We start from the raw sequence: 72,089 nt of genomic DNA, 5'->3' as shown, positions 1-72,089 counted from the left end.
TGTATAGATATATCAGGGGTCAGTACACAGATCTCTCCCATGATCTATTACACAGGACTGTAACAAGGGGGCGCTCTAATAACTATGCATAGATATATCAGGGGTCAGTACAGAGATCTCTCCCATCATCTATTATACCCAGGACTGTAGCAAGGGGGCGCTCTAATTACTATGTATAGATATATCAGGGGTCAGAACAGAGATCTCTCCCATCATCTATTATACCCAGGACTGTAACAAGAGGGCGCTTTAATAACTATGTATAATATATCAGAGGTCAGTACAGAGATCTCTCCCATCATCTATTATACCCAGGGCTCTAACAAGGGGGCGCTCCAATTACTATGTATAGATATATCAGGGGTCAGTACAGAGATCTCTCCCATCATCTATTATACACAGGACTGTAACAAGGGGGCGCTCTAATAATGATGTATAGATATATCAGGGGTCAGTACAGAGATCTCTCCCATCATCTATTATACCCAGGACTGTAACAAGGTGGCGCTCTAATAACTATGTATAATATATCAGGGGTCAGTACAGAGTTCTCTCTCATCATCTATTATACCCAGGACTGTAACAAGGGGGGCGCTCTAATAACTATGCATAATATATCAGGGGTCAGTATAGAGATCTCTCCCATCATCTATTATACCCAGTACTGTAACAAAGGGGTGCTCTAATTACTATGTATAGATATATCAGGGGTCAGTACAGAGATCTTCCATCATCTGTTATACCCAGCACTGTAACAAGGGGGCGCTCTAATACTATGTATAATATATCAGGGGTCAGTACAGAGATCTCTCTCATCATCTATTATACCCAGGACTATAACAAGGGGGCGCTCTAATAACTATGCATAATATATCAGGGATCAGTACAGAGATCTCTCCCATCATCTATTATACCCAGGACTGTAACAAGGGGGTGCTCTAATTACTATGTATAGATATATCAGGGGTCAGTACAGAGATCTTCCATCATCTATTATATCCAGGACTGTAACAAGGGGGCGCTCTAATAACTATGTATAGATATATCAGGGGTCAGTAGAGAGATCTCTCCCATCATCTATTATACTCAGGACTGTAACAAGGAAGCGTTCTAATAACTATGTATAGATATATCAGGGGTCGGTACAGAGATCTCTCCCATCATCTATTATACCTAGGACTGTAACAAGGGGGCGCTCTAATAACTATGTATAATATATCAGGGGTCTGTACAGAGATCTCTGTCATCATCTATTATACCTAGGACTGTAACAAGGAAGCGCTCTAATAACTATGTATAGATATATCAGGGGTTAGTACAGAGATCTCTCCCATCATCTATTATACCAAGGACTGTAACAAGGGGGCACTCTAATAACTATGTATAGATATATCAGGGGGCAGTACAGAGATCTCTCTCATCATCTATTATACTCAGGACTGTAACAAGGAAGAGCTCTAATAACTATGTATAGATACATCAGGGGTCAGTACAGAGATCTCTCCCATCAGCTATTATACCCAGGACTGTAACAAGGGGGCGCTCTGATAACTATGTAGAATATATCAGGGGTCAGTACAGAGATATCTCCCATCATCTATTATTCCCAGGACTGTAGCAAGGGGGCGCTCTAATAACTATGTATAGATATATCAGTGGTCAGTACAGAGATCTCTCCCATCATCTATTATACTCAGGACTGTAAGAAGGAAGCGCTCTAATAACTATGTATAGATATATCAGGGGTCAGTACAGAGATCTCTCCCATCATCTATTATACCCAGGACAGTAACAAGGGGGCGCTCTGTTAACAACATATAGATATATCACGTATCAGAAAAGAGATTTCTCCCATCATCTATTATACCCAGGACTGTAACAAAGGAGCGCTCTAATAACTATGTATAATATATCAGGGGTCAATACAGAGATCTCTCCCATCATCTATTATACCCAGGACTGTAACAAGGGGGCGCTCTAATAACTATGTATAATATATCAGGGGTCAGTACAGAGATCTCTCCCATCATCTATTATACCCAGGACTGTAACAAGGGGGCACTCTAATAACTATGTATAATATATCAGGGGTCAGTACAGAGATCTCTTCCATCATCTATTATATCCAGGACTGTAACAAGGGGGCGCTCTAATAACTATGTATAAATATATCAGGGGTCAGTATAGAGATCTCTCCCATCATCTATTATATCCAGGACTGTAACAAGGGGGCACTCTAATAACTATGTATAATATATCAGGGGTCAGTACAGAGATCTCTGCCATCATCTATTATACCCAGGACTGTAACAAGGGGGCGCTCTAATAACTATGTATAATATATCAGGGGTCTGTACAGACATCTCTCTTATCATCTATTATACGTAGGACTGTAACAAGGGGGCGCTCTAATAACTATGTATAGATCTATCAGGGGTAAGTACGGAGATATCTCCCATCATCTATTATACCCAGGACTGTAGCAAGGGGGCGCTCTAATAACTATGTATAGATATATCAGGGGTCAGTACAGAGATCTCTCCCATCATCTATTATACTCAGGACTGTAGCAAGGGGGCGCTCTAATAACTATGTATAGATATATCAGGGGTCAGTACAGAGATCTCTCCCATCATCTATTATACTCAGGACTGTAACAAGGGGGCGCTCTAATAACTATGTATAGATATATGAGGGGTCAGTACAGAGATCTCTCTCATCATCTAGTATACCGAGGACTATAACAAGGGGGCGCTCTAATAACTACGTATAATATATCAGGGGTCAGTACGACTGAATGGTAAGCATGGGGGGGAGGGGGGGCACCCCGGTAGGTAAGTATATATCTGCTGTATGGCTGCTTTACAATGTACACAGTATATTACAGAGCGCCCTACAGGAGTGCAGACATACACTTGTCATGGCCGGACAACCCCTTGAAGGGGGTGTAGTTTATAAAGGGGCCATGTGTGGGGTCTCCATCCTGCTGACGCCCAGGAGCCGCTTGGGGGAAGAAAACAAAAGGTTTCTCACTTTCAATAATAATGTTACATTTGTGCGTCCCCTAAACCCAAACGTTCCCCGTGTGCTTCCAGAATAAAGGTCTCCTCCGGCTGCACTGCATGTTCGCACACATCTGACGTATTACAGTTGAAAATGGGAAAAGATGTCATTTTTTTAAATTTTCCCAATTTTGGGTCTTTTAATAAATATTCACAAATTGTATGGGTCTATTCTGAATAAACATCAGCGGGAGCTGCAGGACTTTATGGGGTTACAGGGAGGCGCGGCCCGGCCACTAAGGGGTTACAGGGAGGCGCGGCCCGGCCACTAAGGGGTTACAGGGAGGCGCGGCCCGGCCACTAAGGGGTTACAGGGAGGCGCGGCCCGCACACTAAGGGGTTACAGGGAGGCGCGGCCCGGACACTAAGGGGTTACAGGAAGGCGCGGCCCGGACACTAAGGGGTTACAGGAAGGCGCAGCCCGGCCACTAAGGGGTTACAGGGAGGCGCGGCCCAGCCACTAAGGGGTTACAGGGAGGTGCGGCCCGGACACTAAGGGGTTACAGGGAGGCGCGGCCGGCCACTAAGGGGTTACAGGGAGGCGCGGCCCGGACACTAAGGGGTTACAGGGAGGCGCGGCCCAGCCACTAAGGGGTTACAGGGAGGTGCGGCCCGGACACTAAGGGGTTACAGGGAGGCGCGGCCCGGCCACTTAAGGGGTTACAGGGAGGCGCGGCCCGGCCACTTAAGGGGTTACAGGGAGGCGCGGCCCGGCCACTTAAGGGGTTACAGGGAGGCGCGGCCCGGCCACTTAAGGGGTTACAGGGAGGCGCGGCCCGGCCACTTAAGGGGTTACAGGGAGGAGCGGCCCAGCCACTAAGGGGTTACAGGGAGGCGCGGCCCAGCCACTAAGGGGTTACAGGGAGGCGCGGCCCAGCCACTAAGGGGTTACAGGGAGGCGCGGCCCAGCCACTAAGGGGTTACAGGGAGGCGCGGCCCAGCCACTAAGGGGTTACAGGGAGGCGCGGCCCGGCCACTTAAGGGGTTACAGGGAGGCGCGGCCCGGCCACTTAAGGGGTTACAGGGAGGCGCGGCCCAGCCACTAAGGGGTTACAGGGAGGTGCGGCCCGGCCACTTGAGGGGTTACAGGGAGGCGCGACCCGGCCACTTAAGGGGTTACAGGGAGGCGCGGCCCGGCCACTTAAGGGGTTACAGGGAGGAGCGGCCCAGCCACTAAGGGGTTACAGGGAGGCGCGGCCCAGCCACTAAGGGGTTACAGGGAGGCGCGGCCCAGCCACTAAGGGGTTACAGGGAGGCGCGGCCCGGCCACTTAAGGGGTTACAGGGAGGCGCGGCCCGGCCACTTAAGGGGTTACAGGGAGGCGCGGCCCGGCCACTTAAGGGGTTACAGGGAGGCGCGGCCCGGCCACTTAAGGGGTTACAGGGAGGCGCGGCCCAGCCACTAAGGGGTTACAGGGAGGTGCGGCCCGGCCACTTGAGGGGTTACAGGGAGGCGCGGCCCGGCCACTTAAGGGGTTACAGGGAGGCGTGGCCACTAAGGGGTTACAGGGAGGCGCGGCCCGGCCACTAAGTGGTTACAGGGAGGCGCGGCCCGGCCACTTAGGGGTTACAGGGAGGCGCGGCCCGGCCACTTAGGGGTTACAGGGAGGCGCGGCCCGGCCACTTAGGGGTTACAGGGAGGCGCGGCCACTAAGGGGTTACAGGGAGGCGCGGCCACTAAGGGGTTACAGGGAGGCGTGGCCCAGTCACTAAGGGGTTACAGGGAGGCGTGGCCCAGTCACTAAGGGGTTACAGGGAGGCGTGGCCACTAAGGGGTTAGAGTGCTACAATGTAACCATACGCCAGTATTACAGCCAACGCCTCCAGATAGTTCTGTCACGCGTGTGTTTTGCGTGTTCGCTCCATCTCTCTGCGTATCTGAGGGCAGCAGAGGGCGCAGCAGAGGCCAAGGGGGAGGGGTACAGCTGAGGGCAGCAGAGGGCACAGCGGAGGTCGGGGGAGGCACCAGAGGCCAAGGCGGAGGGGCACAACGGAGGCTGGGGGAGGGGGTGGGGGCACCAGAGGCCAAGGGGGAGGGGCACAGCTGAGGGCATCAGGGGGCACAGTAGAGGCCGGGGGAGGGGGGGGGACAGCAGGGGGCACAGCGAAGGCCGGGGGGGGGGGCAGCAGAGGGCACAGCGAAGGCCAGGGTGGAGGGGCACAGCTGAAGGCAGCAGGGGGCACAGCGGAGGCTGGGGGGGGGCAGCGGGGGGCACAGCGGAGGCTGGGGGGGGGGCAGCGGGGGGCACGGCGGATGCGGGGGGGGGGGGCACCAGAGGCGAAGAGGGAGGAGCACAAGTGGAGGCTGCGTGCCTCCGTCCCTCCGTCAGCGCTCACTTTTACGACAGCGCGCCGCAATGAGGGCGGACGGAACCATTATTTCACTCACGTTCCGCCCCTTTCTAGGCCCCCCCCACCACTACACGGCTTTGGTATCGCCCGAATCGGTTCGCCCCGCCTCCCGATCTGACGTCATCGCCAGGCGCCGCGCAGAGCTCGTGGTGTGTAGCGGAGCGGACGGGTAAGTGTGGCGGCGCTGCCGTTAGTCAGGGGAGAAGCCCTGAGATCCGGTTAGTCGCAGGAATGGCGCACTGTTCTTACACGCGGGTCCGGTTCCTATTCGCTTGCCTTAGAACGGGTGGAAGCAGCGCCGAGGGTCACTGAGGGGCCGCGCTAATCTGTAGGAATCCAGATTTTTACCCCCTGAGGAAGGGGGGGGGGGCAGATTTTTACCCCCTGAGGAAGGGGGGGGGGCAGATTTTTACCCCCTGAGGAAGGGGGGGGGCAGATTTTTACCCCCTAAGGGGGGGGGGGGCAGATTTTTACCCCCTAAGGGGGGGGGGCAGATTTTTACCCCCTAAGGGGGGGGGGGCAGATTTTTACCCCCTGAGGAAGGGGGGGGGGCAGATTTTTACCACCTGAGGAAGGGGGGGGGGCAGATTTTTACCCCCTGAGGAAGGGGGGGGGGGGCAGATTTTTACCCCCTGAGGAAGGGGGGGGGGCAGATTTTTACCCCCTGAGGAAGGGGGGGGGGCGGCAGATTTTTACCCCCTGAGGAAGGAGGGGGGGCAGATCTTTACCCCCTGAGGAAGGAGGGGGGGCAGATCTTTACCCCCTGAGGAAGGAGGGGGGGCAGATCTTTACCCCCTGAGGAAGGAGGGGGGGGGCAGATCTTTACCCCCTGAGGAAGGAGGGGGGGGGCAGATCTTTACCCCCTGAGGAAGGAGGGGGGGGCAGATCTTTACCCCCTGAGGAAGGAGGGGGGGGCAGATCTTTACCCCCTGAGGAAGGAGGGGGGGGGGGCAGATCTTTACCCCCTGAGGAAGGAGGGGGGGGGGGCAGATCTTTACCCCCTGAGGAAGGAGGGGGGGGCAGATCTTTACCCCCTGAGGAAGGAGGGGGGGGGCAGATCTTTACCCCCTGAGGAAGGAGGGGGGGGGGCAGATCTTTACCCCCTGAGGAAGGAGGGGGGGGGCAGATCTTTACCCCCTGAGGAAGGAGGGGGGGGGCAGATCTTTACCCCCTGAGGAAGGAGGGGGGGGGCAGATCTTTACCCCCTGAGGAAGGAGGGGGGGGGCAGATCTTTACCCCCTGAGGAAGGAGGGGGGGGGGCAGATCTTTACCCCCTGAGGAAGGAGGGGGGGGCAGATCTTTACCCCCTGAGGAAGGAGGGGGGGGGGCAGATCTTTACCCCCTGAGGAAGGAGGGGGGGGGGGCAGATCTTTACCCCCTGAGGAAGGAGGGGGGGGGGGCAGATCTTTACCCCCTGAGGAAGGAGGGGGGGGGGCAGATCTTTACCCCCTGAGGAAGGAGGGGGGGGGGGCAGATCTTTACCCCCTGAGGAAGGAGGGGGGGGGCAGATCTTTACCCCCTGAGGAAGGAGGGGGGGGGCAGATCTTTACCCCCTGAGGAAGGAGGGGGGGGGCAGATCTTTACCCCCTGAGGAAGGAGGGGGGGGGCAGATCTTTACCCCCTGAGGAAGGAGGGGGGGGGCAGATCTTTACCCCCTGAGGAAGGAGGGGGGGGCAGATCTTTACCCCCTGAGGAAGGAGGGGGGGGCAGATCTTTACCCCCTGAGGAAGGAGGGGGGGGCAGATCTTTACCCCCTGAGGAAGGAGGGGGGGGCAGATCTTTACCCCCTGAGGAAGGAGGGGGGGGCAGATCTTTACCCCCTGAGGAAGGAGGGGGGGGCAGATCTTTACCCCCTGAGGAAGGAGGGGGGGGCAGATCTTTACCCCCTGAGGAAGGAGGGGGGGGGGCAGATCTTTACCCCCTGAGGAAGGAGGGGCAGATCTTTTGCCCCTGAGGAAGGAGGGGGGGGGCAGATCTTTTGCCCCTGAGGAAGGAGGGGGGGGGCAGATCTTTTGCCCCTGAGGAAGGAGGGGGGGGGCAGATCTTTTGCCCCTGAGGAAGGAGGGGGGGGGCAGATCTTTACCCCCTGAGGAAGGAGGGGGGGGCAGATCTTTACCCCCTGAGGAAGGAGGGGGGGGCAGATCTTTACCCCCTGAGGAAGGAGGGGGGGGCAGATCTTTACCCCCTGAGGAAGGAGGGGGGGGGCAGATCTTTACCCCCTGAGGAAGGAGGGGGGGGCAGATCTTTACCCCCTGAGGAAGGAGGGGGGGGGGCAGATCTTTACCCCCTGAGGAAGGAGGGGGGGGGGCAGATCTTTACCCCCTGAGGAAGGAGGGGGGGGGCAGATCTTTACCCCCTGAGGAAGGAGGGGGGGGCAGATCTTTACCCCCTGAGGAAGGAGGGGGGGGCAGATCTTTACCCCCTGAGGAAGGAGGGGGGGGGCAGATCTTTACCCCCTGAGGAAGGAGGGGGGGGGCAGATCTTTACCCCCTGAGGAAGGAGGGGGGGGCAGATCTTTACCCCCTGAGGAAGGAGGGGGGGCAAACTTTAACCCCGGGAAGCCGTGGTGTAAGTACTGTCGGGGAGCAAGCAGACACGTAGAGGCCTCGGTGGTGTCCGGCGCGGAGCGGCCTGCAGCCAATTTACAGAAGGACCTGAGATCAGCGACTCAACGACCAAACGGGAAATCCTAAATTTCTTTTATCTATGCAGAGAACAGGATGGAAGATGGAAATGGCGGCCCTGGAGAGACGCTGCGGGCGGAGGAGGGCGGCGGCCCTGGAGAGACGCTGCGGGCGGAGGAGGGCGGTGTAGAGGAGAGCGAGAAGATCATCCCTGGAATTATATACCTGGGTCACATCCCACCCCGACTCCGGCCGCGGCACATCCGCAACATGATGAGCGCCCATGGGGAAGTAGGAAGGATCTTCCTGCAGGCTGAGGGTGAGAGTGGCAGACATGGGGGAGGGGGTGGCGGCAGACCTGGGGAGGAGCGGAGGGCCCACCGGATCTCATCAATCCCACTATTAACCCATTAAGGAACAAGCCTTCTCTCTTGTAGGGTCAATGAGCTCTATGTAGTGAAGAGCAAAAGTGGTAGTTGCCCCCGCACAGCGATCACGTGACCCCCGGGAGCCCCCCTGCACCCTGATCAGCTTCTTTAGTGACTGATGAATGTTTCCCTGTAACTGCGGCCCCTACGGACACCCACCTGCAGGGCAAAGATGTGAAATAAAAAAATGTAAAAAGTGGATACAAAAATAAGTTCTAAAAAATTGCAAAATAAAATGTATAAAAACCACCTAAAGCGCCGGCCGGGGGGGGGGAGGGGGAGGGGAGGAGCGTAAATACACCAATCTTATAAAGTGCCCACCGGCTGCGGCACTGGGATGGGCGCCGCTGCCTCTTCAGTCCTCTCTGTAGTAGCTTCTTGGGTATTGCAGTGGGAGGAGCTTCATAGTCACAGCACTATCCCCAGACCCGGAGGGGGCGCCGGCGCGCTGAGGGACTGCAGTGTATGAGTTGGGGGGGCAGTTAGGCGGGGCGGCCGCGCTGGGGGCGGGGCTGCTGGGGGGGGCCGACACGCTGCACCGAGTCTTTCTGGGAAGCTCCGCCCATGACCTTTTTATGTTTTGGCAGATCATTTTGTCCGAAAGAAAAAGAAAAAAGCCGGCAGCAAGGCGCGCAACTTCACGGAGGGATGGGTGGAATTTCGAGACAAACGTGTGGCCAAGCGGGTGGCGGCCAGCCTGAACAACACCCCGATGGGCACCCGGAAGAAGAACCGCTTCCATGATGACTTGTGGAGCATGAAGGTGAGGTGGGGGGTGCCTTCTGTCGCTCCGGCCCGCACCGCCTCCTTCTGACCCTCCGCCCGTTGCTTCTACAGTATCTCCACCGCTTCAAGTGGTCGCACCTGAGCGAGAGGCTGGCCATCGAGAGGCAGGTGCGGCGGCAGAAGATGCGGGCAGAAGTGTCGCAGGCCAAGCGGGAGACCAGCTTCTACCTGCAGAATGTCGAGCGCAGCAAAAGGTTTGCCAAATCGGACGGTAAGAAGGCAGCAGAGCCGGGCGGCAGCGCGGCGCCCGACAAGCACTGGAACTTCACACAGCGCAAGACGGAAGAAGAAATACAGGCGCTCAAATCGGGCGGCGCCACCAAACGTCTGCAGAAGCGCCAGGAGCAGGCGGCACGAGCGCAGGAACGGTCACAGACCAATCGCTCGCTGCTTCACAGCATCTTCAATGCTTCCTGACCGCCGCCGCTCTCACGGACGGCCGTACGCAGTCATGTGTGTTGGATTATCAGACTCTCTGGATTATTGGATGTGATCAGGAAGCCTGCAGCGCCGCGGACAGTCGTGTGCGTGAGATGTCGCACGGGGGCCCCCTCCCCCAATCCATATGGGTTAGCTATCCGTGATGCACCATTCACCCCCCACGTGTCTCGGGCAGCGGGCGCCACCGTCACGGCCGTTTTACTGGGTTCCCGTTTGGTTCTACAGAATAGCGCGGTCAAATAAAGTGGAAACACCCGGAACCGTGTAAACCGGACGTCACGGCGGCGGCGCAACGCTGTGTGAGCGCCCCTTAGCACTGCCTGTTCCTGGGAGGCTGTGGCACCTGTCTAATGAGACACCCTTCATGACTCACCGGATGTGATGAGACTGCTGCGGGCCGCAGAGAAATCGTGGAAGGGCATAGAATAGTTTTCAGCAAGCGGGACGGCGGATTAATAGAACCCGTCCAATGGTCGTCTCTTCATCCTACCAAGCGAACGGCAAAAGTGCAGCGTGGGATTAAAGCTCCTGCAATGTAGCAGGTCGGAGGGGGTGTCACTAACGCGGTGGAGACGCACGGTTGGGGAGGGGGGTGTCACTAACGCGGTGGAGACGCGCGGTCGGGGGGGGCGTCACTAACGCGGTGGAGACGCGCGGTCGGGGGGGGGGGCGCTAACGCGGTGGAGACGCGCGGTCGGGGGGGGCGCTAACGCGGTGGAGACGCGCGGTCGGGGGGGGCGCTAACGCGGTGGAGACGCGCGGTCGGGGGGGGCGCTAACGCGGTGGAGACGCGCGGTCGGGGGGGGCGCTAACGCGGTGGAGACGCGCGGTCGGGGGGGGGGCGCTAACGCGGTGGAGACACGCGGTCGGGGGGGGGCGCTAACGCGGTGGAGACGCGCGGTCGGGGGGGGGGGCGCTAACGCGGTGGAGACGCGCGGTCGGGGGGGGGCGCTAACGCGGTGGAGACGCGCGGTCGGGGGGGGGCGCTAACGCGGTGGAGACGCGCGGTCGGGGGGGGGCGCTAACGCGGTGGAGACGCGCGGTCGGGGGGGGGCGCTAACGCGGTGGAGACGCGCGGTCGGGGGGGGGCGCTAACGCGGTGGAGACGCGCGGTCGGGGGGGGCGCTAACGCGGTGGAGACGCGAGGTCGGGGGGGGGCGCTAACGCGGTGGAGACGCGAGGTCGGGGGGGGGGGCGCTAACGCGGTGGAGACGCGCGGTCGGGGGGGCGCTAACGCGGTGGAGACGCGCGGTCGGGGGGGGCGCTAACGCGGTGGAGACGCGCGGTCGGGGGTGTCGCTAACGCGGTGGAGACGCGCGGTCGGGTGTGTGATGCATCAGACTGGAGGAGGATTGCCCCAGAGACGATGGCGGCTTCGGTTTACCATAACTGTATTCGCTTTCGTGATAACAGCGGTTCTTTACGGGCATCGTGACTAATGGCGTTATCTCCAGCGTGTAGAGACCGCCCTCCGTCAGGCGAACGCAGCACACGTGTCATCACCGCAGGTTTCACCCCACGCCGCCCCACCCGACCTCCCATTACTTCGACCGCACGTCTCCACCGCGTTAGCGACACCCCAACCGTCCCGCTGGAAACATTAGAGATGAATCCAAGATGGCCGCATTAAAAATGGTGACGGCCTAACAGGTGCCCCCCTTCCCCCACAGCTTGTATGTAAAGCTGCAGCGTGGTCTGCCACCCCGTTGTCACATTTGAGCCTCTCTATAAGGACTGGACTTGCCAAAATTTTTTTCCGTACCACTCGCTGCAACGCACTAAAACACAACAGACTGCGCTAAGACGTCTAAGAAGCCCCACAGAAATCAATGGAGGCTCAGTCCACCCGAGTGATAGCGCCTCATAGACTGAACCCTCTGTCATCCTCAGTGCAGCGTTGGAGGCTTCCAGCAGGGGGCGATCACAGCCTCATGTATACAATGTCGCATTTTCCTCTTTATGACAGATAACTTTTTCCTTAAAGTATTTTATATATTTAATAAAGAGAAGGAAAAATGTGCAAATTGTAAAAAAAAAAAAAAAAAAAGTAATGCAAGATCCTCAGCAACTCCGCCTGGCATAGTAATACAGTGCATTGGGCTGAAGGGAGACCACGTCCATCCAGTTCAGCCTGTTTCCACCCCTCTTGTTGATCCAGAGGAAGGAAAAAATAAACCCCCAAAGGCAGAAGCCAATTAGCCCTTTTGGGGAAACTATTGCTTCCCGACTCCATAAAGGCGGTCAGAATAATCCCTGGACCAACCTCTGATAGTACCTACCTGCCTGTAAGACCCGGATCACCAACCCGCTGGTCACCTAATGTCTATATCCTGTAATATCACAGAAAGTCATCTAGTCTCTCTTACACTCCTCTATGGATCCTGCCATCACCACGTCCTCAGGCAGAGAGTTCCACAGTCTCACTGCTCTTACAGTAAAGAACCCCCTTCTATGTTGGTGATGGAACCTGCTTTCCTCTAGACGTAGCGGATGTCCTCTTGTTACCGTTGCAGTCCTGGGTATAAACAGATCCTGGGAGAGATCCTTGTATCGTCCCCTCATGGATTTATACAGAGTTATTTGGTTGCCCCTTAGCCGTCTGTTTTCTCTGAGCCAGTTCTTTACCCAATTACACACGTTTTCGCCCAGTCCGAGCTCCTCATTTTGTATATCAGTCTATTATGCGGCACGGTGTCGAAGGCTTTGGAGACGTCCAGATATACGAGATCAATAGACTCTCCCAGGTCCAGCCTAGAGCTTACTTCATGGTAGAAGCTGATCAGATTGGTCTGACATGAGCGACCCTTCATGAATCCATGCTGGTGAGGAGTTATTCCCTTTTTCTCCTTGAGGTGCTCATCGATGGCGTCTCTCAGAAACCCCTCCAATATTTTTCCCGTTACTGAAGTGAGACTTACTGGCCTGTAGTTACCAGGCTCACTTTTGGTCCCCTTTTTGTGTATTGGAACCACGTTGGCAATGCGCCAATCCAATGGTACAACCCCGGTCTTCATAGTATCCACAAATATTAGATATAGCAGTCTAGCTATCTCGTCACTTAGTTCCCTTAGTACCCTTGGGTGTATTCCATCTGGGCCTGGCGATTTATCGATTTTAATTCTCTTTAACCTGTTCCGCACTTCCTCCTCCGTTAGGTATGACGTTTTGTGAGGGGTTCATTTAATTCCCCTGCATCTCGTGTGGCATTTCCTTTTCGTTTGTGAATACGCTTGAAAATAAACTTTAATAGATTTGCCTTCCCTCCATCATCCTCAATTATTTCCCCTGCATTATTTGTTAAAGGGCCAGCGCTCTCCCTGCAAATCCTTTTGCTGTTAATATAGTTGAAGAATAGTTTCGGGTTGTTTTTGCCCTCTTTGGTGATCCGTCTTTCTGCTTCCTCCTTGGCAATTTTGATCTTTTCTTTACATATTTTGTTTTTTCCCCTGTATGATTTTAGCGCTTCTTCGCTGCCTTCTTGCTTTAGTAGTTTGAACGCTTTCTTTTTTTCGTTTATTGCCCCCCTTACCGTCTTGTCGAGCCACATTGGTTTCCTTTTACTCGAAGTTCTTTTATTTTTAAAGGGAATGAACTGCTCACATGAGGTGATTAGGATCCTTTTAAACTCCTCCCATTTGTCGTCTGTACTGATATTTTTGAGGATGTTGTCCCAATTAATGTTACCGATAGTAGTTCTAAGTTGATCAAATTGTGCTTTACTAAAGTTTAGTTTATTTGTCGCTCCCTGATAAGGCTTCCTATTGAATGACAGCTGGAAGTTGATTATATTGTGGTCACTGTTCCCCAAGTGCCCCTCCACCTGCACCCCCATGATTCTGTCCGGTCTGTTAGTACTAAGTCCAGAGTGGCCCTCCCTCTCGCTGGTTCCCGCACAAGTTGGTTCAGGTAGTTATCTTTAATTGATCTCAAGAACTTATCACCCCTGCGAGATTTGCAGGTTTCCTTCTCCCATGTTATATCTGGATAATTAAAGTCCCCCATGATAATTACTTCGTTGCGGTTTGATACTTCTTCTATCTGCCTTAGTAGTAAGGTTTCCGTTCCTTCTGTTGCTTTTGGTGGTCTATAGAAAACCCCTATCAGGATTTAGTTTTTTCTTCCTCCCTGTATCTCTACCCACAGACGTTCTACATGTTTGTCTCCTGCCCCTATATCTTCCCGTAGCCTCGGCATTCAGTACGATTTAATGTACAGACATAACCCTCCCCATTTCTGGTTTCCACGGTCTCTTCTGAAGAGATTGTAACCCTGTAAATTCACTGCCCAATCACACTCATCAAGCCATGTTTCCGTTATTCCCACTATATCAGTTTTCATCAGTTATTCTCGCTTCAAGCTCCCCCACTTTACCGATCAGACTTCTTGCATTCGTGGTCATACAATTTATACGGTTCTTGTTCTTTAAATTTGTTTTGCTATTAATGGTCCTATTGGCTGTTCTGTCATAACCCCCACCCCTACTTGACCCCCATCCCCATTACACAGACCCAGGGCGCTAGCTACACTGACTAACCCCTGTTTATCCTTTTGCCCTCCCCCCAGTCCCTAGTTTAAACACTCCTCCAGCCTTCTAGCCATCTTCTCAGCTGCACCCTCCCCATTAAGATGCCACCCGTCCCTACAGTAGAGCCTGTAGCCGACAGCAAAGTCAGCCCAGTTCTCCAGGAACCCAAACCCCTCCTCACACCAACTCTGGAGCCACTTGTTTACCTCCCTAAGATCCTGCTGCCTTTCTAGTGTGGCTTTAGGTGCAGGTAGTATTTCCGAGAAAACTACCCTGGAGGTCCTCGCCCTAAGCTTGGCCCCTAAGTCCCTGAAATTATTTTTGAGGGCCCTCCATTGACCCCTAATTTGTTCATTGGTGCCAATGTGCACCATGACTGCTGGATCCTCACCAGCCCCTGCCAGTAATCTGTCAATCCGATCCACGGTGTGTCAAACTCAAGGGCCAGGAAAACAACACACCGTTCGACGATCCCGGCTGTGGGTCAGAAATGCTTCATGTAAGAGTCTCCCGTGACCTGCATTCGTCACATCTACAGTCCAGGGGACAGAGCGGCATGTAAGAGTCTCCCGTGACCTGCATCCTTCACATCTACAGTCCGGGGGACGGAGCGGCATGTAAGTCTTCCGTGACCTGCGTCTGTCACTATACAGTCCGCGGGACGGAGCGGCATGTAAGACTCCAGAGACCTGCGTCCTTCACATCTACAGTCCGCGGGGACGGAGCGGCATGTAAGAGTCTCCTGTGATCTGCGTCCGTCACTATACAGTCCGGGGGACGGAGCGGCATGTAAGAGTCTCCTGTGATCTGCGTCCGTCACTATACAGTTCGGGGGACGGAGCGGCATGTAAGAGTCTGTGATCTGCGTCCATCACTATACAGTCCGCGGGACGGAGCGGCATATAAGAGTCTCCTGTGATCTGCGTCTGTCACTATACAGTTCGGGGGACGGAGCGGCATGTAAGAGTCTGTGATCTGCGTCCATCACTATACAGTCCGCGGGACGGAGCGGCATGTAAGAGTCTCCCGTGATCTGTGTCTGTCACTATACAGTCCGGGGGACGGAGCGGCATGTAAGAGTCTCCCGTGATCTGCATCCATCACTATACAGTCCGGGGGACGGAGCGGCATGTAAGAGTCTCCTGTGATCTGCGTCCGTCACTATACAGTTCGGGGGACGGAGCGGCATGTAAGAGTCTGTGATCTGCGTCCATCACTATACAGTCCGCGGGACGGAGCGGCATGTAAGCGTCTCCTCTGAGCTGCGTCTGTCACATCTACAGTCTGCGGGACGGAGCGGCATGTAAGAGTCTCCTGTGATCTGCGTCCGTCACTATACAGTCCGTGGGACGGAGCGGCATGTAAGTCTCCCGTGACCTGCGTCCGTCACTATACAGTCCGGGGACGGAGCGGCATGTAAGAGTCTCCCGTGAGCTGCATCTGTCACTATACAGTCCGGGGACGGAGCGGCATTTAAGAGTCTCCTGTGATCTGCATCTGTCACTATACAGTCCGCGGGACGGAGCGGCATGTAAGAGTCTCCTGTGATCTGCGTCCGTCACTATACAGTCCGAGGGACGGAGCGGCATGTAAGAGTCTCCTGTGATCTGCGTCCATCACTATACAGTCCGCGGGACAAAGCGGCATGTAAGAGTCTCCTGTGATCTGCGTCCATCACTATACAGTCCGGGGGACGGAGCGGCATGTAAGAGTCTCCTGTGACCTGCGTCCATCACTATACAGTCCGCGGGACGGAGCAGCATGTAAGAGTCTCCCGTGATCTGCGTCCGTCACTATACAGTCCGGGGGACGGAGCGGCATGTAAGAGTCTCCTCTGATCTGCGTCCTTCACATCTACAGTCCGAGGGACGGAGCGGCATGTAAGAGTCTCCCTAGACCTGCGTCCGCCACACCTACAGTCCGAGGGACGGAGCGGCATGTAAGAGTTTCCCGTGATCTGTGTCTGTCACTATACAGTCCGCGGGACGGAGCGGCATGTAAGAGTCTCCTGTGATCTGCGTCTGTCACACCTACAGTCCGGGGATGGAGCGGCATGTAAGAGTCTCCTGTGATCTGCGTCCGTCACTATACAGTCCGGGGGACGGAGCGGCATGTAAGAGTCTCACTAGACCTGCGTCCGCCACTATACAGTCCGCGGGACGGAGTAGCATGTAAGAGTCTCCCGTGATCTGCGTCTGTCACTATACAGTCCGAGGGACGGAGCGGCATGTAAGAGTCTCCTGTGATCTGCGTCCGTCACTATACAGTCCGGGGGACGGAGCGGCATGTAAGAGTCTCCTGTGATCTGCGTCCATCACTATACAGTCCGGGGGACGGAGCGGCATGTAAGAGTCTCCTGTGATCTGCGTCCGTCACTATACAGTCCGGGGGACGGAGCGGCATGTAAGAGTCTCCTGTGATCTGCGTCCGTCACTATACAGTCCGGGGGACGGAGCGGCATGTAAGAGTCTCCTGTGATCTGCGTCCGTCACTATACAGTCCGGGGGACGGAGCGGCATGTAAGAGTCTCCCGTGACCTGCGTCCGTCACTATACAGTCTGCGCGGCGGAGCGGCATGTAAGAGTCTCCTGTGATCTGCATCCGTCATTATACAGTCCGGGGGACGGAGCGGCATGTAAGAGTCTCCTGTGATCTGCGTCGGTCACTATACAGTCCGGGGACGGAGCGGCATGTAAGAGTCTCCTGTGATCTGCATCCGTCATTATACAGTCCGGGGGACGGAGCGGCATGTAAGAGTCTCCTGTGATCTGCGTCCATCACTATACAGTCCGCGGGACGGAGCGGCATGTAAGAGTCTCCTGTGATCTGCGTCCGTCACTATACAGTCCGGGGGACGGAGCGGCATGTAAGAGTCTCCCGTGAGCTGTGTCTGTCACTATACAGTCCGCGGGACGGAGCGGCATGTAAGAGTCTCCTGTGATCTGCGTCTGTCACACCTACAGTCCGGGGGACGGAGCGGCATGTAAGAGTCTCCTGTGATCTGCGTCCGTCACTATACAGTCCGGGGGACGGAGCGGCATGTAAGAGTCTCCTGTAACCTGCGTCCGTCACTATACAGTCCGGGGGACGGAGCGGCATGTAAGAGTCTCCTGTAACCTGCGTCCGTCACTATACAGTCCGGGGGACGGAGCGGCATGTAAGAGTCTCCTGTAACCTGCGTCCGTCATTATACAGTCCGCGGGACGGAGCAGCATGTAAGAGTCTCCCGTGATCTGCGTCCGTCACTATACAGTCCGGGGGACGGAGCGGCATGTAAGAGTCTCCCTAGACCTGCGTCCGCCACACCTACAGTCCGAGGGACGGAGCGGCATGTAAGAGTCTCCCGTGATCTGTGTCTGTCACTATACAGTCCGCGGGACGGAGCGGCATGTAAGAGTCTCCTGTGATCTGCGTCCGTCACACCTACAGTCCGGGGATGGAGCGGCATGTAAGAGTCTCCTGTGATCTGCGTCCGTCACTATACAGTCCGGGGGACGGAGCGGCATGTAAGAGTCTCACTAGACCTGCGTCCGCCACTATACAGTCCGCGGGACGGAGTAGCATGTAAGAGTCTCCCGTGATCTGCGTCTGTCACTATACAGTCCGAGGGACGGAGCGGCATGTAAGAGTCTCCTGTGATCTGCATCCATCACTATACAGTCCGGGGGACGGAGCGGCATGTAAGAGTCTCCAGAGACCTGCGTCCGTCACTATACAGTCCGGGGGACGGAGCGGCATGTAAGAGTCTCCTGTGATCTGCGTCCATCACTATACAGTCCGGGGGACGGAGCGGCATGTAAGAGTCTCCTGTGACCTGCGTCCGTCACTATACAGTCCGGGGGACGGAGCGGCATGTAAGAGTCTCCTGTGATCTGCGTCCATCACTATACAGTCCGGGGGACGGAGCGGCATGTAAGAGTCTCCCGTGATCTGCGTCTGTCACTATACAGTCCGGGGACGGAGCGGCATGTAAGAGTCTCCTGTGATCTGCATCCGTCATTATACAGTCCGGGGGACGGAGCGGCATGTAAGAGTCTCCTGTGATCTGCGTCCATCACTATACAGTCCGCGGGACGGAGCGGCATGTAAGAGTCTCCCGTGACCTGCGTCTGTCACTATACAGTCCGGGGGACGGAGCGGCATGTAAGAGTCTCCTGTGATCTGCGTCCGTCACTATACAGTCCGCGGGACGGAGTAGCATGTAAGAGTCTCCTGTGATCTGCGTCCGTCACTATACAGTCCGGGGACGGAGCGGCATGTAAGAGTCTCCTGTGATCTGCATCCGTCATTATACAGTCCGGGGGACGGAGCGGCATGTAAGAGTCTCCTGTGATCTGCGTCCATCACTATACAGTCCGCGGGACGGAGCGGCATGTAAGAGTCTCCCGTGACCTGCGTCTGTCACTATACAGTCCGGGGGACGGAGCGGCATGTAAGAGTCTCCTGTGATCTGCGTCCGTCACTATACAGTCCGGGGGACGGAGCGGCATGTAAGAGTCTCCCGTGAGCTGCGTCTGTCACACCTACAGTCCGGGGGACGGAGCGGCATGTAAGAGTCTCCTGTGATCTGCGTCCGTCACTATACAGTCCGGGGGACGGAGCGGCATGTAAGAGTCTCCTGTAACCTGCGTCCGTCACTATACAGTCCGGGGGACGGAGCGGCATGTAAGAGTCTCCTGTAACCTGCGTCCGTCATTATACAGTCCGCGGGACGGAGCAGCATGTAAGAGTCTCCCGTGATCTGCGTCCGTCACTATACAGTCCGGGGGACGGAGCGGCATGTAAGAGTCTCCCTAGACCTGCGTCCGCCACACCTACAGTCCGAGGGACGGAGCGGCATGTAAGAGTCTCCCGTTATCTGTGTCTGTCACTATACAGTCCGCGGGACGGAGCGGCATGTAAGAGTCTCCTGTGATCTGCGTCCGTCACACCTACAGTCCGGGGATGGAGCGGCATGTAAGAGTCTCCTGTGATCTGCGTCCGTCACTATACAGTCCGGGGGACGGAGCGGCATGTAAGAGTCTCACTAGACCTGCGTCCGCCACTATACAGTCCGCGGGACGGAGTAGCATGTAAGAGTCTCCCGTGATCTGCGTCTGTCACTATACAGTCCGAGGGACGGAGCGGCATGTAAGAGTCTCCTGTGATCTGCGTCCGTCACTATACAGTCTGCGCGGCGGAGCGGCATGTAAGAGTCTCCTGTGATCTGCATCCGTCATTATACAGTCCGGGGGACGGAGCGGCATGTAAGAGTCTCCTGTGATCTGCGTCCGTCACTATACAGTCCGGGGACGGAGCGGCATGTAAGAGTCTCCTGTGATCTGCATCCGTCATTATACAGTCCGCGGGACGGAGCAGCATGTAAGAGTCTCCTGTGATCTGCGTCCATCACTATACAGTCCGCGGGACGGAGCGGCATGTAAGAGTCTCCTGTGATCTGCATCCGTCATTATACAGTCCGGGGGACGGAGCGGCATGTAAGAGTCTCCTGTGATCTGCGTCCGTCACTATACAGTCCGGGGACGGAGCGGCATGTAAGAGTCTCCTGTGATCTGCATCCGTCATTATACAGTCCGGGGGACGGAGCGGCATGTAAGAGTCTCCTGTGATCTGCGTCCATCACTATACAGTCCGCGGGACGGAGCGGCATGTAAGAGTCTCCCGTGACCTGCGTCTGTCACTATACAGTCCGGGGGACGGAGCGGCATGTAAGAGTCTCCTGTGATCTGCGTCCGTCACTATACAGTCCGGGGGACGGAGCGGCATGTAAGAGTCTCCCGTGAGCTGCGTCTGTCACACCTACAGTCCGGGGGACGGAGCGGCATGTAAGAGTCTCCTGTGATCTGCGTCCGTCACTATACAGTCCGGGGGACGGAGCGGCATGTAAGAGTCTCCTGTAACCTGCGTCCGTCATTATACAGTCCGGGGGACGGAGCGGCATGTAAGAGTCTCCTGTAACCTGCGTCCGTCATTATACAGTCCGCGGGACGGAGCAGCATGTAAGAGTCTCCCGTGATCTGCGTCCGTCACTATACAGTCCGGGGGACGGAGCGGCATGTAAGAGTCTCCCTAGACCTGCGTCCGCCACACCTACAGTCCGAGGGACGGAGCGGCATGTAAGAGTCTCCCGTGATCTGTGTCTGTCACTATACAGTCCGCGGGACGGAGCGGCATGTAAGAGTCTCCTGTGATCTGCGTCCGTCACACCTACAGTCCGGGGATGGAGCGGCATGTAAGAGTCTCCTGTGATCTGCGTCCGTCACTATACAGTCCGGGGGACGGAGCGGCATGTAAGAGTCTCACTAGACCTGCGTCCGCCACTATACAGTCCGCGGGACGGAGTAGCATGTAAGAGTCTCCCGTGATCTGCGTCTGTCACTATACAGTCCGAGGGACGGAGCGGCATGTAAGAGTCTCCCGTGATCTGTGTCTGTCACTATACAGTCCGCGGGACGGAGCGGCATGTAAGAGTCTCCTGTGATCTGCATCCGTCATTATACAGTCCGGGGGACGGAGCGGCATGTAAGAGTCTCCTGTGATCTGCGTCCGTCACACCTACAGTCCGGGGATGGAGCGGCATGTAAGAGTCTCCTGTGATCTGCGTCCGTCACTATACAGTCCGGGGGACGGAGCGGCATGTAAGAGTCTCACTAGACCTGCGTCCGCCACTATACAGTCCGCGGGACGGAGTAGCATGTAAGAGTCTCCCGTGATCTGCGTCTGTCACTATACAGTCCGAGGGACGGAGCGGCATGTAAGAGTCTCCTGTGATCTGCATCCATCACTATACAGTCCGGGGGACGGAGCGGCATGTAAGAGTCTCCTGTGATCTGCGTCCGTCACACCTACAGTCCGGGGGACGGAGCGGCATGTAAGAGTCTCCTGTGATCTGCGTCCGTCACTATACAGTCCGGGGGACGGAGCGGCATGTAAGAGTCTCCCGTGATCTGCGTCTGTCACTATACAGTCCGAGGGACGGAGCGGCATGTAAGAGTCTCCTGTGACCTGCGTCCGTCACTATACAGTCCGGGGGACGGAGCGGCATGTAAGAGTCTCCTGTGATCTGCGTCCGTCACTATACAGTCCGGGGGACGGAGCGGCATGTAAGAGTCTCCTGTGATCTGCGTCCGTCCCTATACAGTCCGGGGGACGGAGCGGCATGTAAGAGTCTCCCGTGACCTGCGTCCGTCACTATACAGTCTGCGCGGCGGAGCGGCATGTAGAGTCTCCTGTGATCTGCATCCGTCATTATACAGTCCGGGGGACGGAGCGGCATGTAAGAGTCTCCTGTGATCTGCGTCCGTCACTATACAGTCCGGGGACGGAGCGGCATGTAAGAGTCTCCTGTGATCTGCATCCGTCATTATACAGTCCGGGGGACGGAGCGGCATGTAAGAGTCTCCTGTGATCTGCGTCCATCACTATGCAGTCCGCGGGACGGAGCGGCATGTAAGAGTCTCCTGTGATCTGCGTCCGTCACTATACAGTCCGCGGGACGGAGCGGCATGTAAGAGTCTCCTGTGATCTGCGTCCGTCACTATACAGTCCGGGGGACGGAGCGGCATGTAAGAGTCTCCTGTGATCTGCGTCCGTCACTATACAGTCCGGGGGACGGAGCGGCATGTAAGAGTCTCCTGTAACCTGCGTCCGTCACTATACAGTCCGGGGGACGGAGCGGCATGTAAGAGTCTCCTGTAACCTGCGTCCGTCATTATACAGTCCGCGGGACGGAGCGGCATGTAAGAGTCTCCTGTGATCTGCGTCCGTCACTATACAGTCCGGGGGACGGAGCGGCATGTAAGAGTCTCCCGTGACCTGCGTCCGTCACATCTACAGTCCGCGGGACGGAGCGGCATGTAAGAGTCTCCTGTGATCTGCGTCCGTCACTATACAGTCCGCGGGACGGAGCGGCATGCAAGAGTCTCCTGTGATCTGCGTCCGTCACACCTACAGTCCGCGGGACGGAGCGGCATGTAAGAGTCTCCTGTGACCTGCGTCCGTCACTATACAGTCCGCGGGGCGGAGCGGCATGTAAGAGTCTCCCGTGATCTGCATCCGTCATTATACAGTCCGGGGGACGGAGCGGCATGTAAGAGTCTCCTGTGATCTGCGTCCGTCATTATACAGTCCGGGGGACGGAGCGGCATGTAAGAGTCTCCTGTGATCTGCGTCCGTCACTATACAGTCCGCGGGACGGAGCGGCATGTAAGAGTCTCCTGTGACCTGCGTCCGTCACTATACAGTCCGCGGGACGGAGCGGCATGTGAGCGTCTCCCGTGAGCTGCGTCCCTTCCCAGATAGGTGCAGCACAGGAGAAGGAATGGAGGTAAGTGCTCCTGTGTGCTGCGCTCTCCACTGATTTGGTGCTACAGCAGTGATTTTATTGCTTGGGAATTCTTGAGTCCTTTAAGTTGCTTTATGCCACAATCTTATCGCGCCCGCCGGCTGCATTTAGGCCTTATTAATGCGGGTTTCAGTCGATGAGGACGCCGCACCTTCACAAACCAATAGTCGCCTATTCAGGTTCGGCTTCTTTCCTCCATGCGACCCTAGCGTGCGGGAAAAGTATTAACAAATCCACTGAAGTCAATGTGTTACATTCACTCGCTGTGACCGGCTTACGCCTGTGTGAATGAGCCTCTAGCACAGCCGGCTCCCGCAGCGACACAAGTGGCACCTCTCCAGCACAGGGACGGGTGCTCCTTGTAACGGCCGCTCATCTCGGTGGGAGTTCTAATTAACGAGGGTCTTCCAATTAAAATGTATTTTCTCAGTTGGACAAGTCTCCGGCTCTCACCGGTGTCCGCCATGTAGGAGGTAATGGCCACAGAACGCGTCTTCCTTCATAGGAGTTATGTCGCTACCTTGAGGGCGCGGCGGTGGCGGCTGCTGCTGCTTCGTCTGGCCGCACGGCGGTGGCGGCTGCTGCTTCGTCTGGCCGCGCGGCGGCAGGATGTCTCGCATGTATTAAAGATGGCATCACTTGACATTTGCAGAGATTACAGTTAATCCAAGTTTGCTGCTCCTCTCCCCCGTGACACAATATATAAAGTCAGTGACATCACGGACAGAAGCTATTAGACTGCAACCCGGATAAGTATGTAGCCACGGGCGCCAGTCCAAGAATGTAGTCCTGTGTGGGCCTGTGGCTTAGATACACAGCAGCACATGGGAGGATTAGATACAGACGGCAGGAGGCTACAGCACCCTAGTGGGGGGGCGTGCGGACCAGCAATATCCAATCAGACAGCCACACGACTATTCTATGCACTTGTCACACGTCCCATATCCGTATCACGGATGAGAATTAGGACATGCTTGTAGGTGCGGCCCGCCTGTGTATCGGCCCTCGGGCCCCACTCGCGCAGCGGTCCCAACGGGCTTGCATACAGCAGCTCGTTATAGGTCATTAGCAGAAAGCTGCAAGAAGGATGAATATTAATGACCGAAATGGAGGAGGAAGAGTTAAATTAGAGCTGTCATGATTAGGAAGGAGGCAGCCTAAGTAGCGCCCTAATCCCAAGCCCCTCCTGCCGGCTGACCTAAATTCCTGAGCCCCCTGTCATTACTCTAATTACAGCCTATTAGCCAAGGTGCTGCGGATTCTTCTCCCTGGCATTTGTGTCCGGTCCCTCCTTCACAGTCCCCGGCAAGAAGCCAACAGTAGTCACCGACGGCTACCTAACCGGGCTCCTGTAAGGGAATCACAGGTGATCTGAGCAACAGAGGTCCAACCCCCCCCCCCACCCCCCGTGTGTTGTCCATGAAACCCCTCCATATAGCTGACAACTGTTCACTTTGGACCAGTAAACTTACTGGTTGTCACCCAGCTGTCCCAGATGAGGAAGCAGAATGTTACGAGGGCCACTCAACCCATTCGTCATCTTTTTATTTTAAATGTAAATATCCTTAACATTTCCCATGTATTTTCAGAAAATATTTGTCTAATGGTGACGGAGAAGGGCCACGGGAGCCTGGCGGAGAAGGGCCACGACCACGGGAGCCTGGCGGAGAAGGGCCACGACCACGGGAGCCTGGCGGAGAAGGGCCACGACCACGGGAGCCTGGCGGAGAAGGGCCACGACCACGGGAGCCTGGCGGAGAAGGGCCACGGGAGTGGGAGCCTGGCGGAGAAGGGCCACGGGAGTGGGAGCCTGGCAGAGAAGGGCCACGGGAGTGGGAGCCTGGCAGAGAAGGGCCACGGGAGCCTGGCGGAGAAGGGCCGCGGCAGCCCGCATATTTCTTTGACCCAGAGAACTGATCTCCCTGCCACAAAAATCAAAAAGTGAGTGGTCACCTTCGTTGAACAGCCAGACCACCAACAAAGTCACCTGGTCGCAGCAGAATGTGACCATCTAATCTACGAATGAGGGTTCTGAAGTGGGAACTTGATGCCAACCAACCAAGCCCCCCCCCCCCTTTGTGGCTCTGCCATGGCAGCAGTCCGTTGTTCCATGTAGGACTTGGCATGCTCATCCTAAGAAGACGGACTTCTCCACGCCGTCCTCCACCTGGAGGTACTCCAGCCGGGCCGGGAAGTACTGGCTCTGGTAGCGCGGGCTGTTCCTCACGTACTGCAGGTAGTCCGGAGCGCCGGGACAAGTGACGTTATCGGCCAGGAGAACAGAGCCAGCCTTTAACAAGCCGCATTCCTGGAGAAGAGAATGGAAGGTTATGGCGCGCCAGAGGCGAGGGCCGCGTTCAGACACAGAGCAGCAAAGGAGGAAAAACATGCAAAGTGACCCCAGCAAGAGGGCGGAGCAGACAAGCAAAGATAAGGCAGCAGGGCGGCGCTGACGAGAACGCAGAGACAAGTGGGGGGAGCAATGCAGAACAGGAGGAGGCAAATCACACGGGCAAGAATGGATCGCAGTGATCAGACGGGGCTTTACTTTCACAGCTTAACCCTTTCAGGACAGTAACAGATCAAATCGCACTTCTAGGCAGTTTAAAACTATGGTGCAAATATGTTCCTTGGTCCTCAAAGGGTTAAGATATTGAAAAAGTGCTTTTTGCTTCGAGGCGGCTTGACAGGCCCTGACACAATCATGGTGCCGCGCTCCAAAAACGGTGACCAGAAGGGCTCATTCACACACATGGATGCTGCGTATTCCGTGTGGTGCTTTTCTTTTGCACACGTGAGCAATATTTCATGTGCACAAACCCAGTAGGTCCCATTGACTTCCAGCGTAAATACGCAGTGAATACACCGCCGGGTATTTCTATGGACCAATGCACTTTAATGGCCCAGTTCAGTCCGCCGTATGCGCCAAAATAGGACACGGCATAAATACACGTCTGAAAACTGCAGTTCTGAATGGCCCAATACAAATCAATGGAGAATGGGTGGTCCGTATGGCGTACGTAAACAATATGCGCATAGCACGGAGCGTGTTTATGGCCATATGAATGGCAGATCATCAATAGTAGATGGGCAGGGGGTCTATTGTCAGGACCTCCACTGATCAGCTGTTTGAGTCAGTGAACTAGTGCGATGAGCTGATTTCTGCAGGAAGCTGACAGCCCCGTTCTCTCTGCAGTGGTCAGGCTTGGTATTACAGGCGAATACCCCATTCATTTCAGTGCCTGTAATACCAGGCCTGGCCACTGCAGAGAACAGAGCTGTCTGCTTCCTGATGCAAGCAGCTCAGTGCACGAGTGTGCTGGCTTTGGTGGTCGTCAACCTATCCTAAGGACTGATCAGCAGCAGTTTACGCCTGGACAAGCGACCATCGATAATGATAAATTGTGGCACAATCATATGAAAATGTGGAAACTGCATGTTGTCTCAGCAGTAAAAATAGAAAATCACAAGTACCGCGATGCAATCTCATCAATCCTCAGAAAATGCATTCAGTCACGGAAAATAAATGTTTGCAAGTGCGCCGTCCGTCCGAGTTTCTCAGCCCGTGTCGCACTCTCCGTGTCAACGCCGCCATGGCGGACATTCCCCCTCTGTCCCTACTCAGCCTTGTTCTATGGTTTTCCACTAGGCCTTTGCGTCTGCTTGGCCTGTTCATACCCTTATGCCTAATAAAATAACTATAGGGGATGCAGGGCCCCCAGGAGCCTTAGGGGGCCCAGAAGGCCTCTCTTCTCCACGTAGGGGGCCCAGTACTATGGATAAAGCATTTTAGTTGGGGGCCCGGTTACAGGTTTTCCATTGGGGCCCGGAGCTTCACGTTACGCCGCTGCCCGTACTGCACTTGTTTGCACATTTATTGGCCTGCGATCCGGTCGATTAATTGGATGTACTTGAAAGATTGAAAAAGGTAAATAATAAAAAAGGAAAAGACCTCTGCTTGCAGTCAGAGACTAGAAACCTGTCAGACATGGGTGCGGGGCTGGTTACAGTAGCTGAGCTTTCTGCAGCAGCAGGACAGGTGTCCAGGGAGTCGTCAGGCACAAACGTGACTAGCCGATCCTCTGGAAGCCGCGCCGGGCAGAGGTCTCACCCGTGGCAGCCATTGGGAAGCCGCGCACTGCTACACGGTGGTGGCCACATCACTAGCCCTACTGTATTACAGGCCTGCACCAGCTGATAGAGGAGAGAGTCTGCTGTATGACACTAAGGACTTGCCTTCTTGACATAACCTCTTTAATGCTTCCCTTCACTGACCACAAGCAGAGATCTTGTAATATATAGTGAGCAAGCCGGGATCCGGTGCACGGCGTTGTGGCTGCATTTGGTTCATGTGCTTAAAGAGGAAAATGACATAAATAAGCCGGGTAGAAGGGGCTGCGGGTGGTAAGCAGCATTTGAAATGTCCGTGGCACTGACTACGGGGGCGGCGCTCTTACCTCCAGCAGTTTGGTGTCGGGGAGGTAGCTGACTATGGGAGCGGCGCGGACTACGTGGGCGGCGCTCTCACATCCAGCAGTTTGGTGTCGGGGAGGTGGTTGACTTCGGTCGAGGCGCTGACTACGGTGGCGGTGCTGACTACGCAGGTGGCGCTCTCACCTCCAGCAGTTTGGTGTTGGGGAGATAGCCGACTATGGGAGCAGCGCTGACTACGCAGGTGGCGCTCTCACCTCCAGCAGTTTGGTGTCGGGGAGGTAGTAGACTACGGGGGTGGCGCTGACTATGGGGGCGGCGCTCTCAACTCCAGCAGTTTGGTGTCGGGGAGGCGCTGACTACGGTGGCGACGATGACTACGCAGGTGGCTCTCTCACCTCCAGCAGTTTGGTGTTGGGAAGATAGCCGACTATGGGGGCGGTGCTGACTACGGAGGTGGCGCTCTCACCTCCAGCAGTTTGGTGTCGAGGAGGTAGCTGACGACGGGAGCGGTGCTGACTACAGGGGCGGCGCTCTCACCTCCAGCAGTTTGGTGTCAGGGAGGTAGCCGACTACGAGGGCAGCACTGACTACGGAGGTGCAGCTCTCACCTCCAGCAGTTTGGTGTCGGGTAGGTAGCTGACTACGGTGGCAGCGCTGATTACGCAGGTGGCGCTCCCACCTCTAGCAGTTTAGTGTCAGGAAGGTAGCTGACTACGGGGGCGGTGCTGACTACAGGGGCGGCATTCTCACCTCCAGCAGTTTGGTGTCAGGGAGGTAGCTGACTACGGGGGTGGCACTGACTACGAGGGCAGCGCTCTCACCTCCATCAGTTTGGTGTCAGGGAGGTAGCTGACTATGGGGGCGGTGCTGACTACGGGGGCAGCGCTCTCACCTCCAGCAGTTTGGTGTCAGGGAGGTAGCTGACTACGGGTGGCGGCGCTGACTACGGAGGTGTGGCTCACCTCCATCAGTTTGGTGTTGGGGAGGTAGCGGACTACGGTGGCAGCGCTGATTACGCAGGTGGCACTCTCACCTCCAGCAGTTTGGTGTCAGGGAGGTAGCTGACTACGGGGGCGGTGCTCTCACCTCCAGCAGTTTGGTGTCGGGGAGGTAGCTGACTACGGGGGCGGTGCTCTCACCTCCAGCAGTTTGGTGTCGGGGAGGTAGCTGACTACGGCGGCGGCGCTGACTACGGGGGCGGCACTCTCACCTCCAGCAGTTTGGTGTCGGGGAGGTAGCTGACTACGGGGGCGGTGCTCTCACCTCCAGCAGTTTGGTGTCGGGGAGGTAGCTGACTACGGGGGCGGTGCTCTCACCTCCAGCAGTTTGGTGTCGGGGAGGTAGCTGACTACGGGGGTGGCGCTCTCACCTCCAGCAGTTTGGTGTCAGGGAGGTAGCTGACTACGGGGGTGGTGCTCTCACCTCCAGCAGTTTGGTGTCAGGGAGGTAGCTGACTACGGGGGCGGTGCTCTCACCTCCAGCAGTTTGGTGCCGGGGAGGTAGCTGACTACGGGGGCGGCGCTCTCACCTCCAGCAGTTTGGTGTCGGGGAGGTAGCTGACTACGGGGGCGGCGCTCTCACCTCCAGCAGTTTGGTGTCGGGGAGGTAGTTGACTACGGGGGCGGTGCTCTCACCTCCAGCAGTTTGGTGTCAGGGAGGTAGCTGACTACGGGGGCGGTGCTCTCACCTCCAGCAGTTTGGTGTCGGGGAGGTAGCTGACTACGGGGGCGGCGCTCTCACCTCCAGCAGTTTGGTGTCGGGGAGGTAGCTGACTTTCCAGTGGTCAATAAAAACTAGATCGAACTTTTCAATATCCAGCTTCTTCCTAAGTTGAGGAATCAGGGCCGAGCTGGACCCCACCAGCAGCTCCACCTGCAAGGCAAGAATAGGGCAAGTCTTAGCTGTTCCTGGGTGAAAACATTATGGTTCTGCATGGCAAATGGGTGGAGTTATGAGCAACGTTTGATCAGGAGTAGAATTAGAGAGACGGTCCAGTTGTAAACTATTGACAGCCTGTTCACTTCAATGGGAACTTTGCCTGCAATACCAAGTCTGGCCACTGCAGTGGGAATGGAGCTATGTGCTTCCTGCAGAAATCAGCTACAGACTCACCTGAGGTGGAGATCCAACCCCACTATGGGACAGGCCACTCCACCAGTAGTCACCAAATGGTGCAAGGGCTCCCCGTACAACTGGGACATCCAATCCAGACTGTGCCAAACCCACTAAACCGATCACCAAAGGCCTGATGAGCATGTTTACTCCATATGGTTTACAAGTGGTAGATCACTTGGAGGGACGTGTGAGGAGGAGCTTGGTGATAGGGTGTTGCGTGCTTCTCCTATTTGTCCATAATACTGATCCGTGCTCGCAGATATGTGGGCGGAGCCGTCCGTGCGCTGGGAGAATAACGAAGCACGGATATGAGAGGCACGCACCGCCCCATCCGGCGTTTCCTCTCTCCGTGGCCCCCACGTTTCTGCGCCGGCTCTGATGCTTCTCCTGTTTTCTATAGTTGTATTGCGGTTTATTATTTGATACGGAGGCCACTGAATGACGGACTGCGTGCCGCTCTGGTCACCCACAAAAACGGCGCAATTCCCATAATTGGGAGGTAAGTCGTGCCTTTCACTTCATAGATCCGCCAGATAGGCCTTTTCAGCAGAAGAAGAGTATTTGGAATGTAATTCGCCGCGCCGAGCGCCACATTCGCAGCGCCACTGTCTTGTGGGCCTCTTGGACCCCACAAGGTTCACAATGACCGCACCCCCTGTGCGACTGACCAACGTAGAGCCGTGCCGAGGGCGCTGCCATCAGAGGTTTCATCTCAGTGGCGGTGCAGCCTGATTAATGCCCATTTATCCGCCATCAGACATGGATGGCGCTCAGCGGTGGCGCGGGAGCAGCTAATCAACCATCATCTCTACCTGGAAATGGTCACGGATAAAGGAGGGGCGAGCGCGGTGAACACCGCCGTGCACGATAAGCCGGACATTAATCCCCGACTCCATATTGTGAGCAGCCCCCGTCCACAGGGGAACCGCGCCATAAAACTAAACTGCGGTATTGTCCAGGGGGGTTATACTTGCCAGATCCCTGTCTGAAGAGCGTCCGTTTACTGACCATGCGCGATCCACAGCCGGGGACACTGCAGGAACGGGGGGTCCGGCGAGTATAACCCCCAACTGCCCGCCATCCTCCAGACAGCACCGTAAAGAGCTGGCAGGTTCCCTTTGAGGCGACCGTCACACAAGACGCTTTAGCTGCAGAAAATCTGCTGTTGCGATCCTGCAGATGGGCGGAGCCAACAAGCGTTGTGGGATTTGCGGTGTTCTTTGGCTATGTGGTTGTGCGCCGCTGTGGAATGTGTTACGGTTTTGTGACGCTCGGCTGCTGCCAAACTTTATTAATAACAAACAGATTTCCAGGCGACTTCAGAGCATTCTTCCCACAGAAGAGCTGCAGCATTACGTCCCCACTGATCTCTGGAGAAAATGGGCTGCAGCCACGCGGCTCCCGCGACATAAATAGGCGTCCCGCGGGGCCGGAAGCCACAGCCGTCTTCTCATTTTATGCTTTTCCACAGCAGAAAACCTCTGCAAGGTGTGAAGGCAGCCGAGGTCTCTGATGAAGCCGCTGCACAACGTGAGGTTCTGCAAGGTCCAACTTTAACCAACCGCAGAATGCTTGAATTGCAAAATCAATAGTTCCTGAGCCTCCAATATGTGAGCGGACCTGGATGCCGGCTGCTGCCCTGCCAGCTTAATAGTTGGCATTCACAAGACACTTATTTCAAACTACTACGGACCACTTGTCAGTGAGTATGTATGTGAGTGCTTCTCATGCTCCGCCCCCTGGTGACATCATCGCAGGTCCTACAGGATATATAAAACACAGAGCCTCACCGACAGAAGAACAACACAGTTGGAGCTTTTGAAAGGGGAGGAGAAAATAACGGTTTAGTTGTATTCTCATTGTGTTATTTATCTCACAACTCAGCGGTCCAGACAGAAGAAACAGTCCTACCGCCACCACAAAGATCCGGTGGGCTGAAAAAACTGTGGTGATATCACTGCTGTGAGAGGAGCCAAGCTGTGTTTGTCTTATGTGGAGATTAAGATGGATGTAGTAGAGCCGTGTGTGATGTGGAGGGGATCTGGATGGATATAGTAAAACTGTGTGTTATGTGTGGGGATCAGGATGGGTGTTGTAGAGCTGTGTGATGTATGGGGATCAGAATGGATGTAGCAGAGCTGTGTGATGTATGGGGATCATGATGGATGTAGAGCTGTGTAACGTATGGGGATCAGGATGGATGTAGCAGAGCTGTGTGTGATGTGTGGGGATCAAGATGGATGTTGTAGAGCTGTGTGTGTGATCTCACCTTGCATGTGTGACCCGTTGGCCGCTTCCCTGCAGACTTCTCCTGAGCAGGAAGCGAGGAAGGACTCAAAGGGTATTGAGGAGTACGAGAAAACAGCTGAAGCGGCAGCTGCAGACAGTGGAGGGTGGTATAGAGAAGAGCTTCTTGGAGACGCCACTTAGGCTCATAGCAAGATGACTGCATGCGGTTCTGCTCTGCCGGAGAGGAGGCAGAAGTGGAGGGTAGTGGGAAATCAGATAAAGGGCGCAGCTAGAAGTGGGTAGCGGAAAAGGGAAAAATGGGTGCAGCATGTGATGAAAAAAGAGTAGTTAAGACCTCAGGAAATAGAAAAGCCGCTGACCAATATGGCCTGAGCACTATGCCACTGCTACCCACCTGTGCATCCAGCCCAGCGTGCCGAAACATCTCTATAGCCACCTGCGCATAGTGTGGGTTCATCTCTAGAGTAATAAGTCGGGCACCAGGGGCCAGAAGATGAGCAATCCTCAACGTGGAGTATCCACAGTATGTACCAAGCTCCAATACATAACGGGGGCGAGTTTCTAACACCACAGCATCGAGGATCGCCCCTGCAATAACAATACAGACAGGGGGGCGTATCAGATTGCATTATTGTATTACTCCCCAAAAAACAAAACTGCCACTTAGGAACAGTATTAGAATAGTTACCTTGTACATATATTCTTGTACATAGGGAGCAGTATTATAGTAGTTATATTTCTGTATATAGGGGGCAGTATTATAGTTGTTAGGGGACAGTATAATAGTAGTTTTATGTACAAGAATAAAACTAGTATACTACTGCTCCCTATGTACAGGAATATAACAACTATAATACTGCCTCCTATGTACAAGAATATAACTACTATAATACTGCTCCCTATGTACAGGAATATAACAACTATAATACTGCCTCCTATGTACAAGAATATAACTACTATAATACTGCTCCCTATGTACAGGAATATAACTCCTATAATACTGCTCCCTATGTACAGGAATATAACTCCTATAATACTGCCCCCTATGTACAAGAATATAACTACTATAATACTGCCCCCTATGTACAAGAATATAACTACTATAATACTGGCCCCTATGTACAAGAATAGAACTACTATAATACTGCCTCTTATGTACAAGAATATAACTACTATAATACTGCCTCCTATGTACAAGAATATAACTACTATAATACTGCCTCCTATGTACAAGAATATAACTACTATAATACTGCCCCTATGTACAAGAATATAACTACTATAATACTGCCCCCTATGTACAAGAATATAACTACTATAATACTGCCCCCTATGTACAAGAATATAACTACTATAATACTGCCCCCTATGTACAAGAATATAACTACTATAATACTGCCCCCTATGTACAAGACTATAACTACTATAATACTGCCCCCTATGTACAAGAATACAACTACTATAATACTGCCTCCTATGTACAAGAATATAACTACTATAATACTGCCCCTATGTACAAGAATATAACTACTATAATACTGCCCCCCATGTGCAAGAATATAACTACTATAATACTGCCCCCTATGTACAAGAATATAACTACTATAATACTGCTCCCTATGTACAAGAATATAACTACTATAATACTGCCCCCTATGTACAAGAATATAACTACTATAATACTGCCCCCTATGTACAAGAATATAACTACTATAATACTGCTCCCTATGTACAAGAATATAACTACTATAATACTGCCCCCTATGTACAAGGATATAACTACTATAATGCTGCCCCCTATGTACAAGTATATAACTACTATAATACTGCCCCCTATGTACAAGAATATAACTACTATAATACTGCCCCTATGTATAAGAATATAACTACTATAATACTGCCCCCTATGTACAAGAATATAACTACTATAATACTGCCCCCTAAGTACAAGAATATAACTACTATAATACTGCCCCCTATGTACAAGAATATAACTACTATAATACTGCCCCCTATGTACAAGAATATAACTACTATAATACTGCTCCTATGTACAGGAACATAACTACTATAATACTGCCCCCTATGTACAAGAATATATCCACTATAATACTGCCTCCTATGTACAAGAATATAACTACTATAATACTGCCCCCCCTATGTACAAGAATATAACTACTATAATACTGCTCCTATGTACAGGAATATAACTACTATAATACTGCCCCCTATGTACAAGAATATAACTACTATAATACTGCTCCTATGTACAAGAATATAACTACTATAATACTGCCTCCACTGTACAAGAATATAACTACTATAATACTGCCCCCTATGTACAAGAATATAACCACTATAATACTGCCTCCTATTTTCAAGAATATAACTACTATAATACTGCCCTTATGTACAAGAATATAACTACTATAATACTGCCCCCTATGTACAAGAATATAACTACTATAATACTGCCGTCTATGTACAAGAATATAACTACTATAATACTGCCCCCTATGTACAAGAATATAACTACTATAATACTGCCCCCTATATACAAGAATTTAACTACTATAATACTGCCGTCTATGAACAAAAATATAACTACTATAATACTGCCGTCTATGTACAAGAATATAACTACTATAATACTGCCGTCTATGTACAAGAATATAACTACTATAATACTGCCCCCTATGTATTAGAATATAACTACTATAATACTGCTCCTATGTACAAGAATATAACTACTATAATACTGCCCTTATGTACAAGAATATACCTACTATAATACTGCTCCTGTGTACAAGAATATAACTACTATAATACTGCTCCTGTGTACAAGAATATATCTACTATAATACTGCCCCCTATATACAAGAATATAACTACTATAATACTGCCCTTATGTACAAGAATATACCTACTATAATACTGCTCCTGTGTACAAGAATATAACTACTATAATACTGCTCCTGTGTACAAGAATATAACTACTATAATACTGCTCCTATGTACAAGAATATAACTACTATAATACTGCCCCTATGTACAAGAATATAACTACAATAATACTGCCCCATATGTACAAGAATATACCTACTATAATACTGCTCCTGTGTACAAGAATATAACTACTATAATACTGCTCCTATTTTCAAGAATATAACTACTATAATACTGCCCCCTATGTACAAGAATATAACTACTATAATACTGCCCCCTATGTACAAGAATATAACTACTATAATACTGCCCCCTATATACAAGAATATAACTACTATAATACTGCCGTCTATGAACAAAAATATAACTACTATAATACTGCCGTCTATGTACAAGAATATAACTACTATAATACTGCCGTCTATGTACAAGAATATAACTACTATAATACTGCCCCCTATGTATTAGAATATAACTACTATAATACTGCTCCTATGTACAAGAATATAACTACTATAATACTGCCCTTATGTACAAGAATATACCTACTATAATACTGCTCCTGTGTACAAGAATATAACTACTATAATACTGCTCCTGTGTACAAGAATATATCTACTATAATACTGCCCCCTATATACAAGAATATAACTACTATAATACTGCCCTTATGTACAAGAATATACCTACTATAATACTGCTCCTGTGTACAAGAATATAACTACTATAATACTGCCCCCTATGTACAAGAATATAACTACTATAATACTGCTCCTGTGTACAAGAATATATCTACTATAATACTGCCCCCTATATACAAGAATATAACTACTATAATACTGCCCTTATGTACAAGAATATACCTACTATAATACTGCTCCTGTGTACAAGAATATAACTACTATAATACTGCCTCCTATGTACAAGAATATAACTATTATAATACTGCCCCCTATGTACAAGAATATAACTACTATAATATAGCCTCCTATGTACAAGAATATAACTACTATAATACTGCCCTCTATGTACAAGAATATAACTACTATAATACTGCCTCCTATGTACAACAATATAACTATTATAATACTGCCCCCTATGTACAAGAATATAACTACTATAATACTGCTCCCCTATATACAAGAATATAACTACTATAATACTGCTCTCTATGTACAAGAATATAACTATTATAATACTGCTCCTATGTACAAGAATATAACTACTATAATACTGCCCCGTATGTACAAGAATATACCTACTATAATACTGCTCCTGTGTACAAGAATATAACTACTATAATACTGCTCCTGTGTACAAGAATATAACTACTATAATACTGCCTCCTATGTACAAGAATATAACTATTATAATACTGCCCCCTATGTACAAGAATATAACTACTATAATACTGCCCCCTATGTACAAGAATATAACTACTATAATACTGCTCCCCTATGTACAAGAATATAACTACTATAATACTGCTCTCTATGTACAAGAATATAACTATTATAATACTGCTCCTATGTACAAGAATATAACTACTATAATACTGCCCCGTATGTACAAGAATATACCTACTATAATACTGCTCCTGTGTACAAGAATATAACTACTATAATACTGCCCCTATGTACAAGAATATAACTACTATAATACTGCCTCCTATGTACAAGAATATAACTACTATAATACTGCCCCCTATGTACAAGAATATAACTACTATAATACTGCCCCCTATGTACAAGAATATAACTACTATAATACTGCCCCCTATGTACAAGAATATAACTACTATAATACTGCCCCTATGTACAAGAATATAACTATTATAATACTGCCCCCTATGTACAATAATATAACTACTATAATACTGCCTCCTATGTACAAGAATATAACTACTATAATACTGCTCCTATGTACAAGAATATAACTACTATAATACTGCCCCCTATGTACAAGAATATAACTACTAAAATACTGCTCTCTATGTACAAGAATATAACTACTATAATACTGCCCTCTATGTACAAGAATATAACTACTATAATACTGCCCCCTATGTACAAGAATATACCTACTATAATACTGCTCCTGTGTACAAGAATATAACTACTATAATACTGCTCCTGTGTACAAGAATATAACTACTATAATACTGCCTCCTATGTACAAGAATATAACTATTATAATACTGCCCCCTATGTACAAGAATATAACTACTATAATACTGCTCCCCTATGTACAAGAATATAACTACTATAATACTGCTCTCTATGTACAAGAATATAACTATTATAATACTGCTCCTATGTACAAGAATATAACTACTATAATACTGCCCCGTATGTACAAGAATATACCTACTATAATACTGCTCCTGTGTACAAGAATATAACTACTATAATACTGCTCCTGTGTACAAGAATATAACTACTATAATACTGCCTCCTATGTACAAGAATATAACTATTATAATACTGCCCCCTATGTACAAGAATATAACTACTATAATACTGCCCCCTATGTACAAGAATATAACTACTATAATACTGCCCCTATGTACAAGAATATAACTATTATAATACTGCCCCCTATGTACAATAATATAACTACTATAATACTGCCCCCTATGTACAAGAATATTACTACTATAATACTGCCTCCTATGTACAAGAATATAACTACTATAATACTGCTCCTATGTACAAGAATATAACTACTAAAATACTGCTCTCTATGTACAAGAATATAACTACTATAATACTGCCCCTATGTACAAGAATATAACTACTATAATACTGCCCCCCTATGTACAAGAATATAACTACTATAATACTGCCCCCTATGTACAAGTATATAACTACTATAATAATGCCCTCTATGTACAAGAATATAACTACTATAATACTGCCCCCCTATGTACAAGAATATAACTACTATAATACTGCCCCCTATGTACAAGAATATAACTACTATAATACTGCCCCCTATGTACAAGAATATAACTACTATAATACTGCCCCCTATGTACAAGAATATAACTACTATAATACTGCCCCTATGTACAAGAATATAACTATTATAATACTGCCCCCTATGTACAATAATATAACTACTATAATACTGCCTCCTATGTACAAGAATATAACTACTATAATACTGCTCCTATGTACAAGAATATAACTACTATAATACTGCCCCCTATGTACAAGAATATAACTACTAAAATACTGCTCTCTATGTACAAGAATATAACTACTATAATACTGCCCTCTATGTACAAGAATATAACTACTATAATACTGCCCCCTATGTACAAGAATATAACTACTATAATACTGCTCCCTATGTACAAGAATATAACTACTATAATACTACCCCCTATGTACAAGAATATAACTACCATAATACTGCTTCCTATGTACAAGAATATAACTACTATAATACTGCCTCCTATGTACAAGAATATAACTACTATAATACTGCTCCTATGTGCAAGAATATAACTACTATAATACTGCTCCGTATTTACGAGAATATAACTACTATAATACTGCTCCTATGTACAAGAATATAACTACTATAATACTGCCCCCTATGTACAAGAATATAACTACTATAATACTGCCTCCTATGTACAAGAATATAACTACTATAATACTGCCTCCTATGTACAAGAATATAACTACTATAATACTGCCCCCTATGTACCAGAATATAACTACTATAATACTGCCCCCCATGTGCAGGAATATAACTACTATAATACTGCCCCCTATGTACAAGAATATAACTACTATAATACTGCCTCCTATGTACAAGAATATAACTACTATAATACTGCCCCCTATGTACCAGAATATAACTACTATAATACTGCCCCCCATGTGCAGGAATATAACTACTATAATACTGCCTCCTATGTACAAGAATATAACTACTATAATACTGCCTCCTATGTACAAGAATATAACTACTATAATACTGCCCCCCATGTGCAGGAATATAACTACTATAATACTGCCCCCTATGTACAAGAATATAACTACTATAATACTGCCCCCTATGTACCAGAATATAACTACTATAATACTGCCCCCCATGTGCAGGAATATAACTACTATAATACTGCCCCCTATGTACAAGAATATAACTACTATAATACTGCCCCCTATGTACAAGAATATAACTACTATAATACTGCCCCCTATGTACAAGAATATAACTACTATAATACTGCCCCCTATGTACAAGTATATAACTACTATAATACTGCCCCCTATGTACAAGAATATAACTACTATAATACTGCCCCCTATGTACAATAATATAACTACTATAATACTGCCTCCTATGTACAAGAATATAACTACTATAATACTGCTCCTATGTACAAGAATATAACTACTATAATACTGCCCCCTATGTACAAGAATATAACTACTAAAATACTGCTCTCTATGTACAAGAATATAACTACTATAATACTGCCCCCTATGTACAAGTATATAACTACTATAATACTGCCCCCTATGTACAAGAATATAACTATTATAATACTGCCCCCTATGTACAATAATATAACTACTATAATACTGCCTCCTATGTACAAGAATATAACTACTATAATACTGCTCCTATGTACAAGAATATAACTACTATAATACTGCCCCCTATGTACAAGAATATAACTACTAAAATACTGCTCTCTATGTACAAGAATATAACTACTATAATACTGCCCTCTATGTACAAGAATATAACTACTATAATACTGCCCCCCTATGTACAAGAATATAACTACTATAATACTGCCCCCTATGTACAAGAATATAACTACTATAATACTGCTCCCTATGTACAAGAATATAACTACTATAATACTACCCCCTATGTACAAGAATATAACTACCATAATACTGCTTCCTATGTACAAGAATATAACTACTATAATACTGCCTCCTATGTACAAGAATATAACTACTATAATACTGCTCCTATGTGCAAGAATATAACTACTATAATACTGCTCCGTATTTACGAGAATATAACTACTATAATACTGCTCCTATGTACAAGAATATAACTACTATAATACTGCCCCCTATGTACAAGAATATAACTACTATAATACTGCCCCTATGTACAAGTATATAACTACTATAATACTGCCCCCTATGTACAAGAATATAACTACTATAATACTGCCTCCTATGTACAAGAATATAACTACTATAATACTGCCTCCTATGTACAAGAATATAACTACTATAATACTGCCCCCTATGTACCAGAATATAACTACTATAATACTGCCCCCCATGTGCAGGAATATAACTACTATAATACTGCCCCCTATGTACAAGAATATAACTACTATAATACTGCCCCCTATGTACAAGAATATAACTACTATAATACTGCCCCCTATGTACCAGAATATAACTACTATAATACTGCCCCCCATGTGCAGGAATATAACTACTATAATACTGCCTCCTATGTACAAGAATATAACTACTATAATACTGCCTCCTATGTACAAGAATATAACTACTATAATACTGCCCCCTATGTACCAGAATATAACTACTATAATACTGCCCCCCATGTGCAGGAATATAACTACTATAATACTGCCTCCTATGTACAAGAATATAACTACTATAATACTGCCTCCTATGTACAAGAATATAACTACTATAATACTGCCCCCTATGTGCCAGAATATAACTACTATAATACTGCCCCCCATGTGCAGGAATATAACTACTATAATACTGCCCCCCTATGTACAAGAATATAACTACTATAGTACTGCCTCCTATGTACAAGAATATAACTACTATAATACTGCTCCTATGTGCAAGAATATAACTACTATAATACTGCCCCCTATGTACAAGAATATAACTACTATAATATTGCCTCCTATGTACAAGAATATAACTACTATAGTACTGCCTCCTATGTACAAGAATATAACTACTATAATACTGCTCCTATGTGCAAGAATATAACTACTATAATACTGCCCCCTATGTACAAGAATATAACTACTATAATACTGCCCCCTATGTACAAGAATATAACTACTATAATACTGCCCCCTATGTACTAGAATATAACTGCTATAATACTGCCCCCTATATACAAGAATATAACTACTATAATACTGCCTCCTATGTACAAGAATATAACTACTATAATACTGCCCCCTATGTACCAGAATATAGCTACTATAATACTGCCCCCCATGTGCAGGAATATAACTACTATAATACTGCCCCCTATGTACAAGAATATTACTACTATAATACTGCCCCCTATGTACAAGAATATAACTACTATAATACTGCCCCCAATATACAAGAATATAACTGCTATAATACTGCCCCCTATGTACAAGAATATAACTACTATAATACTGCCCCCTATGTACAAGACTATAACTACTATAATACTGCCTCCTATGTACAAGAATATAACTACTATAGTACTGCTCCCTATGTACAAGAATATAACTACTATAATACTGCTCCCTATGTACAAGAATATAACTACTATAATACTGCCCCCCATGTGCAAGAATATAACTACTATAATACTGCCTCCTATGTACAAGAATATAACTACTATAATACTGCCTCCTATGTACAAGAATATAACTACTATAATACTGCCCCCTATGTACCAGAATATAACTACTATAATACTGCTCCCATGTGCAGGAATATAACTACTATAATACTGCCCCCTATGTACAAGAATATAACTACTATAATACTGCCCCCCATGTGCAGGAATATAACTACTATAATACTGCCCCCTATGTACAAGAATATAACTACAATAATACTGACCCCCTATGTACAAGAATATAACTACTATAATACTGCCCCCTATGTACAAGAATATAACTACTATAATACTGCCTCCTATGTACAAGAATATAACTACTATAATACTGCCCCCTATGTACAAGAATATAACTACTATAACACTGCCCCCTATGTACAAGAATATAACTACTATAATACTACTCCTATGTACAAGAATATAACTACTATAACACTGCTCCTATGTACAAGAATATAACTACTATAATACTGCCCCCTATGTACAAGAATATAACTACTATAATACTGCCCCCTATGTACCAGAATATAACTACTATAATACTGCCCCCTATGTGCAAGAATATAACTACTATAATACTGCTCCTATGTACAAGAATATAACTACTATAATACTACCCCCTATATATAAGAATATAACTACTATAATACTGCCTCCTATGTACAAGAATATAACTACTATAATACTGCCCCCTATGTACAGGAATATAACTACTATAATACTGCCCCTATGTACAAGAATATAACTACTATAATACTGCCCCCTATGTACAAGAATATAACTACTATAATACTGCCCCCTATGTACAAGAATATAACTACTATAATACTGCCCCCTATGTACAAGAATATAACTACTATAATACTGACCCCTATGTACAAGAATATAACTACTATAATACTGCTCCTATGTACAAGAATATAACTGCTATAATACTGCCCCCTATGTACAAGAATATAACTGCTATAATACTGCCCCCTATGTACAAGAATATAACTACTATAATACTGCCTCCTATGTACAAGAATATAACTGCTATAATACTGCCCCCTATGTACAAGAATATAACTGCTATAATACTGCCCCCCATGTACAAGAATATAACTACTATAATACTGCCTCTATGTACAAGAATATAACTACCATAATACTGCCTCTATGTACAAGAATATAACTACTATAATACTGCCCCCTATGTACAAGAATATAACTGCTATAATACTGCCCCCTATGTACAAGAATATAACTACTATAATACTGCCTCCTATGTACAAGAATATAACTGCTATAATACTGCCCCCTATGTACAAGAATATAACTGCTATAATACTGCCCCCTATGTACAAGAATATAACTACTATAATACTGCCTCCTATGTACAAGAATATAACTGCTATAATACTGCCCCCTATGTACAAGAATATAACTGCTATAATACTGCCCCCCATGTACAAGAATATAACTACTATAATACTGCCCCCTATGTACAAGAATATAACTACTATAATACTGCCCCCTATGTACAAGAATATAACTACTATAATACTGCCCCCTATGTACAAGAATATAACTACTATAATACTGACCCCTATGTACAAGAATATAACTACTATAATACTGCCCCTATGTACAAGAATATAACTGCTATAATACTGCCCCCTATGTACAAGAATATAACTGCTATAATACTGCCTCCTATGTACAAGAATATAACTACTATAATACTGCCTCCTATATACTAGAATATAACTACTATAATACTGCCCTCTATGTACAAGAATATAACTGCTATAATACTGCCCCCTATGTACAAGAATATAACTGCTATAATACTGCCCCCTATGTACAAGAATATAACTGCTATAATACTGCCCCCTATGTACAAGAATATAACTGCTATAATACTGCCCCCCATGTACAAGAATATAACTACTATAATACTGCCCCCTATGTACAAGAATATAACTACTATAATACCGCTTCCTATGTACAAGAATATAACTACTATAATACTACTCCTATGTACAAGAATATAACTACTATAATACTGCCCCCTATGTACAAGAATATAACTACTATAATACTGCCCCCTATGTACAAGAATATAACTACTATAATACTGACCCCTATGTACAAGAATATAACTACTATAATACTGCTCCTATGTACAAGAATATAACTGCTATAATACTGCCCCCTATGTACAAGAATATAACTGCTATAATACTGCCCCCTATGTACAAGAATATAACTACTATAATACTGCCTCCTATGTACAAGAATATAACTGCTATAATACTGCCCCCTATGTACAAGAATATAACTGCTATAATACTGCCCCCCATGTACAAGAATATAACTACTATAATACTGCCTCTATGTACAAGAATATAACTACCATAATACTGCCTCTATGTACAAGAATATAACTACTATAATACTGCCCCCTATGTACAAGAATATAACTGCTATAATACTGCCCCCTATGTACAAGAATATAACTACTATAATACTGCCTCCTATGTACAAGAATATAACTGCTATAATACTGCCCCCTATGTACAAGAATATAACTGCTATAATACTGCCCCCTATGTACAAGAATATAACTACTATAATACTGCCTCCTATGTACAAGAATATAACTGCTATAATACTGCCCCCTATGTACAAGAATATAACTGCTATAATACTGCCCCCCATGTACAAGAATATAACTACTATAATACTGCCCCCTATGTACAAGAATATAACTACTATAATACTGCCCCCTATGTACAAGAATATAACTACTATAATACTGCCCCCTATGTACAAGAATATAACTACTATAATACTGACCCCTATGTACAAGAATATAACTACTATAATACTGCTCCTATGTACAAGAATATAACTGCTATAATACTGCCCCCTATGTACAAGAATATAACTGCTATAATACTGCCCCCTATGTACAAGAATATAACTACTATAATACTGCCTCCTATATACTAGAATATAACTACTATAATACTGCCCTCTATGTACAAGAATATAACTGCTATAATACTGCCCCCTATGTACAAGAATATAACTGCTATAATACTGCCCCCTATGTACAAGAATATAACTGCTATAATACTGCCCCCTATGTACAAGAATATAACTGCTATAATACTGCCCCCCATGTACAAGAATATAACTACTATAATACTGCCCCCTATGTACAAGAATATAACTACTATAATACCGCTTCCTATGTACAAGAATATAACTACTATAATACTGCCTCCTATGTACAAGGATATAACTACTATAATACTGCCCCCCATGTACAAGAATATAACTACTATAATACTGCCTCCTATGTACAAGAATATAACTGCTATAATACTGCCCCCTATGTACAAGAATATAACTACTATAACACTGCCCCCTATGTACAAGAATATAACTACTATAACACTGCCCCCTATGTACAAGAATATAACTACTATAACACTGCCCCCTATGTACAAGACTATAACTACTATAATACTGCCCCCTATGTACAAGTATATAACTACTATAATACTGCCCCTATGTACAAGAATATAACTACTATAATACTGCCCCCTATGTACAAGACTATAACTACTATAATACTGCCCCCTATGTACAAGAATATAACTACTATAATACTGCCCTCTATGTACAAGAATATAACTGCTATAATACTGCCCCCTATGTACAAGAATATAACTGCTATAATACTGCCCCCTATGTACAAGAATATAACTGCTATAATACTGCCCCCTATGTACAAGAATATAACTGCTATAATACTGCCCCCCATGTACAAGAATATAACTACTATAATACTGCCCCCTATGTACAAGAATATAACTACTATAATACCGCTTCCTATGTACAAGAATATAACTACTATAATACTGCCTCCTATGTACAAGGATATAACTACTATAATACTGCCCCCTATGTACAAGAATATAACTACTATAATACTGCCTCCTATGTACAAGAATATAACTGCTATAATACTGCCCCCTATGTACAAGAATATAACTACTATAACACTGCCCCCTATGTACAAGAATATAACTACTATAACACTGCCCCCTATGTACAAGAATATAACTACTATAACACTGCCCCCTATGTACAAGACTATAACTACTATAATACTGCCCCCTATGTACAAGTATATAACTACTATAATACTGCCCCTATGTACAAGAATATAACTACTATAACACTGCCCCCTATGTACAAGACTATAACTACTATAATACTGCCCCCTATGTACAAGAATATAACTACTATAATACTGCCCCTATGTACAAGAATATAACTACTATAATACTGCCCCCTATGTACAAGAATATAACTACTATAATACTGCCCCCTATGTACAAGAATATAACTACTATAATACTGTTCCCTATGTACAAGCATATAACTACTATAATACTGCCCCCTATGTACAAGAATATAACTACTATAATACTGCCCCCTATGTACAAGAATATAACTACTATAATACTGTTCCCTATGTACAAGCATATAACTACTATAATACTGCCCCCTATGTACAAGAATATAACTACTATAATACTGCCCCCTATGTACAAGAATATAACTACTATAATACTGCCTCCTATGTACAAGAATATAACTACTATAATACTGCCCCCTATGTACAAGAATATAACTACTATAATACCGCTTCCTATGTACAAGAATATAACTACTATAATACTGCCCCCTATGTACAAGCATATAACTACTATAATACTGCCCCCTATGTACAAGAATATAACTACTATAATACTGTTCCCTATGTACAAGCATATAACTACTACAATACTGCTCCCTATGTACAAGAATATAACTACTATAATACTGCCCCCTATGTACAAGAATATAACTACTATAATACTGCCCCCTATGTACAAGAATATAACTACTATAATACTGTTCCCTATGTACAAGCATATAACTACTATAATACTGCCCCCTATGTACAAGAATATAACTACTATAATACTGCCCCCTATGTACAAGAATATAACTACTATAATACTGTTCCCTATGTACAAGCATATAACTACTATAATACTGCCCCCTATGTACAAGAATATAACTACTATAATACTGCCCCCTATGTACAAGAATATAACTACTATAATACTGCCTCCTATGTACAAGAATATAACTACTATAATACTGCCCCCTATGTACAAGAATATAACTACTATAATACTGCCCCCTATGTACAAGAATATAACTACTATAATACTGCCCCCCTATGTACAAGAATATAACTACTATAATACTGCCCCCTATGTACAAGAATATAACTATTATAATACTGCCCCCTATGTACAATAATATAACTACTATAATACTGCCTCCTATGTACAAGAATATAACTACTATAATACTGCTCCTATGTACAAGAATATAACTACTATAATACTGCCCCCTATGTACAAGAATATAACTACTAAAATACTGCTCTCTATGTACAAGAATATAACTACTATAATACTGCCCTCTATGTACAAGAATATAACTACTATAATACTGCCCCCTATGTACAAGAATATACCTACTATAATACTGCTCCTGTGTACAAGAATATAACTACTATAATACTGCTCCTGTGTACAAGAATATAACTACTATAATACTGCCTCCTATGTACAAGAATATAACTATTATAATACTGCCCCCTATGTACAAGAATATAACTACTATAATACTGCTCCCCTATGTACAAGAATATAACTACTATAATACTGCCCCCTATGTACAAGAATATAACTATTATAATACTGCTCCTATGTACAAGAATATAACTACTATAATACTGCCCCGTATGTACAAGAATATACCTACTATAATACTGCTCCTGTGTACAAGAATATAACTACTATAATACTGCTCCTGTGTACAAGAATATAACTACTATAATACTGCCTCCTATGTACAAGAATATAACTATTATAATACTGCCCCCTATGTACAAGAATATAACTACTATAATACTGCCCCCTATGTACAAGAATATAACTACTATAATACTGCCCCTATGTACAAGAATATAACTATTATAATACTGCCCCCTATGTACAATAATATAACTACTATAATACTGCCCCCTATGTACAAGAATATTACTACTATAATACTGCCTCCTATGTACAAGAATATAACTACTATAATACTGCTCCTATGTACAAGAATATAACTACTAAAATACTGCTCTCTATGTACAAGAATATAACTACTATAATACTGCCCCTATGTACAAGAATATAACTACTATAATACTGCCCCCCTATGTACAAGAATATAACTACTATAATACTGCCCCCTATGTACAAGTATATAACTACTATAATAATGCCCTCTATGTACAAGAATATAACTACTATAATACTGCCCCCCTATGTACAAGAATATAACTACTATAATACTGCCCCCTATGTACAAGAATATAACTACTATAATACTGCCCCCTATGTACAAGAATATAACTACTATAATACTGCCCCCTATGTACAAGAATATAACTACTATAATACTGCCCCTATGTACAAGAATATAACTATTATAATACTGCCCCCTATGTACAATAATATAACTACTATAATACTGCCTCCTATGTACAAGAATATAACTACTATAATACTGCTCCTATGTACAAGAATATAACTACTATAATACTGCCCCCTATGTACAAGAATATAACTACTAAAATACTGCTCTCTATGTACAAGAATATAACTACTATAATACTGCCCTCTATGTACAAGAATATAACTACTATAATACTGCCCCCTATGTACAAGAATATAACTACTATAATACTGCTCCCTATGTACAAGAATATAACTACTATAATACTACCCCCTATGTACAAGAATATAACTACCATAATACTGCTTCCTATGTACAAGAATATAACTACTATAATACTGCCTCCTATGTACAAGAATATAACTACTATAATACTGCTCCTATGTGCAAGAATATAACTACTATAATACTGCTCCGTATTTACGAGAATATAACTACTATAATACTGCTCCTATGTACAAGAATATAACTACTATAATACTGCCCCCTATGTACAAGAATATAACTACTATAATACTGCCTCCTATGTACAAGAATATAACTACTATAATACTGCCTCCTATGTACAAGAATATAACTACTATAATACTGCCCCCTATGTACCAGAATATAACTACTATAATACTGCCCCCCATGTGCAGGAATATAACTACTATAATACTGCCCCCTATGTACAAGAATATAACTACTATAATACTGCCTCCTATGTACAAGAATATAACTACTATAATACTGCCCCCTATGTACCAGAATATAACTACTATAATACTGCCCCCCATGTGCAGGAATATAACTACTATAATACTGCCTCCTATGTACAAGAATATAACTACTATAATACTGCCTCCTATGTACAAGAATATAACTACTATAATACTGCCCCCCATGTGCAGGAATATAACTACTATAATACTGCCCCCTATGTACAAGAATATAACTACTATAATACTGCCCCCTATGTACCAGAATATAACTACTATAATACTGCCCCCCATGTGCAGGAATATAACTACTATAATACTGCCCCCTATGTACAAGAATATAACTACTATAATACTGCCCCCTATGTACAAGAATATAACTACTATAATACTGCCCCCTATGTACAAGAATATAACTACTATAATACTGCCCCCTATGTACAAGTATATAACTACTATAATACTGCCCCTATGTACAAGAATATAACTATTATAATACTGCCCCCTATGTACAATAATATAACTACTATAATACTGCCTCCTATGTACAAGAATATAACTACTATAATACTGCTCCTATGTACAAGAATATAACTACTATAATACTGCCCCCTATGTACAAGAATATAACTACTAAAATACTGCTCTCTATGTACAAGAATATAACTACTATAATACTGCCCTCTATGTACAAGAATATAACTACTATAATACTGCCCCCCTATGTACAAGAATATAACTACTATAATACTGCCCCCTATGTACAAGAATATAACTACTATAATACTGCTCCCTATGTACAAGAATATAACTACTATAATACTACCCCCTATGTACAAGAATATAACTACCATAATACTGCTTCCTATGTACAAGAATATAACTACTATAATACTGCCTCCTATGTACAAGAATATAACTACTATAATACTGCTCCTATGTGCAAGAATATAACTACTATAATACTGCTCCGTATTTACGAGAATATAACTACTATAATACTGCTCCTATGTACAAGAATATAACTACTATAATACTGCCCCCTATGTACAAGAATATAACTACTATAATACTGCCCCTATGTACAAGTATATAACTACTATAATACTGCCCCCTATGTACAAGAATATAACTACTATAATACTGCCTCCTATGTACAAGAATATAACTACTATAATACTGCCTCCTATGTACAAGAATATAACTACTATAATACTGCCCCCTATGTACCAGAATATAACTACTATAATACTGCCCCCCATGTGCAGGAATATAACTACTATAATACTGCCTCCTATGTACAAGAATATAACTACTATAATACTGCCTCCTATGTACAAGAATATAACTACTATAATACTGCCCCCTATGTGCCAGAATATAACTACTATAATACTGCCCCCCATGTGCAGGAATATAACTACTATAATACTGCCCCCCTATGTACAAGAATATAACTACTATAGTACTGCCTCCTATGTACAAGAATATAACTACTATAATACTGCTCCTATGTGCAAGAATATAACTACTATAATACTGCCCCCTATGTACAAGAATATAACTACTATAATATTGCCTCCTATGTACAAGAATATAACTACTATAGTACTGCCTCCTATGTACAAGAATATAACTACTATAATACTGCTCCTATGTGCAAGAATATAACTACTATAATACTGCCCCCTATGTACAAGAATATAACTACTATAATACTGCCCCCTATGTACAAGAATATAACTACTATAATACTGCCCCCTATGTACTAGAATATAACTGCTATAATACTGCCCCCTATATACAAGAATATAACTACTATAATACTGCCTCCTATGTACAAGAATATAACTACTATAATACTGCCCCCTATGTACCAGAATATAGCTACTATAATACTGCCCCCCATGTGCAGGAATATAACTACTATAATACTGCCCCCTATGTACAAGAATATTACTACTATAATACTGCCCCCTATGTACAAGAATATAACTACTATAATACTGCCCCCAATATACAAGAATATAACTGCTATAATACTGCCCCCTATGTACAAGAATATAACTACTATAATACTGCCCCCTATGTACAAGACTATAACTACTATAATACTGCCTCCTATGTACAAGAATATAACTACTATAGTACTGCTCCCTATGTACAAGAATATAACTACTATAATACTGCTCCCTATGTACAAGAATATAACTACTATAATACTGCCCCCCATGTGCAAGAATATAACTACTATAATACTGCCTCCTATGTACAAGAATATAACTACTATAATACTGCCTCCTATGTACAAGAATATAACTACTATAATACTGCCCCCTATGTACCAGAATATAACTACTATAATACTGCTCCCATGTGCAGGAATATAACTACTATAATACTGCCCCCTATGTACAAGAATATAACTACTATAATACTGCCCCCCATGTGCAGGAATATAACTACTATAATACTGCCCCCTATGTACAAGAATATAACTACAATAATACTGACCCCCTATGTACAAGAATATAACTACTATAATACTGCCCCCTATGTACAAGAATATAACTACTATAATACTGCCTCCTATGTACAAGAATATAACTACTATAATACTGCCCCCTATGTACAAGAATATAACTACTATAACACTGCCCCCTATGTACAAGAATATAACTACTATAATACTACTCCTATGTACAAGAATATAACTACTATAACACTGCTCCTATGTACAAGAATATAACTACTATAATACTGCCCCCTATGTACAAGAATATAACTACTATAATACTGCCCCCTATGTACCAGAATATAACTACTATAATACTGCCCCCTATGTGCAAGAATATAACTACTATAATACTGCTCCTATGTACAAGAATATAACTACTATAATACTACCCCCTATATATAAGAATATAACTACTATAATACTGCCTCCTATGTACAAGAATATAACTACTATAATACTGCCCCCTATGTACAGGAATATAACTACTATAATACTGCCCCTATGTACAAGAATATAACTACTATAATACTGCCCCCTATGTACAAGAATATAACTACTATAATACTGCCCCCTATGTACAAGAATATAACTACTATAATACTGCCCCCTATGTACAAGAATATAACTACTATAATACTGACCCCTATGTACAAGAATATAACTACTATAATACTGCTCCTATGTACAAGAATATAACTGCTATAATACTGCCCCCTATGTACAAGAATATAACTGCTATAATACTGCCCCCTATGTACAAGAATATAACTACTATAATACTGCCTCCTATGTACAAGAATATAACTGCTATAATACTGCCCCCTATGTACAAGAATATAACTGCTATAATACTGCCCCCCATGTACAAGAATATAACTACTATAATACTGCCTCTATGTACAAGAATATAACTACCATAATACTGCCTCTATGTACAAGAATATAACTACTATAATACTGCCCCCTATGTACAAGAATATAACTGCTATAATACTGCCCCCTATGTACAAGAATATAACTACTATAATACTGCCTCCTATGTACAAGAATATAACTGCTATAATACTGCCCCCTATGTACAAGAATATAACTGCTATAATACTGCCCCCTATGTACAAGAATATAACTACTATAATACTGCCTCCTATGTACAAGAATATAACTGCTATAATACTGCCCCCTATGTACAAGAATATAACTGCTATAATACTGCCCCCCATGTACAAGAATATAACTACTATAATACTGCCCCCTATGTACAAGAATATAACTACTATAATACTGCCCCCTATGTACAAGAATATAACTACTATAATACTGCCCCCTATGTACAAGAATATAACTACTATAATACTGACCCCTATGTACAAGAATATAACTACTATAATACTGCTCCTATGTACAAGAATATAACTGCTATAATACTGCCCCCTATGTACAAGAATATAACTGCTATAATACTGCCTCCTATGTACAAGAATATAACTACTATAATACTGCCTCCTATATACTAGAATATAACTACTATAATACTGCCCTCTATGTACAAGAATATAACTGCTATAATACTGCCCCCTATGTACAAGAATATAACTGCTATAATACTGCCCCCTATGTACAAGAATATAACTGCTATAATACTGCCCCCTATGTACAAGAATATAACTGCTATAATACTGCCCCCCATGTACAAGAATATAACTACTATAATACTGCCCCCTATGTACAAGAATATAACTACTATAATACCGCTTCCTATGTACAAGAATATAACTACTATAATACTACTCCTATGTACAAGAATATAACTACTATAATACTGCCCCCTATGTACAAGAATATAACTACTATAATACTGCCCCCTATGTACAAGAATATAACTACTATAATACTGACCCCTATGTACAAGAATATAACTACTATAATACTGCTCCTATGTACAAGAATATAACTGCTATAATACTGCCCCCTATGTACAAGAATATAACTGCTATAATACTGCCCCCTATGTACAAGAATATAACTACTATAATACTGCCTCCTATGTACAAGAATATAACTGCTATAATACTGCCCCCTATGTACAAGAATATAACTGCTATAATACTGCCCCCCATGTACAAGAATATAACTACTATAATACTGCCTCTATGTACAAGAATATAACTACCATAATACTGCCTCTATGTACAAGAATATAACTACTATAATACTGCCCCCTATGTACAAGAATATAACTGCTATAATACTGCCCCCTATGTACAAGAATATAACTACTATAATACTGCCTCCTATGTACAAGAATATAACTGCTATAATACTGCCCCCTATGTACAAGAATATAACTGCTATAATACTGCCCCCTATGTACAAGAATATAACTACTATAATACTGCCTCCTATGTACAAGAATATAACTGCTATAATACTGCCCCCTATGTACAAGAATATAACTGCTATAATACTGCCCCCCATGTACAAGAATATAACTACTATAATACTGCCCCCTATGTACAAGAATATAACTACTATAATACTGCCCCCTATGTACAAGAATATAACTACTATAATACTGCCCCCTATGTACAAGAATATAACTACTATAATACTGCCCCCTATGTACAAGAATATAACTACTATAATACTGACCCCTATGTACAAGAATATAACTACTATAATACTGCTCCTATGTACAAGAATATAACTGCTATAATACTGCCCCCTATGTACAAGAATATAACTGCTATAATACTGCCCCCTATGTACAAGAATATAACTACTATAATACTGCCTCCTATATACTAGAATATAACTACTATAATACTGCCCTCTATGTACAAGAATATAACTGCTATAATACTGCCCCCTATGTACAAGAATATAACTGCTATAATACTGCCCCCTATGTACAAGAATATAACTGCTATAATACTGCCCCCTATGTACAAGAATATAACTGCTATAATACTGCCCCCCATGTACAAGAATATAACTACTATAATACTGCCCCCTATGTACAAGAATATAACTACTATAATACCGCTTCCTATGTACAAGAATATAACTACTATAATACTGCCTCCTATGTACAAGGATATAACTACTATAATACTGCCCCCTATGTACAAGAATATAACTACTATAATACTGCCTCCTATGTACAAGAATATAACTGCTATAATACTGCCCCCTATGTACAAGAATATAACTACTATAACACTGCCCCCTATGTACAAGAATATAACTACTATAACACTGCCCCCTATGTACAAGAATATAACTACTATAACACTGCCCCCTATGTACAAGACTATAACTACTATAATACTGCCCCCTATGTACAAGTATATAACTACTATAATACTGCCCCTATGTACAAGAATATAACTACTATAATACTGCCCCCTATGTACAAGACTATAACTACTATAATACTGCCCCCTATGTACAAGAATATAACTACTATAATACTGCCCTCTATGTACAAGAATATAACTGCTATAATACTGCCCCCTATGTACAAGAATATAACTGCTATAATACTGCCCCCTATGTACAAGAATATAACTGCTATAATACTGCCCCCTATGTACAAGAATATAACTGCTATAATACTGCCCCCCATGTACAAGAATATAACTACTATAATACTGCCCCCTATGTACAAGAATATAACTACTATAATACCGCTTCCTATGTACAAGAATATAACTACTATAATACTGCCTCCTATGTACAAGGATATAACTACTATAATACTGCCCCCTATGTACAAGAATATAACTACTATAATACTGCCTCCTATGTACAAGAATATAACTGCTATAATACTGCCCCCTATGTACAAGAATATAACTACTATAACACTGCCCCCTATGTACAAGAATATAACTACTATAACACTGCCCCCTATGTACAAGAATATAACTACTATAACACTGCCCCCTATGTACAAGACTATAACTACTATAATACTGCCCCCTATGTACAAGTATATAACTACTATAATACTGCCCCTATGTACAAGAATATAACTACTATAACACTGCCCCCTATGTACAAGACTATAACTACTATAATACTGCCCCCTATGTACAAGAATATAACTACTATAATACTGCCCCTATGTACAAGAATATAACTACTATAATACTGCCCCCTATGTACAAGAATATAACTACTATAATACTGCCCCCTATGTACAAGAATATAACTACTATAATACTGCCCCATATGTACAAGAATATAACTACTATAATACTGTTCCCTATGTACAAGCATATAACTACTATAATACTGCCCCCTATGTACAAGAATATAACTACTATAATACTGCCCCCTATGTACAAGAATATAACTACTATAATACTGTTCCCTATGTACAAGCATATAACTACTATAATACTGCCCCCTATGTACAAGAATATAACTACTATAATACTGCCCCCTATGTACAAGAATATAACTACTATAATACTGCCTCCTATGTACAAGAATATAACTACTATAATACTGCCCCCTATGTACAAGAATATAACTACTATAATACTGCCTCCTATGTACAAGAATATAACTACTATAATACTGCTCTCTATGTACAAGAATATAATTACTATAATACTGCCCCCTATGTACAAGAATATAACTACTATAATACCGCCCCCTATGTACAAGAATATAACTACTATAATACTGCCCCCTATGTACAAGAATATAACTACTATAATACTGTCCCCTATGTACAAGAATATAACTACTATAATACTGCCCCCTATGTAGAATAGTTAGCTAAATGACAGTAGTACCAGTAGTTCTCACATGCTTTTGGATGGATCACGGTAGAACTGACACTTTGTCCTACTTACCTTTCTCATCGCCGACATTCATCGCCCACTCGACCTTGGAACAATAGGCGTCGATGGCAGAGATGACGCTGAGGACGTCCCCGGAGTTGGCGCAGCGCTGAACATACTTCAGGATTCTTACAGGCCGAGTGGTTCCAGAAAGAAAGTCTCGTATTCGTTCCAGGTAGTTATCGTGCCACCACAGCGCCCAGTCAGCGTTGGTACGCACGCGCCATCGGACGAGGAGGACAATGCACAGCAGTAGGGCCACGAGAGTCAAAACTGTGGTTAGCATCTTGTGGCCGGCGTCCCGTCCGGAGATCACCCCCTGCACACAAGGTTACATCTCGTGTGTCAGTAAATAAAGGATGCTACAATTGTGTCCGCTGCGTCTGAATACATCATCTCTGCTGTGCTGATAGTTTGTAACAATGTGCCAGTCTGGTGTCCTGGTTGTGCAGCTGACACAATCGTAACAAACCGAAGCTGTCAGAAATATGAGGGTTGTAGGGGTCAACACACACTCAGTGCAAGCGGAGATCATGAGAATAGCGAGAAGTAAAGCGACTGATAGCTTCGGCGCACACATTTTAAAAATAAACTTGCCTCATCTTATGTGTCCGTGTGCCGAAACAAATGATTGGGCCATAAGTTACGCTATCTTGCCTAGATTACGGTAAATATGTGTGGCTGCACTGAGCACGGGGTCAGACCCGATAACCCTGGAGGTCCCGATGACCCCAGAGAGACCTTATAAGCCTGGAGGTCCCGATGACCCCGGAGAGACCCAATGACCCCAGAGAGACCCGATGACCTCGGAGAGACCCGATAACCCTGGAGGTCCCGATGACCTCGGAGAGACCCGATAACCCTGGAGGTCCCGATGACCTCGGAGAGACCCGATAACCCTGGAGGTCCCGATGACCTCGGAGAGACCCGATAACCCTGGAGGTCCCGATGACCTCGGAGGTCCCTTCCAACGCTACCCTTCTATGTCTGTGGGAGTCCACATCCTGCTAAGAGTGGCATTCGTGGTGTTAAAGTGTTCAAAGGTGCAGAATATTCAAAATAGTGAGCAGCAAAATGTACAAGTGCCTTGAGAAAACAGAGCTGAAGTAGGCTAGAGAGTGACGGAATGTTTCCTTGCACACCACTAGCTTGTTGCCCGCGACTTCCTCTGCGCCGTATTTGTGTTTTTTAGTCCATTCCATTTTGCTGTATATTGAAACATATAAAGTTGAAATGGACTGTATCTGTGATCTGCTGGCGGCGCCATCTTCTGCTCGGGTGTAACGGGTTTGTGGGCTGTATACCAGTGAGCCGCCACGTACAGCGGCCCTGGATATAAAGGGTTTTTTTCTGCATGTAGACCCGCTGCCTTCAGTGTTGGCCCTGCAGCCTTATTCATCGTCATCACAAATGCTGTTTTTAGAGGGAATTGTAGCCTCTTGAATTGAAAAGGGAAATCCGCCGGTATTATCGGAATGCGTGGAATTAAAATACTGCTGAGATAAAATAAAAGCTGCGCTGTGATTGGTTGCTAGGGGCAACACAGATTTTCTTTAAAATCTCAATCCATGTTAATGTTTCTTTTGTTCAAGTTTTAATCCCGGGTATCCCTGCCAGCCTAATAGTCACATACTTACTAGTCACACCACGTCTGTCCTCATGTGTCTGCCCGTTTGGGGGGGCTAGCTTATAATGTGCACCCCTTACCTCTCTACCTCGCTGCCTGGCGCCCCCTCCAGAGCGGAGCTGCACCTGTGCATCCCCAAATAAATTGCGCTCCCTAGAGAACGCTATATATCTTTGGGATAAACCGTAGCCGATGCCCCTCCTCAGGATGCCAGCTATCTCCCCGCCAAATTGCATCAAAATGGCTTGAGCGGTTCAGCCGTGAAAAGGTAACAGACGGACGGCGGTCCTCCCACATCCCTAATATTAGTGGGGATTAAATAGTTAATAGTGTGGGCTCCGCTGGGACTCGGGCATTCGCCCATGGAGGAGGGGTGACAACAGAAGTCTTGTGGTGGAACTTCTCTGCCATACGGTCCACAACTTTGGCGCGGAGCCCCGGGAGGCGCGTTATGTGCTCACAGTGAGGCTACGAGGATTTGGCTCATTCACATTGTGGCTAGAAGAGTCCGACGTTCCAGACCAGATTTAAAGGAGAAGCGCTAGCAGTAAAGGGATCAGTCCGGAGGGGGAACACAGGAAGCAGCACAGACACACAAGGTACCTCCTCTGCTTGCTGTCACACACACAGACACTTACTGGCAGCTGCCTGGCTCTGGGATCCTGGAGTCTCAGCGGAGAGCTGTGTATGTGAGGAGGAGGAGGAGAAGCCCGGATCTTCACTCTCCGCCTCCCCTCTTCAGGACTACAGCCTCCCTACAGCTCGCATTTATCAGCGCCCCACAAGTTTCCCCTCTAGCTGCTAAAGAACTACAAGGAGCAGCAGTCACTGCGTGTATACATACAAGCTGCAGAATAACTGATGTATGCACTGACCAAAAGCTGCGGGGGTTCAGGCTGTGCTTACCTGCGCTCCATGCAGGATCCAGGCGGACGGGAAGATGGAGCAGCACCTCTACAGCGCCACCTATTGGAAGGTAGCATTCCTGCACACCAATCCACAACCTTTTAACCCCTTCACGTCATATGATGTAAGGTGGCAGCATCGTATGTAACGACACATGGCGTAACCTTACATTCTGTGGATGGCGCAGGTTTAGAAGATAAGTCAGCGCCGTCTTGCAGCGGGAGGCGGCTGTTACCGATAGCCAGCCTCCTACTGCAACAGCGGGGGTACATGAGGATAGCGACCCCCGCTGTTAACTCCTTGCATGCCACGATTTATGTAGATCGCATCATGTAAAGGGTTCACAGAGGGGGGCACTCAGACACCCGCGATGTAATTGCCCCTGCCTATTAACCCTATGGTTCTTGAAAAGTGGAAATGAAAATCCCCCCCAAATTGTTGCGTCTTTAAGCCCAAATTGGCCGTGTCCTTGAAGGGTTTTAAAGGGGTGGTTGAGTTGTGTTTTCTCACTAAAATCCCATTCCGCTGGCACTAATAACAATGGGCACATACCCCCTGCGGTGCCCCTTACAGCCCGCCTGGTTTACGGGCCATGACAGGCGCTGCAGCCAATGACAGAGCTCAGTGATGGATCGCTGCAGCGCCGGTGACATCCTGTAAATGTGCCGTCAGAGGGGCACACAGTGGAGAGAGGGGACTAGTTCACTATTTGTTGTGTTACTGCATAGAGGATGGGGTTTTACAGAGTGCCCACAACTCGGACAACCCCTTTAACAAGCCCTGCAACGTGACCTGGGAATACGGGCCAAGCCAGCATCTTCTCCAGAAGCAATAGGTCACCATGCACAGACTTCTTCCTTCTGGAGGAGACTCGTATTCCCAGTCATGTTATAAGGTCCTATAGTGACTTGCAGGACTGTGGCCTTCCAATAGGTGGCGCTGCAGAGGTATTGTCCTTATCTTCTCATTTGCATATATTTCCCAGAGGAGCATTAAGTCTCCTCACACCTTCTAGAGGTCTCTTTAAGGAGAAACTTCCTCCCTCCCCATTCAGGATTGATAGGTGATATAGGAACCTGAGCAGAGATCCACATATGTATGCTGAGTAGCCAATCGATAACCCATATACCCCCCTATATCAGTCTGCAGGCTGCTGGGATGGTGGTCTTCAATTGCTCTAAAGCTACATCCTTGTAGGCCTCTGGGCCATAGGGCATCTATAGTCCACTAGGGTTGGAGCCGGCCTGCCAAGGCTTGCTGGGGATAGTAGGTGTGCAGTGCTCCCTCTAAGGACCCATTTAGCCGCCTTTTGATCGTTGTGTCTGGCTGCGCTGACATTGGGTATTTCTCGTTAAGCCGTCGCTCATCGTCTTTCAGCTGCTGGCGATCAGCGATCAGGGAGTCACAGCGGGATACAGCCGATACTATTGTATCATCCAGGCGGGTATGAAGAACAGAGCGGCCCCGCCTTGCGCTCTGGAAAGGGTTCATACGGTTGTCAGTGAGGGTGCGGGCGCGTTCACACCTTGTGGAATTAGTGTCGATTATCTGCAGTCAAAAATCTGTACAAAACTCCACATCAAAATCTGCATAAAAAAACGCAGCACCCGTGCAGATACACCGCAGCCTGCCCCCCCCCCCAGTGTACCTTAGGGCCACAGTCACATGGCCGCACTGCCAGCAGCAGGCAAGACACTCGTACTAGCAAGCACATGCACACTGCGTGTGAAAACAGGCAAGAACAGAACATGCAGCGTGTGACAAGCATCATAGGTGACCATTGGGCCGTGTGCTGGCTGTAGAATACACCGAATCTAAAGTTACTCTGCGTCCATAGGAGACTACTAGAAGTTATAGTACCAGTGCTTCTGGTGGCACAATGCGCCACACAGCTCTACTCCATCCATCCTGATCAAGAAATATCACACTCAGCTCTACTGCATCCATCCGGATCACCAGATGTCACACTTAGCTCTGCTACATCCATCCTGATCCACAGATATCACAAACACAGCTCTGCTACATCCATTCTGATCTCCATACATCATAGACACAGCTCTACTCCATTCATCTTGATCCCTATACATCACACACACAGCTCTACTACTTCCATCCTGATCCCCAGATATTACACACACAGCTCTAGTACATCCATCCTGATGCCCACACTTCACACACACAGCTCTGCTACATGCTACATCCATCCTGATCCCCACACATTACACACACAGCTCTACTCCATCCATCCTGATCAAGAAATATCACACTCAGCTCTACTGCATCCATCCGGATCACCAGATGTCACACTTAGCTCTGCTACATCCATCCTGATCCACAGATATCACAAACACAGCTCTGCTACATCCATTCTGATCTCCATACATCATAGACACAGCTCTACTCCATTCATCTTGATCCCTATACATCACACACACAGCTCTACTACTTCCATCCTGATCCCCAGATATTACACACACAGCTCTAGTACATCCATCCTGATGCCCACACTTCACACACACAGCTCTGCTACATGCTACATCCATCCTGATCCCCACACATTACACACACAGCTCTACTCCATCCATCCTGATCAAGAAATATCACAAACACAGCTCTGCTACATCCATTCTGATCTCCACACATCATACACACAGCTCTACTCCATTCATCTTGATCCCTATACATCACACACACAGCTCTACTACTTCCATCCTGATCCCCAGATATTACACACACAGCTCTAGTACATCCATCCTGATGCCCACACTTCACACACACAGCTCTGCTACATGCTACATCCATCCTGATCCCCACACATTACACACACAGCTCTACTCCATCCATCCTGATCAAGAAATATCACACTCAGCTCTACTGCATCCATCCGGATCACCAGATGTCACACTTAGCTCTGCTACATTCATACTGATCCACAGATATCACAAACACAGCTCTGCTACATCCATTCTTATCCCCACACATCATACACACAGCTCTACTCCATTCATCTTGATCCCTACACATCACACACACAGCTCTACTACTTCCATCCTGATCCCCAGATATTACACACACAGCTCTAGTACATCCATCCTGATGCCCACACTTCACACACACAGCTCTGCTACATGCTACATCCATCCTGATCCCCACACATTACACACACAGCTCTACTACATCCAACCTGATCCCCACACATTACACACACAGCTCTACTACATCCAACCTGACCCCAGATATCACATACATAGCTCTACTACATCCATCCTGATTCCCACACATTACACACAGCTCTACTACATCCAACCTGACAGCAGATATCACACAGCCCTACTACATCCATCCTGATCCCCACACATCACACACACAGCTTTATGTCATCCATTGTGGTCCCCAGATATCACACACAGCTTTGTTACATTAATCCTGATCCCCACAGATCACACATGGAGTTCTGCTATATCCATCCTGATCCCTACACATGACACACATAGCTCTGCTGCATCCATCCTGACCCCAGACATCACACACACAGCTCTGCTACATCCATCCTGATCCCCACACATTACACACAGGTCTGCTACATCCATGTTCACCGAACACAACACACACACACACAGCTCTACTACTTCCATCCTGATCCCCAGATATTACACACACAGCTCTACTCCATCCATACTGACCCCACACACACAGCTCTGCTACATCCATCTTCACCCAACACAACACACACACAGCTCTACTACTTCCATCGTGATCCCCAGATATTACACACACAGCTCTGCTACAACCATCCTGATCCCCACAGACCACACACACAGCTCTACTACATCAATCCTGATCACAGACATTACACACAGCTCAACGACATCTATACTGATACACAGACATCACACACAGCTCTACTAAATCCATTCTCACCCTCAGATATTACACACACAGCTCTGCTACATCCGTCCTGATCCCCACACATCACATACAGCTCTACTGCGTCCATCCTGATACCCAGACATCACACACACAGCTCTGCTACATCCATCCTGATGCCCACACTTCCCACACATAGCTATACTACATCTATCCAGACCCACAGATATCACACACACCTCCACTACATCAATCCTAATCACAGACATTGAGAAGGTACAGGCTCATAAAATGGAAGAATCTGTCTCAAAATGGCCGCTAGATACAAAATGGAGCATTATAAGATGTAAATAAGCTTGTGCGTAGTGAAACAATAATTCAAGCAGAAATAACTTTAGAGCAGGAGGTGCGGTACAGTGTGTAATGATGTGTCTCTGTTCTTTTTCATGAGAACTAAGTCTGGACACAGTTGTTATCAGAAGGAGCCCTCCCACACCTCCATTCGGAGATTTGGACAAAGGAACTGACTGTACTACAGCCCCCTGAATAACAAAGTGAATACCAGGGAGGACCAGATAACGCTGGGAGAAACAGACACTTGAGAACGTTACAGATATATTCTCACTACGCTGATTGCTGAACAATATATGATTCTTAATGTTTTTCTAACCCAATAAGATTAACCCCGTGACTGATGACGTATTGCTTTCCTGTATTAGAACTATACCAAGTCAATAAACGCTCAGAGTACGCACGCCTTAAACAGAGTGAGCTATATACTTGCCGGGGCTCTCTCTACGTATCTGAGGAGAACTGGAAACCGACTCTTTGTGTGGTTCTTGGCCTCCGTGGTGCACCGGATACGAATTGATTTGGAACCCAAGGCTTGAAAGGTTAATGTGACCGGTCATGTGTGGCGGTCCTTAATAACATCACACACACACACAGCTCTACTACATCCATCTTGGTCCCCAGATATCAAACAAAGCTCTGCTACATCGATTCTGATCCCCACACACACAGCTCTACTACATCCATCCTGATTCCCACACATCACACACACAGCTGTGCTACATCCATCCTGATCCCCACACATCCCACACACAGCTCTACTGCATCCATTCTGACAGCAAACATCACAAACAGCTCTGCTACATCCATCCTGACCACCACAGTTTGCACACACAGCATTACTACATTCATCTTGATCCCCACACATCACATACCGCTCCGCTACATCGATCCTGATCCTCACACATCACTCACACACACACTGCTCTACTCCATCCACCCTGATGTAGGCGTGTCAGAGTGCAGCAGTGTGTGCTCAGCTGTTGGAGAGTGAAGACGTGCAGGCAGCCTCTCCTTCTTTTAGGGGGAGAAGGTCTGCTTTTCCCCAGCGAGTATGCCCTCGCCATGGGCATCCACTGCCTCCCAGGATGGATCGTCGGGGGGCAGCGAGAGGCAGCTGGTTCCAAGAGCCAATACGGAATTGAGGAGGTTGCAGAGACTGAGAGTACAAACGGCAGAAAGTAAAGGTAAGCCCCCGGAGGAAGATCTGTACTCCTCGGGTGAAAGAAAGGATGGAGAGACAGCAGAGCAATTAGCCACCCGCTTTAATAAGTACAAGTGGGAGTATGAGACAATAAGCGGCAAATTAAAGAAACTGCAGCATGAAGTGCAGGGTCTGAAAGCCCTGCTAGAGACATGCTCAAGAGACCAAAAGAAAGACTATCAGGACGAAATAAAGAACATAATGGAGGAAATTAAGAAACTGACGGCAAGAAAAGACGCTATAAAGGCAAACGGAGGCAGCATGCCGGAGAACTGGAGACACCAGGAGCGCTTTAATAGGAACATTCCGTCCTATGCCAGCAGTGAAGAGAGTGCAGAGGAGAAACCCAGCTTTGTACAAGCCTGCAGCAGCATTCAGACACTGCTAGATCACAGGGGGTTAATGAACAGAGCCCCAGGGGCAGCCAAGGAAAGCAGAAGACGGGTCACGAGTCTGACGCTAGCATCCCGGCAAGACAAGCCGACCCGTCCCTCAGGTTCATCCATGGAAGAGGAAAGTGACAGCGGCGGCTATCTACTCAGCGAGATCCAGAAAATGGAGGCCCCCCCGGATTTGAGCAAGCTGTGCTTCGGGAACGAGACACCTGGAGAGGACACCTGTATCCGGGCAAAAGGCCAGGCGAAGAAGGCGACAGTGGAAGTGGTAAGTTCAAGGTATGTGCCACTTCCTGATAATGCAATCCCTGCGGCAGGGGGTCGCCCGGTGTCTGAAGTGGCACCTGGAGCCAGTCAAAAGGGTGAGAAAATAGAACCATTGGTAGCCCCCCGTGTCCAGTCTGGCAAGGTGCTTGCTGCAGGGTCGGACTACAAGGGGGCGGGGCATAGCAATGATGGTTTCACGGGCTCGGTGGAGCAAGTACAGTCAGATCATGTAATTATGGCGGTATCCTCAGACCAGGCTACTGTGGTGGAGGTACATAGATGATGCCATTGATACAGATGATGCCATTGATGATATGGATTGTTTGCCAACAGTAGATGAGCAGTGCCCTGGAGGGGGGGAGAACGCACAGGCGGCAACGCAGCAGCGGCCGGTGGTCTCTCCTCTCCAGGATAGGAAGAGATACTAAAACCAAAGGGACCCCACAGGGGTTAAATACATCAAGAAGGGCAGAGGTAATGCCAGTGTGAAATCAGCAGTGCCAGCAACATGCAATGTAAAATCTGAACCCCAAACTCTCCCGGCTTGTATAGGCATGGGGCTAGTGTCCAGCGGGGAGTGAAGGCTGCGGGGAGTGAAGGCAGCGGGGAGTGCACAGGAGACGGAGCGGCGGGGAGTGGAAAGGCAGGAGTAATTAAAAAGGGGCAGCTGATGAATGAAAGTAAAAAGCAGTCCGGGGTTCTCAGCACTCAGAGGGTTAAAAATGTCCAGGAAAAAACAATAGATGTAAAAGCAGTAGCGCCCAGGGAAGGTGCTGCTGGGAAATCAGTGGGGGCAATTAAGACAGCACCAGGCCAGAGCACCAGAGAAACCGCGCCAAAGTGTCTCCTTGGAAGATGTTAAAATGAGAAGAGCTGCGAGTTGTAAGAGCGTGGCTGAAATAAAGGAGGTAAAGGAGTGAGAGCGGTCGGGGTGGCCGGCCGGGGGGGCCATGCCATGATGCAAAGAGGCGCGGCGGGGACCCCATCGGTGCCGGCCAGCCTGAAGGTAAAGAAAGCAGCAGGGAAGACAGTAATAGCGGTTTCTCAAAGCAAGAGGGGAGGGGGAACTAAGGAGGGACAAAAGGGAGATAAAAGAAAGAATGGTGGAGCGCATGAGGGGGTGAAAGTCATAGAGGGACAGAAGGAGATTGTAATAGATAAGGGAAATGAAGGGCTAAACACTGATAAAGGGGAGGAGGGGAGTGGTGAAAGAACAAAACAGAATAACAAAGGTGTGGAGGTTGAGGAAAGTAGGGAGAGTGAGGGGAGGGGGAAGCGTGTGGGTGCAGGTGAGAATGCAGGTGAAGGATGTCGGAGTGCAAAAAGTATGGAACGGGGAAAAGGGGTTGAGCCTCCCCAGCAAGGGAGCAGGAGAGACGGGGCGAGAGGTCTGCCCTTATAGATGGTGAGCAGGTGGATTTAAGTTCTTGGGTTCAACGTTTTTGACTTTCTGCCTTCCAAGAAAATACGGGAAATTGGTCACTCCCAACAGGCGGGCCAAGGGGGACCAAAAGGAATGCAGTCAGTCTTCGGTGGGAAAGTGATGAAACATGCCCTAGGAGGAGAGGAGTGAGGTGGTTGAACTGCTGCTGAATATGGGCTTCAGGGCACATAACATCTTTGCTCTGATCCATCCCTTCGGTACCCCGGAGTTCGACATCAGTTTTGTAAGGCCAGAGGGTTTGGAACTCCTCTGGACCAATTACGAGCTGGTGAAGAATCGGCCTGGCTGGCGGGATTTCAGGGTCTCCCCCCTGTCGACGCCAGGATGATGTAAAGACAGTGACTGTATTGACTTGTAATGAGTCTCTGTCTTTGCTTGATATCATGACCTGGTTAAGTCATTTTGAAGAAGTTAAGGGTGCCCCGGTGAAAAACCGGGATGAATATGGTATCTGGTCTGGGGCATGGACTTTACTAGTCCAGCTGAGCCGGGCGGGGAACTCAGTGACCCACATCACTTCCTCGGCCTATCTGGGTAGGGACAGGATCTCGGTCTTCTACCAGGGAAAGCCAAAAGTGTGTCACCGATGTGGCGACCCCACCCATTTTACTGCAGACTGCACTCAGCAGGTGTGCTTCTCATGTGGTGGGGTAGGCCATACAGTCGCATCATGTAGGGACATATGCTGTCACCTGTGTGGTGCTCTAGGACACCCCTATAGCCGCTGCCCTCGTTCTAGTGCCAATGCGGCCCCTGCACCCACGGGTAGGCCTCAGGAGATGCAGGGTGAGGGTCTGCCGGTGGGGGAGGGGGTTGACGGGGGTACTGGGGTTGAGGGTCCAGTGAAGAACAGCAGTAAGACAGCAAGTCAGATAAGACGCCTGGAAGCCAGGAAGGCGGCAAGGGCAGGTGAAACATCTGGGAAAACCATTGGTACGGTCCCCGCCCCTGCCCTTGGGAAAGCTCCTGCTACTGAGGCCCAGGGGAGAGCGAGTTGGAGGAGGAGACCGAGAGACTGCAGAGGGAAGAGAGGTCCGCCTCTGGCGCCGCTCTGTCATCTAATGAGGGAGGCAGAGGATGGCAGAGAATGGCTGGAAAAGAGGCGGAAAAAGGATGTGAAAAAAAACCAACCAGGTAAAAGGAAATCTTCTCCTGCCCCGAGTCAGAGACTAATGGAAGGACAAACCGGCTCCCCTCTGATGTCTTCCTTGCGGGTGGGGGTGACGGGGGAACCTGAGAGGGGTGAGGAGGGGCCGGAGGATGTGACTCCCCCCCCCTCCCATCCTCGGGAAGACTGAGTCCCAGGGGAGGGAGGAGGTACAGAAGCCACCAGACAAAAGTTTGACGTCCCCTGAAGGAGAAGGGGCAACAATCAAGGGCATGGATATGTCTGAGTCATTAAAGATAGGAGGAGAGGAATGTGGGTTTTCGGGTGAAGAAAGGGGAAGGGGTAAGATAAGAGTCGTTCAACCTTAATCACTCATGATGGCGGCACTCAGTCCGTTAATGTAGCCAGCATTAAGTCAAATACTGCAAGATTTATGGCCTTTGATTTTTTTCAGACGGGTTGAAGCTGATATTTTATTTTTGGAAGAGACCAGGCTAACAGATTTAGCCAGTATATATCAGGCAAAGAGGGAGTGGACGAGTGGCCCGTCCTATTAGTCTCTTGCGGCCGAGCAGTATAGCGGAGTGGCGGTTCTTTTTAAAACCACAGATGTCACATGCCGACGGGTGATTGAGGTGGAAATGGGAAGGTGTTTGGTCCTAGACGTCCTTGTGGGAAGTCAAGAGCTACGACTAATTAACATCTAGGGTCCTCAAAGTCAATGTGAGCGAAGGGACCTTTTCACAAGGATCAAGCCCTATCTTTTTTCAAGCCGGTTGGTAGTCTTTGGTGGGGACTTCAATAACGTCACGAGGCTCTGCGATAGGGAAGGTACCAAAGACAGACTGGATTATGATAGCGTCGCTTTGAATAAAATAGTCAGTGAGGCTCGCCTGGAGGACATCCACATCAGGCATGCCCCAGGCAACACGGTTTTCACCTTCCATCGAGGTAGTAGTAGGTCTAGGATAGACAGGTTTTATTTAAAGGAGGAAGCTGTCTCCTCACCTTTATTGGTGGTGGAGGTGGAGTTCTCCGACCACTGTTTAATTATGTTTACTTTGAATGTTACAGATACTCCTCGGATGTGTAGAGGTTTATGGAAATTGAATTTGGCCCTCCTGGAAGAAGTGTAGATAAGACAGTCCTTTGAGGAGTTCCTTCAGAGCCAGATTCTGCTCATGGGCCTATGTAACAGTAAGTCAGAGTGGTGGGAGATTTTCAAGAAAAGGGCAGCGAGGTATTTCCGTGAGCTCTCCAACCTCAGATCCTTGTCCTGTTATCGTTATGGTTACAGGACTGACTGATAGTACAGGGTCTCTGAAGAGGTCCAGTTCAGAGATCCTGGAGGTAGTCAGATCCTTCTACTCAGGCCTTCTGGCAGGGAAGGATCAGGATCGAGACAGGCTGTCGCCTTTCCTGGCTGAAACCATTCCTGAAGACCGTGACCTCGGGGCTTGACAATTTGACAGAAGCTATCAAAGAAGAGGAAGTGAGACTGGCCTTTGATAGGCTTAAGCTCAAGAAAACGCCAGGTCTGGATGGCTTAACATCCGAGTTCTACAAAACCTTTAAGGAGCAGTTGGTTCACCTATTGACTGAGGTATATAATGAGTGCCTCTCCTTGGGTACTCTGCCAGTCAATGAGGAGCTCACACAAAATACAAAGAAGCAGCAGCACTCAGTCGTACAACACCATCTGGTGCGAGGTGCGGGTCCTGTATGCAGGCTCCACTGGTCCCCACTCCTGGGACCCAGTAGCAAGTAATTGTAGAAAAATAAATAAATAAAAACAACAGCTTTTGGAAGACCACTGGTGCTGCTCCATTTTTCTACAATCAGAGTCAATGAGGAGGTCAGCCATGATTATCTTGTCAAAGGGTAAGGATACATCCCGAATTGAGAATTAGCGTCTGTAGCAAGGGGGGGTAGTCTTGCCTCGGGATCGCTGATCTCTCGTACCAGAAATGGCGGACCACACGGGTAAATACGGCTCAGGAATAGCAGATATCTTTGTCTGGCTCCTGCCAGCGTTTATTGCATAGCACATCCCATCACACAATGTCCATAAGCACCCCAACTTGGGTGGGAGTCCAGGGGCGTCATCCCTGTTGGACTCTTTGCCTTTTTAGGCCACCAGCCTGCAGCACCTTCCTATGCTGCGCTGGTCCCCTCTCTCTTTTTGGTAGGAACTGGCTTTTTATCTCATTCCTGCTCCACCCCTTGGTTAACCCTCACACCAGAAGTCCCGTCTCTGGCCCTCTACAGGCCTTTCTGTGTACTGCACTACTACATACCCCCCCCTTTGATACAGGCCGTAGGCCAGATCACCTTTTCTTCTTTCTGCCTTGACAGATTTCTCTTAGCTTCTGCATCTTCCTCTAACTGCTTGAGGAACACATTTCTCTCATCTCCATAACCTTCAGGTGTGCACTAAGACCAAGCCTCTGCTGTGTCTCTTCTTGCACCAGTCTCTGAGACTCTTCAGCCTGAGCTTCCAGCATCACCTGCAGTCTCTTCACCTGCTCAGACAATGCTGTCTGCACACTGTCACCTTCAGTGACTTTTACTTTTAGCTCTTGGAGCTGCATTTCTACTGCATTTCTCTTGCACTCATATGCACACTTGTCTTCCAACAACCCCTTCACCTTTTGGGACAGCTCAAGACAATCACTTTTCCATGTTTCTTTCACTTTTTCAATTTGCTTCAACTGCTTGGACAGTTTCCCAACAACTACATCATGACTCCGTTCCAGCTCCTGGATTTGGATTCCATGTACTTCAGTTTTCTCATCCAAGCTCATCTGTAGCTGAGACAACAGTCTCTCATGCAGTGCTTCCTGGTTTTCTTTGTAATCTAGTAAGTCTTTCAAGATCTCTGCTTGCTTCTCGGCCTGACTGCAAGCAGCTTTCTCTAGTTCCAGCTCTTCCTTAAGCTGACTTATCTGGACATCCAAGTCACCATTTTTCTTTGCCAACTGCATTTTCAACTCTGCCACCTGATTCTGCCAACCTGTAGTGTGATTCCCTGCATCTGTAGAAGCTCTTTCTAACTCGCAACACGTCATCTCCAACTGTTGGGTTTTCATTTGCAGTTTCTTACAGTCCTGTTCACACTGCACAGATTGTGCCTCCAGACATACTCTGCGGTCAGCCTCCTCTCTGGCTACATCTCTGAGGTCTTTTAAGCTCTGTTCACACTGAACATTCTTCTGTTCCTGCAACACCCGGTGATCAGCTTCCTCCTTAGCCAATCTCTCAAAATGCTCCTTCTCCTTTAAGAGAGCTGCACTCTTTGCTTTCAGCTGCTCAACTTCTTGAAGAATACTTTCCTTTTCTTTTAGGAATTTATCTGTCTGCTCCTCTAACAGCCTTTGCCTCTTCTCCAAGCAGACACAAGTTAGTCCTTTCTTTCTCACACTGTGCGTCAAGTCTTTCATTAGCTGTTGGAGATGGTTCTTCCAGAAGCTTCATATACGCTTGCATTGGTGCAAATCCCTCCTGAATTGTAACCAAGCGTTCTCTTGCTGTCTCACCCTGAATCTCAGGATCTGCACTGGCAACTTCACTACCTTCATTATTCCTTCCCCCTCTCACTAGAGGTATACTTGCACAGGCTCCCACATGGGCGTTGGCTGCACTCATTGCACCCTGTTCACATACTGACTGCATTTGGGAAACATATTGACACATATTAGGCACCTAATACCTTCCACCATCCCCCACACATGACCTGCCAGGGTTAATGGACTTTTCTTGCCCCACCCGGTCAGCAACACAGTTCTTAGACAAATTTTCTTTAAATGTCCATTCACACTGTGCGGCTTCCATGGTGTCATTGTGCACAGAAAGCATTATGTCATGCAGAAATGTCCATCCTTTGCTGTCGGTTCTTTGCAGTCCATGCCGCCTGAAACCACAGGTGGCCTCCAGCAACAGCCGCCATCTTTACTACACAGTCCACCATGAGAAAATAAATCAACAAGTCCACTAACTTGCCTTGTAGAGGTTTCTCTGAGGTCCTCTGTTGCTCTGCCAGGAAACTGCAGCTTCGGCCTCCTGGCCCTTTAAATGCACCTTCGTCCTCCTGGCCCTTTAAATGCTGCACACAGCACAGCCGCACACTCGGCCTCCTGGCCCTTTAAGCGCTGCATACAGCAGGTATCGCACATTCGGCCTCCTGGTCCTTTGTGCGCCACCCTAGATCTTGCCCGCATCCTCCACCATATGTAGCAAGGGGGGTAGTCTTACCTCAGGATCGCTGATCTCTCGTACCAGAAATGGCGGACCACACGGGTAAATACGGCTCAGGAATAGCAGATATCTTTGTCTGACTCCTGCCAGCGTTTATTGCACAGCACATCACATCACATCACACAATGTCCATAAGCACCCCAACTTGGGTGGGAGTCCAGGGGCGTCATCCCTGTTGGACTCTGCCTTTTCAGGCCACCAGCCTGCAGCACCTTCCTATGCTGCGCTGGCCCTCTCTCCTTGGTAGGAACTGGCTTTTTATCTCATTCCTGCTCCACCCCTTGGTTAACCCTCGCACCAGAAGTCCTGTCTATGGCCCTCTACAGGCCCTTCTGTGTACTGCACTACTACACATCCCATAGCGCTGCTCAATACGGACCGGAAGATTTTGGCTAAGGTGCTGTTTAATCGTTTGGTGCGTTTTGCACTGGAGCTGCTTTTGGGTGATCAGTACTGTTCTATTCCAGGCCGAAGCACGTGTAGTTCTGTGCTGAGTGTATGGGAGGTTGTGGAGCAGGGCAGGGCTGGGAACTGGAGAGGGTTCTTGCTGTCCTTGCATCAGGCAAAGGCTTTTGATAAGGTTAACCATGAGTACCTCTGGTCGGTCCTTTTGAAATATGGTCTGCCAGTAGGGTTTGTCAATTGGTTAAAGATTTTGTACAAAGGGGCTGAGAGTTTCCCACTGGTGAACGGTTGGGTTGTGCGCCCCTTTGGTTTGGGATCGGGGGTTCGTCAGGGCTGTCCCTTAGGCCCCCTGCTATACGTGTTTGCGATTGACCCTTTTTTAAGGAGGTTGGGTTGTGGGCCATTGGCGGAGGTTGGGGTGGGCCTGAGGGACTTTGGGCCGGCACTAAAGGTGGTGGCCTATGCCGATGATGTCACAATTCTCGTCTCTTCTCACGAGGAGGTGGGATGGGTGATGTTGGAGGTTGTGGAGTATTCAGAAGTAACTGGATCCCAGCTCAACTGGGATAACTGTGGAAGTCTCTGGTTGGGAGAAGGAGATCCTGATTTTA

General features: G+C 46.9%; 3 protein-coding genes across 7 annotated transcripts in view; 2 read left to right on the top strand and 1 right to left on the bottom strand.

Moving 5' to 3' along the window:
* The first annotated feature begins 5,366 nt into the window (after positions 1–5,366).
* ABT1 (activator of basal transcription 1) lies at positions 5,367–10,272 on the top strand. Its single transcript, XM_066579948.1, has 4 exons — positions 5,367–5,582; positions 8,126–8,356; positions 9,053–9,228; positions 9,303–10,272. The coding sequence occupies exons 2-4, from the start codon at positions 8,134–8,136 to the stop codon at positions 9,666–9,668; spliced, it is 765 nt and encodes a 254-aa protein (XP_066436045.1). The 5' UTR covers positions 5,367–5,582; positions 8,126–8,133; the 3' UTR covers positions 9,669–10,272.
* A 13,817-nt stretch (positions 10,273–24,089) lies between these two features.
* Positions 24,090–58,224, bottom strand: LOC136579876 (catechol O-methyltransferase A-like). 4 transcript variants are annotated; one of them, XR_010786934.1, is made up of 6 exons: positions 58,184–58,224; positions 55,663–55,969; positions 31,755–31,948; positions 28,736–28,867; positions 24,426–24,869; positions 24,090–24,341 (listed from the first exon to the last, which is right to left on the bottom strand). XR_010786934.1 is itself a non-coding variant. In XM_066579945.1 (5 exons), exons 2-5 carry the CDS (start codon positions 55,934–55,936, stop codon positions 24,690–24,692), a joined length of 780 nt encoding a protein of 259 aa, XP_066436042.1. In that variant the 5' UTR covers positions 55,937–55,969; positions 58,184–58,224; the 3' UTR covers positions 24,090–24,689. The 4 variants fall into 4 exon arrangements, 3 of the variants coding, with proteins under 3 accessions (XP_066436042.1, XP_066436043.1, XP_066436044.1); XM_066579945.1 differs by having other exon boundaries at positions 24,090–24,869; XM_066579946.1 differs by lacking the exon at positions 58,184–58,224 and adding an exon at positions 57,916–58,070 and having other exon boundaries at positions 24,090–24,869.
* A 5,158-nt stretch (positions 58,225–63,382) lies between these two features.
* The window catches only part of LOC136579875 (uncharacterized), a 10,691-nt gene continuing 1,984 nt past the window's right edge, over positions 63,383–72,089 (top strand). Inside the window, exons 1-2 of one of the 2 annotated variants that reach the window (XM_066579944.1) lie at positions 63,383–64,268; positions 67,894–69,113. In XM_066579944.1, the coding sequence (XP_066436041.1) occupies positions 63,456–64,268; positions 67,894–67,929 (849 nt within the window). In that variant the 5' untranslated portion in view covers positions 63,383–63,455 and the 3' untranslated portion in view covers positions 67,930–69,113. Of the gene's footprint in view, positions 64,269–67,893; positions 69,114–72,089 lie in introns of those variants that run through there. The other variant, XM_066579942.1, reaches the window with a different exon arrangement.

This window comes from Eleutherodactylus coqui, chromosome 10 (assembly GCF_035609145.1).
Source record: "Eleutherodactylus coqui strain aEleCoq1 chromosome 10, aEleCoq1.hap1, whole genome shotgun sequence".
NCBI lineage: Eukaryota > Metazoa > Chordata > Amphibia > Anura > Eleutherodactylidae > Eleutherodactylus > Eleutherodactylus coqui.
Note: the sequence above shows the minus strand (reverse complement) of the source record. Positions and strands in the feature narration are given on the sequence as shown.

Excerpts from the sequence above, each read along its gene's own strand:
- ABT1 (XM_066579948.1), top strand. The coding sequence starts at position 8,134 with ATGGAAGATGGAAATGGCGGCCCTGGAGAGACGCTGCGGGCGGAGGAG. Across the intron at positions 8,357-9,052 it reads GATCTTCCTGCAGGCTGAGG|ATCATTTTGTCCGAAAGAAA; the intron begins GTGAGAGTGGCA and ends ATGTTTTGGCAG. Across the intron at positions 9,229-9,302 it reads ATGACTTGTGGAGCATGAAG|TATCTCCACCGCTTCAAGTG; the intron begins GTGAGGTGGGGG and ends TTGCTTCTACAG.
- LOC136579876 (XM_066579945.1), bottom strand. The coding sequence starts at position 55,936 with ATGCTAACCACAGTTTTGACTCTCGTGGCCCTACTGCTGTGCATTGTC. Across the intron at positions 31,949-55,662 it reads GAATGTCGGCGATGAGAAAG|GGGCGATCCTCGATGCTGTG; the intron begins GTAAGTAGGACA and ends TTGTTATTGCAG. Across the intron at positions 24,870-28,735 it reads CCGACACCAAACTGCTGGAG|GAATGCGGCTTGTTAAAGGC; the intron begins GTGAGAGCGCCG and ends TCTCTTCTCCAG.